General features: G+C 40.0%; 3 long non-coding RNA genes across 3 annotated transcripts; 1 reads left to right on the forward strand and 2 right to left on the reverse strand.

Moving 5' to 3' along the window:
* The first annotated feature begins 3931 nt into the window (after positions 1 to 3931).
* LOC120386553 lies at positions 3932 to 12273 on the forward strand. The gene is made up of 2 exons (XR_005589776.1): positions 3932 to 4065; positions 12127 to 12273. It is a non-coding gene; the product is annotated as an uncharacterized LOC120386553 (long non-coding RNA).
* LOC120386558 lies at positions 11686 to 21320 on the reverse strand. Its single transcript, XR_005589779.1, has 5 exons — positions 21264 to 21320; positions 19921 to 19999; positions 19236 to 19415; positions 12103 to 12150; positions 11686 to 11885 (listed from the first exon to the last, which is right to left on the reverse strand). It is a non-coding gene; the product is annotated as an uncharacterized LOC120386558 (long non-coding RNA).
* Positions 21321 to 29001: 7681 nt separating this feature from the next.
* On the reverse strand, positions 29002 to 57577 carry LOC120386570. Its single transcript, XR_005589785.1, has 3 exons — positions 57493 to 57577; positions 56883 to 56918; positions 29002 to 29079 (listed from the first exon to the last, which is right to left on the reverse strand). It is a non-coding gene; the product is annotated as an uncharacterized LOC120386570 (long non-coding RNA).
* Positions 57578 to 72089: the final 14512 nt, after the last annotated feature.

The following is a 72089-nucleotide window of genomic DNA, read 5'->3' on the forward strand; positions in this document are numbered from 1 at the left end:
TATACCTTCAGACAAAGAAGAGTGCTTTAACCCACACAATCCCCTTAATGACTATCAGGGTGTGGTTAATGCATGGATTTTCTTCAAGGCAAATTTCATATTAAGTGCTTGTATCTCAACAGTTCATAATGTCCTGACATATATTTAATTTGTCATAACAACATATTTCCCATGTGCGAAAGAAACAGCCAAGTAATTAGATGTTCTGCAAATTGAAATCTCTAAGGCTAGATGGAATCCGTTTCCAAATTTTGAAACAAGATTATGCAGACTGAAGCAAATTTATGACACAAAAGATGAAGCTGTATCCCAGAGAAGGGTTAATATAATATTGTATTTATTTTTGGGAAGGGAACAGAAGGAAATTACCAAGGCTTTACCTTTTTATTGATTTCTGCAGTGGGAAGATAGCAGGGTGCACTTTGTAGCACTACTGCCCCTGAGATAAAATACAATACAGTTTTGTATGACAGTAGTGCCTAGGGTCTCTAATTCAAGGATCAGGGCCCCATTTTGCTAGTATTGTACAAACATGTACTAAAAAGACAATTCCTGTCCCAAAATCTTAGTCTAGATTTATGACAAAACATAACACGTGGCTGGAACAGACCAAAGGGTGGGGAAGGTGGGGATCAAGAGGGGTGAGGATGTGTATTGCCGTCCCACACTGGTACTTGGCCTGAAACCCAGTGCTAATACTAATGCTAACACTGGAGGCTGCACTATTACAGCTGCAATCCTCCAGATGGGCAGGCAGGCTGGTTGGTGTCCAAGGTCCTCCTAAGGTTTCCTTTTATCTAAACATTTTCTATGTTCCAAAATGTACATGGTTCCTAAGTGAGTATAATCAGAATGCTGACTAATTGCTACCTTTCACAATAGATACAATATCCACTCAGACCCAACAGTTGATGTAAAAATCCTCAGCTGATTTATGCACATGAAGGAAATATTGGATTTATTTTTTTCCTATTATTCAATTGTGTGTCCTCTTGCAATCTGGGTTACCATCAAACAAATAGTGTCTGCTAGGGACATATTTTTAGAACTGTTAGTAGAAAAATAATATTGCTGCCTAAAAATTTTCAAACAAAGAACAAGGAATCTTGACAAATTTGACAATCTGTATAACACAAAGCTGCAGAGTAGAAAACAATACAGAACTGAAAGAATAATAATAACATTGCTAATGTCAGGGAAGGGGTTGTATTTTTTTTTCAATAACATATACTAGTATCTTTTTTATTGCACTTTAGTGATGCTAAGAAAAGCATCAGTTCTTATCTTCACTGTAAAGCTCAGAAGGAAATTGTGAAAACTGCTTTATCCTTTACAAGTAAATGTGCCATTTCTGTAATATTGTGAGAATGAGCAAACTCCTTCAACTAGTAAATAGGCTGTAAAATAAAGAGAGCAGTTGTTCTTCAGACTGGAATATATTTATTTAATTTGTTTGTATATTTTTAGTTTGAGATTGGCCCTCAAATCATGAGGTATTTATTTTTTAAAGATTATATTGTTTTTTTCTGTCCTTTTATTGTTGAACTACCTTGCCCACCCACAATGCATGTGGCATTAACATGGTTGCTAACTCTACAAAATGTGTGGAGTAGGACGATTCTGGCCCCCATAGCAAGAGGTATTACTTGGTGCGTGATCAAGGACATCGGAGCCTTTCAAAAAGTGTGGGGGGAAATCTGGGGGCACCGCCCATTCCCCTCCTCTTTCCCACAGGCTTGAAATGCCTATTGTTAATCAGTGTTTGTGTGTGTGTGTGTGTGTGTGTGTGCGTGTGTGTGTGTGTAACTCCAAAGTATAGTTCTGTCAGTGAACCAAATGGGTAAGAGGGAAATTCAGCAAGTCCAGACCTCCCTTAATAGACACACTGGATATGTCTATGCAGCACATGGAAGTGAGCCTCCCAGCCCAGCTAAACAGACTCAGGTGAGTGGAACTCACACCAGCGGTCTAAAAATACCAGTGTAGAGAGTGCTTTAACTCCGCCGTTGCTTGGTCCCAAGCCCAAGATGTGAAAGGAGGAGGGTTGTGCGTTGGGTTGGCAACCCACCACGTAAAAAAAAAACAAGTGCCACAGAAACGTCAATCAAATCTCCAGAAATTCACAAAATCATGGGTAGTCAGCCAGAGATGCCAAATATGACAAACAGGGATCAAAACCGAAAGGAAGTCCCTGTTTCGATGGAGTCTCTGGTTAAACCCAAAAAACAAATAAAGATAGCGGTTGAAGAGGAAATGAAAGGCATGGGAATGAAGTGGGATGAAATTTGCTGCCTCGCTCAAGAACGAAATGAATGGAGGAGAATGGTTGACGCCTTATGCTCCACTGGGAGTGAATAAGAGGAAGAAGAGAAGAAGAAGAGAGTGCTTTGAAGATGCTGCCTAAGCTATTTTTAGAGTGCTAGCATGAGCTCGGCTAGCCAGGGTCTGTTGTCTCAGGCTGGAGGCTCCCATGGGCTGTGTACACCTATCGACTCTTGCTGCACCCCTGGTAGGAGTGAATGGGGAGAAGCCCCACTCTTGCTGAAGGAAAGTGAGGCCAAACTTGGTGAGAGGCCCAAAGTACCCCAACCGTACAACGTCACAGAGTTAGGAGTCTCCTCTTTTGTGACTTCAATGTTTCAGCTCATTTCTTGTGACAGAAGGGTGTGCTGAGAGCCTTTGACGTGAGAGGAAGGGTTGCCATCTTGATAACAAGTGGGTGGGATTTCAAAACATTGATGGGTCTTTGGTATAAGAGAGAAATTTTGTATTTTTATCCTTAAAAAAAAGTTAATGAGCAAATGAGTACTTGTTGTGGCAATAGATTGTGTTAAAAACAATAAGAATTAGGCAAAGGATAACAATTAAAACTGAAAAGAAAACACATTTTGTTGATGGGCAGCTGGGAATAGTTTCCTTTAAAAAGAAACTCACAAGATAAGCCCAACATTAACTTAATCCCCTTGCGTTCCCTCACCAGTGTAAAGTGAGTGAATGCAAAACTCTGCCATTCTGATTTAGTAGAGTGTTATAATCACTTTGCACTGGTGTCAATCACTACACTACACATTGTGCAGGGCAATGGAAAATCTGGCCTCCTGTGACTATCCACTTACATGATCCCCATCACTATAGTGTCCAAATACATCACAAACATTAATTAATTTATCCCCACAAAAGGTTTAGTGAGGTAAGGAAGTATTCCTATTTTACAACTGGGGAACAGAGGCAGAGAGAGACTAAGCAATTAGCCTAAGGTAACAGAGAAAACTGTAGTAAAAGCCAGGAATTGAAGCCGGATTCCCAAGTACTAATGTAGTACCTTAACCACAAAGCAATCCTTCTTCTCTAACTTTGCTCACATATTTTTATCGCTTTCCCTCACCTCCTTAACACAGTGTGTCTTGCCTTTTTAGATTATAAACTCCTCAGGACAGGGATTTTGTCTTCTTATATACTTGTAAGACACTACACAATGGAGCCCCAATCCTCAGTGAGCTACTTGGGAGCCACCATAGTAAAAACAATAAATAATATTAATAATAAGACTCTCTGTTTGCAGAATGCCCATGGGCATCAACGAAAATTCCAATTACAAAATATGCCATAGGTAATGCAATAGATATCTACAATACAATGAAAGAGAAGAGGACTTTGTCTTAAATTCTTGTGATCCACTATTTTAACTGTTGTCTTTGCTGTTATATCCTGAGAAGATTATTTTGAATGGGGCTAGTTGAGTAAATGTCTTATCTATAAAAATGTTAATAATCAGGAAGCATCAGAAACCTGAGCAATAAAGAAAGGGACAGATGCTGTGTATAAATACATTGCTTTAATGGTGAACTGACATACTAGCTATAGTTACTGGAAATAATTATGGGCTGAGATGCTTGTGAATAGACAGTGACCTCATTAATCATTGTGATGGAGATACTGGTAGCTCCCTGCAGTGAGTCATTATAGAAGTGCATCAAATAACAAGCAATGACAGCTAGCTAGTGGTGACTGAAGGCTGACAGATGGTCAATAAATTCAGAACTGGCACATTTTTGTCACTAAAAGGTAGGTTTGAATGGTTTTTGGGGTACTTACAGTGCTTCTCCTGTTCTAAACCGGGTCATAAAAGTTAACATCTACATTCAAGTGCTTTAAATGTAAAGGGGAGATAAAAAAACAAATTTTTCGGAGAGTAATCAAACTGTGATGTTCCCAAATACCTAATACCACTGACACTTACCAGTTCACTCCAGTTGGGAATGCTGCATCATTTCTAGTCTTCCACCACACCATGCTGTGCTACACCACAATGCATTTTATGCTAATGTGATGAGACATCACACAGTCTGATATGATGTGGAACAACACAGTGGTGAAAACTTATGGACCAACCTAATTACTTTCAGATAAGAATTATTAATTCAGCTGGCAGAGCTCTGATCTAAATGCACAAGATCTGGGGATAAATAAATAGATTAGATAGATTTACAGAAAACAATTTGTGAGAATAGATATTCCATTGTGACTGCCTCTGCACACAGCTCTATTGAAAGTGCTGCTCTCTATACAGGAGCACATACATGTATTAATCTCCCTCTTGCCCTTTGCAAAACTGCATTCTTTTATCTGTATTTGCTTGTTTTCCTGATTTTGCCCCTTATAATTAATTAAAACAAAACTTTTTTGGGGAGGGAGATTTTTTTTTGTTTTTCTTTTAAAGAGGCTGAATTGGCAAACGTGTTAATGAAATCAGTCTCTTTGGAAAGAAAGATTGTTGAAGGGATCATCACAAAACTGGTGATTAAAAATAGATGGGCAGATCCTCAGTTGGTGTAAACCAGTATTTAATTGTGGAGCTATGCCATTTTACACATGCTGAGAATTTCCCCCAAAGTCCTTATGACCAGTTTATTGAAGGAGTCATATTGAACTGGAGAAATACAGGGGGGAAATGGCAAATGTTCTTGCAAATAACAGAACTTGCCAAGTGACTTGGCTTGTACTTGCAACTCCTTTTATTAGCAACCAGTCAGCAACCACGGTTTTATTCATAAGAATGTTTATAGAAAGCAAAAGTGTTGTGAAGACTAGTGTGAATAAATATTCAAGAGGATATACATGCAGCTACTTTGTGCTTTTGGTAGGTTAGGTGACAGAAGGGGAAGGCCAAAAGTTTTTTGTAGATGTAGGAGGTCAAAGTAAACAATGAGCAGCTACAGCAGGGGACAGAAGAAGTGGGGGAGTGGCAGAGGCCACTACCAATGACAGAGACATTTTCGCAGTACTTCAGGGCACTCCAGGTAATTCAGCTGAGTGAGTTAAATGCAGCCAAGTACTGAAGAAGAGGAATGACTAGAGTAGACAACCTACTCTTCACAGAGCAATAAGACAGCACACTCAAAAAGCCCAAGCGAGAGACCTGGCACTAACATGCTTAATGCAAGTCAAAAAACACTCTGCACATACGTGCTATTAAATGGAGACCAGTGTATTCTATCCATGCTTTTCCTTGGCAGTCATATAAAAGTGTGTTATTGTTTATGGGATGAACGAATTACAAAGCAGGTTATCTTAAAAACCCCTGACCACCCTTTCAGTTCTAGCACAGAAAAAACTAGATGAGCAAAACAAAGATCTGGCTTCATTAGGACCATACAATTACTTGGTATGAAGAGAAAATTGAATGGAAAGTCTTGCTAGACACCCAATAAATCCTTACATTTTTCATCAGTCAAGAAGGAACCCCATTGTTTTCAAACCAGGGGTCCATATATGTAGTTAAAAATAATGTCCTGTTTTGTGCAAAGGAAACATTTTAATCTCCTATCATTCCCTTTGACTGCTTATCACTTGCTATATTTTGTTTCCTAGAATGAGGGTCTTCACCACTCCATCCAATCCCCAACAGAATCAAAACTTCAGTTATTTCTTCAGGCACTTCTGTTTAGAAAGCTTAGTTTATCTAACCAAGGACCAGAAATGTTTGTGTGTGATATGGGGAACCACTCCTGCAACTCAAATACCAAATCATGAATACTTACAGTGAATTGTTCATGAACAACTGCTAGGCTGCAATTTGATCATACAAATCATTCACCCAACAATTATGCATAATGAACTAATCAGTGAAAATCACTTCTTGAACAAGGATAATTCACAATCAGAAAAGGGAATTAATTCATTGAATAAACTATTCTATCATAGCTGCAGAATATAAGTGGCAGAGGCAGGAAGAGAACCCAGCTCTCCTGATATCTAGTCCTGTGTCCTCTCAACAAGCCCTTTCTGTCTCCCAGGCCCCCTCCCTATTCTGACATAGCAGTGGATGTGCCAGCACTTTTTCATTTTGTTGCTTGTTTTGCTTTGTATTCTTATTCCTTTTCTGTCTCTTTCCATTTAAGTAAAAATATTCTCAATAAGAAGCATTTATTTTTAAAGGGAGGACTCCTTCAAAGCTAGAATAGGCTAATAGAGAAAAATTCATGTTTAAGTGTTTCTTCATTCTTGCTCACTAACTTTAGATTTTTCTTCTTAAAAAACAAAGAAATATCCCCACCCAAGCTCAGTAACATTTTCACAGGCTATACTGGAAAACAAATGTAAATGATAGAGTGCTTTAGGATTTCTTCAAGCATATTGTTATGAAAATGAGTTGACTCCATCCCCTTTTGTCAATAAAATAGGATATTACCAAATGGCTGCTTCTACGATCACATCTGAATTGGTTTTCAGACTTCATAGAGAGGTCAATTCAAACAGTGACAAACATCACCTTGGTGGGCACTACTGCCTACCTCCAATTTGGAAAGCTTTTATTAACTGACTTTCAAGCTGGGGGTCATGCTTTGACTGAGTTTTTCTAAGAGACTGAGGCATGAAAGCTCTTGAAATCTCCATTTCCTTAATGAAAATAATATTCCTGAATGAATGATAATCAAGTGATGTTTTTATTATGCCGAGTAGTTTTCTGCAAGTATTTCAGTTCTTCTTAGTAACAAATTTCTGTGAGAAATACACCCTTTAGGTTCTTTACCATAACTGTCGCTCCCTCCCTCAGAGGACATCTGAATCAGCATGTCAGAGAGGGTCATTTGACTACATCAAAGCACTTATCTTGATATCTTGCACTGTATTCATTGCTTTGTGCCTCGGCAGTTTTTTATTTCCTTTTATTTAAATATAATACACACACACACATTTCTATGAGTGCTGAGAAGCCTCATTTTGATGCTCTGTCTGCTGTTACAATTACTACAAGGGAAGTGAGCCTTTTCTTAGAAGAGTAAAAATACAATAGCAAACCAACCATGCTGTACCTTGCACAGCACAAATCATAGATTCATAGATGCCAAGGCCAGAAGGGACCATTGTGATCATATAGTCTGCCTCCTGTGTAACAGAGGCCAGAGAACTGGCCCAGAATAAATCCCAGACCAGATCTTTTAGAAAAGCATCTAATCTTTATTTTAAAAGTGTTAGTAACAGAGAATCTATCTTGGTAAATTGTTCCAATGGTTAATTATTCTCACTGTTAAAAACATATGCCTTATTTCTCAGTCTGAGTTTGTCTAGGTTCTGCTTCAGCCATTGGATTGTGCTATACCTTTCTCTGGTAGATTGAAGAGCCCATTATTAAATATTTGTTCCCCATGTAAGTACTTATAGACTGTAATCAAGTCACCCCTTAACCTTCTCTTGTTAAGCTAAATAGATTGAGCTTCTTGAGTCTGTCACTATAACGCATGTTTTCTAATCCTTTAATCATTCTCATGGCTCTTCTCTGAGCCCTCTTGCGTATATCAATAGTCTTCTTCAATTTTGGGCCTCAGAACTGCACACAGTAGTCCAGCAGCAGTCACCCCAGAGATAAAATAAGTTTTCTATTCCTATCTGTGAGTCCCCTATTTATGTATCCCAGGATCACATTAGCTCTTTTTGGCCACAGAGTCACAGTGAGAGCTCCTGTTCAGCTGATTATCCTCCACGACCCCCAAATCTTTTTTCGAGTCACAACTTCCCAGGATTGAGTTCCCTATAATCCCCCATTCTTTGTTCCTAGATGTATACATTTCCATTTTCCCATATTAAAAAGCATATTGTTTGCATGTGCCAAGTTTACCAAGTGATCTAGATCACTCTGAATCAGTAATCTGTCCTCTTCATAATTTACCATTCCCCCAATTTTTGTGCCATCTGCAAATTGTATCAGTGATGATTTTGTTTCCTTCCAGGTCATTGATAAAAATGTTAAATAGCTAGAAGCAAAAACCAGTCCCTGTGGTATCCCACTGGAAACACACATGCTTGATGATTATTTCCCATTTACAGTTACATTTTGAGACCGATCAATTATCAATCTTTTAATCCATTTAATGTGTGCCGTGTTAATTCTATATTGCTCTAGTTTTTTCAACAAAATGTTGTGTGATACCAAGTCAAACATATAAGTATATTACATTGACACTATTACCTTTATCAACCATATAAACAAAAGCAAATACAAAATTGTCAAGGCACAGAACAATGAAGACGGTGCAAGATAAAAAGACAAGTGATTTGATGTAGTCAAATGACCCTCCCTGACATGCTGATTGAGACATCCTCTGCAGGAGGGAGAGACGGTTATGGTAAAGAACCTAAAGGCTGTATTCCTCACAGAAATGTATTACTGAGGAAAATTGAAATACTGGCAGCAAACATAATAAATAGCTTATTTGTTTCTTTTTGGAGAAGGGAGATTTTGGAGAATCTCCTTTCAGTTAGCTCCTAAGGCCACACAGCTCCCCACTCAAATAAATGTTATATTTAGTAATCAGCCATGTGTAAGCCACAGTTCATTAGACTTTATGTCGTACAGTGCCTTTGCTAGTGACAGACTTATGTACTTTAGTGTGAGGAGAGAGTTTCAAAGCAGCATGGGCCACTAAATTGCATGGGTTTCTTTTAAGTCTCAGACATGTGAAATGGAGTGCTGCCCAGTGAAGAGGATACATGACGCTCTTCACTTCCTGTTGTAATGGATTTAGGGTTTGAGCCAACTCCTGCTACTACAGTCAAAGAGGAGCCTTTCAACTGATTTAATTGGGAGTTGAATTTGACTCTTGGGCAGGGGGATTTTCAAAGGCAAAGAAACTAGATGCTCAGTTTTGCCCCATCGGGTTTCCTGTGGGATTTTCAAAGCTATCTCACTCTAGCACAAGGTAGATGTCTGCTGCCCACTTTTTCAACAGAGAATATGTATGTGACCCCAACATGTAGTCCTGTGCATTTCTAAGCACCAGTATCTCACTGAAATCACTCATTAATATATGCTAATGAAATATGCATGCTCATAGAAACACCTGAGATGGGATATTTTCATACACACACATACACACACACAGCATGGGTAATGCATCAGCCCTAGGAGATCTTAGATTGGATCCTAGGCAAGGAAATGGGTCTGGGCATGGCAATGGCAGTGAGGAAGAGAATCCCAAAAAGGACCAAAAGGGGAAGATCAGCCTGACTCAGGAAGTGAATGATATGATTGGCCAATCAAGGATACACTCTGTAAGGGGAGGAGAAGCTCATTGTTTCTTATGTTGAGCATCAGGCAATCAGGGCCGATACTGCTTGGGAACCTGTCAGGCAATTAGAGGACATGAAGAGTATCCGGCATAACAGTAGTGGAACTCCTTGGATGGGAGTTAGTCACTGATGAGGCAGCTGTGCTGTCCCTGCTCCTCTCTCCTAGTATGTTCAGCTATGGCCCGCTGAAAATGAAGAATCCGCTGTGGAGTTTGAGTGTGTGCGATTGAGTCTCCACTGCCGCTCCTGCTGGTCCTCTTCATTCCTGGCCTGTTACTAGATAAAAGAGTATCTAGGCCCAAGGACTAAATTATGCACACAAGCCTGAGGGATGTGCAATAAATAGCAATATTTGACCATACATGTGTACTACTTTGCATTATTATAGCACTTTTCAAATTAAGATCTCAAAAGCACATAATAAACATTATTAAATAAGAGCGTGATTCTGCAAACTTTAACCACATTGTGATCTGAAACTAGGTGAATTTTGCACGGTTTTAGGGTTTAACAAAAATTTATGAAACTCTGGGTGTAAAGAGCAGACTACTGTACCAGGTAACCAAGTGAATTTGAGAATTGTTATAAGCCCTGTGAATTTTCCAATGCGTTTCAGTTCTATAACCACTTTGCTAAATATCTTAGTGCTAATCCACTGTGGGATAACAGGTGGCAATATAATTATAAAAGATGTAATTACGGTTCTGAATCCATAATGCAATAATTCCAAAATGCAGATACACTTCTTATATGCTTAAGTATGCCTTTATGAGAGTATGCCATAACATAGACTAGACTACATAGGTTATGTTAGATTACATAAAAATACATAATTACATAAGGACCAGATTGGATTTGTTTAGATAATCACAGACAGAATAGGTAGACAGACAAGCCATAAAAGAAGAAAGGTTATGAAGTGTCTATGAGGTGGCATGAAAACATTCTGAGGTGTGTTTCTCACTATGGGTACAAATGATGTGCATATTAAGTAGTATATCAGTGATCTGGGGAATTTGTCAAGAGTTCAGCAGATTTCTCCACTTCTACCCATTTGTTTTAATACACACTTGGTGAGTGTCAGGTTCAGAAACTGGTATGAACAACACCAATTATTGTATGCAGTATAGTTATATCCATATTGGTCCCAGGATATTATAGAGACAAGGTGGGTGAGGTAACATCTTTTATTGGACCACCTTCTGTTGGTGAGAGAGCAAACTAATACGCTAATACTCCAATTATTGGCAGATAATAAAGAAGCTACAAATATATGGGTTAGTTATACAGATATCTTGAGTGATTTCTGCCAATATGTATCTATTAAACCATGGATTCATTTGTTACTGTTAGTAAAACACTATAGATTTGCTAAGTATTACTTCTGAGAGTATAGGTACTATGGCCGAATGATAAATTAGTAACAGTTATAACAATAATAAACACCACTAGCATTTTTTCTATAGAAAATAATAGCCAGCAATAAAATTAACTCAGTGAAAATGTTATTGATGGTGCTGCATTATCAAATGATAATACTGCTATTAGCTTGCACTAGCCCTGTCAGCAGCTACTCATGTGCTGGGAGCTAGTTAGACCACTTTCGTCAATCTCTACTCATCACAATGCATTGTAATTTGGAAACCACCATATGGCAATAGACATGGCTGCAGATATAGCACAGTCCCTTTATCAGAACGTTATTAGACGCTAAGGATATTATGTGACAAACAGAGAGCAAGACTGTCTAGGGTCGCCTTGTTGCTGACTACATATCTGAAATATGTTAGCATAATGTTTTGCTTTGCAGCCACAGAGAGATAAATATCCTTTCTGAAATTGAATAAACAAATATTTCATTACTGTAGTCACTTATAATACACAAATCCTTCCATAGGCACAGTTAAAGAGCTGATAGGCATCTCAGGGATAAGGTTGAAATACTCACAACCTACACAAAGGATTATAGACAGTGTTTCTTATATAGTTAGACTGGTCACATTTTCTTCCACAGAAGAGATTGCTTACATCATTATCATGTATTTGGGAAAAGTAAAGAACTTAAGTTGACATCTTTAAAGCAGAAATATTTAAAGCTTGATAGAATCTGAAGCATGTACTGCTCTAATTTTTTTTCTGCTGTGCACATCTGTCGGGAAGCTGTAGTGTGTCTCTAATAACACAAACTGGCCTCTGCTTTCTCATGTCTTTCAGTATTACACTTAAAGTGCAGCTACCTGCTGAGACAATAAACATGACTTCCCATGACTTTTCAGTAATGAAGCTCACTCCTGAGGCCCGAGGGTAGAGTCAATCTAAAATATAGATATGAAGGCTGGAATTAGAAATTTCATGATCAGCCAAGTATACTTATAGCAGCTATATTTTGAAGGGGGCATTTTTTCATCTATTAATTATGTTCCATTTCCCCCTCTCACCGATACTAGCGACTCATCATTTTACATATTTAATGAAACATGACTAAAAATACATCAGAATTAATCGGTATCTGTACTGTACCAAAGAACTTACAGAGTTATCATTTATTTCTTTTAGATAGGCTGCAACTTCCTGGAGAATCTGCAAACAACAAGAAGGGATTTAAAAAAAACAATATTATGAGATTTTGGCTGCAGGATACAAAAGAAACTCAGTGTTCACTGCATAGCACAATGAAATATAAAATGTAATTTTCCAATCTTTTTTCTGTGTCTTTGTCTGCCTACTTTCCCTAAGTGTCATATAGCCCAATATAAATTTTGCAAAATAGATTCCATAGTGGCATAGTCAATTTCCAGAGGCCTCTTTTTAAAAGTTAAACATTATAGAAACGGGGTGCGAGAGGTATACAGATTTAATTATTTTAATGACATTTTAATTTCCTTGCTCCCTCAAATTACAATAAAATTCCAAATAAGTAAATTAAAAGCAAAACAAACAAACAAAATAAACCCACAACCAATAAATAAACCACCAAAAATACCCAGATGTGTACCCCTCTGATTTTTCTGTTGGGTACATTTCAGCTTGTGCTGTCTATGGGAACATACTTTCATATTTTGGGCATTGATTCTCTGCTGAGAGGAATAAAAAAAAACCCAGATTTCTGGTTTCCTTTGTTTCCTAATTATTACAGGTTCAAATCCTGAAATTCTTACTCAGTGTGTCCTCTGGAAAATGGGACTAATATTAACAGCCAATAGAGGACTTTGTAAAATCTGAGTAAGGACCTCGGGATTTGGTACACAGTGTTGTTGTTTTTTTTAAGCAAAGCTGTTGCCAAATTACAGTGAGTTTCTACCAGCAATATAAAAGAAGAATCCAGACATAACAGGCCAGACACCACCTGCTCTCATATGCTCCTGTGCAGCTCTGTCTGACTTCAGGACCTGACCCATAAATGTTTGCTCAGACACACAGGCACTAACACAAATTGAAAGCTGATGGAGGGGACATCAAAATGGCTGTAGTTTTTCAAATTATCCTTAAAATCCTGCATAAAGAATACTAAAACAAATTTACAGTCTAAAATGTGTTTGGTTCATAAAAAGGGAACATGGCATAACACACAAACCATGTCCATGAAGCTGCACTGACATCACTGATGGCATTCTATTACATATTACATATTACACATTCTATTTTTATACTGCCTTCCTCACCGTTGTATCTGAGTGCCTTCCAGTAATGCCTTAAGCAACATAACTAACATCTGTCACATGTGGATAATTCTTTCTTTCATCCTTTCCCCATGGGGAGAACTGTGTGTGCAGTGATGAGTTTTGTTTTGGTAGGGTTTGGCTTGTTGGGGTTTTTTCTTTTTCTTTTTTTAAACATGCGCACTGCTATGTGCTTATATTAGAGAAGGGAAAGTCGAAGAAGTAGGTCAGGCACTTACAGAGGAAGTGATGAGTTCATTCCATAGTCTTGGACAAGCACCTGAGAAAGCTTTGTCTCCTGCACAGATGAGCTTTACCCTTATGGGAGAAAGTTCCATTGTGCCAGAGGAGCAAATCTGTCAACCATGGTCTTCCACTCGATGAAGGTGAACTTTTAGATGTGCAGGGCCACTGGTCATTGAACCTGATATCAGTATTAATTATTTATTCTTGTATGGTTTCCAAAAGTGGGTCAGGTTGCTCACAGTAAAATAAAAAATAAAAAGGTGGTCCCTCTTCTGAAGAGTACACACCGTCATTCCAGAAACAAAGGCACAAGTGGGAGTTAGGTGCCAATTTTCATTGACTAACTCCCATTTGTGCCTTTGAAAATCTCCCCTAATGTAACAAAGCAGGAAAGGAAAGATTAGTGGTGGAAGGGTGGGGATAACATCTACAATTACATGGTTACTCAGCAAAGACTAGTGCGATTTCCAGCGTGGGTAGACAGATTCATGCTAGCCCTGCTCCAGCCAATGTGCTAAAAATAGCAGTGTGGATGTTGCGGCATGGGAGACATCTCAGGCTAGACACCCAAACCCAAGCCCACTTAACCCTCTGGGGGAGGTCCAAGATCGGGCAGCTAGCCCAAGCCGCTGACCATGCTACAATCTCCAGACTGCTATTTTCAGTATGCTAGCTTCAGTCTATCTACCAGTGCTGGGAATCACACCTCCCAGCTGCAGTGTAAACGTACCCAAAGATACTTAGGCACCTAGCCCCCATTGATCTGGGCCACAGGTTCCTGACAGGCAGGCCGGTGGGAGGCGACTCCCTTTGCTCAGGATTCTCAACTGTAAAGCCTCTCGTGGAGTTAGACACCAACACAAGGACAGCCGTTTCTCACACAAAAAAAACAGAGACTGAGGGTATGTCTACACTGCAATAAAACACCCACAGCTGACTCGGGCTTATGGGCTGGGGCTATAAAATTTCAGTGTAGACATCTGGAGTCGTGCACTGGGACCCTTCCCCCTCGCAAGTCCCCAGAGCCCAGGCCTGAACATCTACACTCCAATTTTATAGCCTGGGGAGCCCAAGTCAGCTGCCACAGATCAGACACACACACCCTGAGAGACTCCAGAACAGAAATCCCAGAATTTTGGGCACTCTCATCTAGGAAACAGATTCAACTCCTTTCTCTGCCTGATGGAGCAGAGAAATGTGAGTCTCCCATATTAGCATCACAGCCACGGGGCTTTTGACTATTCTGGGAGGCATCTTTCAATCTGTCCTGTTGGAGATGTTCTACTTTATATAAATCATTAAGTATTTCTCCTTGAGCAAGACAGAGTGTGATTGACTCTATAGCCTGGGGCAGTCAGGTTCAAGTCCTTGCTCCAAATCAGACAGAGTTGGGATTCAAACTTGAGTCTCTCACCTCCCAAGGGGGGCCCTAACCACTGGGCTATTAGACACACTCCCTCTTTGGCATGAGACCCCATCATGTAGGCGCGATCCCATGCATCCTCTGAGTGTGCCTACAGGGTCAAGCTCAATGGTGAGATGGGGGAATGCCTAGTTTGAGAACCCTTCCAGAGCTTTTGCTTATGCTAGGGCTCCAAGCAACTCACTAGCTGTGAAGCAGCATAAGGTCTTAGAAAGCTTTGCAAATGCTAACCGGCAGAAACTTAAGTACCTACAGGGTTAGGCAGCTTAATGGTAGTTTAGAGAATGTCAGTGACATCTAAATATTGGACTTAGGCACCTTTGTGCCACAAAAAAAAGATGATAATCATATCATTTATATAGCCTCTATTATTACAGACCCAAATGACAAAGGATTTTTAATGTTTCTAATGTTTCCACCAAAAAACCCACTTTTTCTTTGTCAAGTCTAGTGTATTATTTCATTTATTGCTAAAATTTATTACAATAATGTACCACAAGCTTGTTTTTTATGATGATAATTAAACAAAATGTCACCCTAGTTATCTATTCCCAAATTATTTGGGGGATATAATCTCAGAGGAAAGGCACACTTCTGAAGTGATTTCAGAATGCACAAAATGATTTTTAAAGGGAAAACAAAGCCATACCTTATGGAACATGATTGTTCTGTTTGCCCACTTGAGCACGTACCAGGAAATCCAGAGCATAATCAGAAACATGTTGCATATATAACACATTATTTCTGTCCTAGTAGCTCAAGGTCAGAGTTCAATTTCCCTGTTTTTTCTCCAATTATGATTCTCCTTTTCACTTCCGCCTTCTCTTTTTTCCCCTTTAGAAACACCCCTGTCTTCCTCCTCCCCTGCCTTATTACTTACACACATCTGCACACACACTGTAACCAATTAAAAACAGACATATTAGAACTGAAAAGCAGTGCTTTCAGCTTGTCACTATGATCTTTATTAGGAAAATAGAAAGATTTCCACACCTATAGTATTACCCAATTGATTACTTAAGAATCCCAGTTATCACTTTGAGGATGGACAGGTTCTTGGCTCAAGATCAGGCCCAGTATTATTCAAATTATAGTTGGGAACCCTGATGCGCACAGTTGCAACACTCACACTATAGGAACTCTCTTATATTTACAAATATAGTTTATTAACACATTTAGCAGTCAGAAACACCCCAACTCAGTAAGGTAGATAGAGATACTACAGAATGTACATCTGCACATCCATATACTCACACCATCCCTTGTAGAACAACCTGAAATGTTAGCCATCGTCATCTTCGTCCTCACCATCACCTTCCCAGTCATCACCAGTGGCCATCATTATGGCACGTCCCAAGGACTACATCTCCTTCTCCTACTCCTACTCTAGACTGGGATGCCACTTTTATGTTACACTGACGCCGTTATATTCGATGCATATTCAGTAGGGATTTTCCCCCTTTTTCTTATTTGTATTTCCTCCCCTTACTAATGTTGGAGTGTCTTTTTTCTATAGGTTAGTATATCAATGATCTCATCTTATTATTATATGTGTCAATTTGTTACCATGACCCTTTTGTGGTCAGGTATCACATTTGTTATTTCTGTCCTAAACGGTTATTTCGGTTCTTTCCAAGTTCCAAGTTGTGGTGTACCTGTTAAGTTTAAAAGGGAATTAACTTAGGAAGCCCCCTATGACAACCAGCTTCAACTCATCCTCTATGTTAAAGGTTGCAGCCATATATGGACCCTTATGCTTTAGCTCATCACCATCTATCTAGGTGATTCAAGGACAGTATAAGGCTACACAGTGTGAAGTAAATCAGTGCTGCCTCCCACTCCACAGACTACCACCAAAATGAGGCATACTTCTGTGAGCAAACACCAATTTCATTGTTAGTATTTTATTATGGCTATCTGCTATAAGTTTTTGTAAACTGCTTTTACAACAATGTAAATACTTATTAAGAAGCAATACATAAGAACAGCCCTACTGGGTCAGCTCAATAGTCCATCTAGCATAATATCCTGTCTCCTGACAGTGGGCAATGCCAGGTACTTCAGAGGGAATGAACAGAACAGGCAATCACCAAGAGATCCATCCCATTGTCCATTCCCAGCTTCCATCAATCAGAAGCTAGAGGCACCCAGAGCACGGGATCACATCCCTGACCATCTTGGCTAATAGCCATTGATGGACGTATCCCCCACAAATTTATCTAATTCTTATTTTAATCCAGTTATAGTTTTGACCTTCACAACATCCAATGGCAACGAGTTCCATAGGTTGACTGTGCTTTGTGTGAAGAAGTACTTCCTTTTTGTTTGTTTTAAACCTGCTGCATATTAATTTCATTGGGTGACCCCTGGTTTTGTGTTATGTGAAGGAATAAATAATACTTCCTTATTCACCTTCTCCATACTATTTATGATTTTATAGACCTCTATCATATCCCCCTTAGTCATCTCGTTTCTAAGCTGAAAAGTCCCAGTCTTTTTAATCTTTCCTCATATGGTAGTTGTTCCATACAGTTAATAATTTTGTTGCCCTTCTCTGTACCTTTTCCATTTCTCATATATCTTTTTTGAGATGGGGTGACCTGAACTGCATGCAGTATTCAAGATGTAGGTGTACCATGGATTTATATAGTGGCATTATGATATTCAGTGTCTTATCATCTGTCCCTTTTCTAATGGTTCCTAACATTCTGTTCACCTTTTTGACTGCCGCTGCACATTGAACAGAGGTTTTGAAGTATTCACAACTCCAAGATCTCTTTCTTGAGTGGTAACAGCTAACTTAGACCCCATGATTTTGTAAGTATATTTGGGATCATGCTTTCCAATGTCCATTACTTTGCATTTTCAACACTGAATTTCATCTGTCATTTTGTTGCCCAGTTACCCAGTTTTGTGAGATTCTGTTGTGACTCTTCACAGTCAGCTTTGGACTTAACTATCTTGCATAATTTTGCATTGTCTGCAAATTTTGCCACCTCACTGTTTACCCACTTTTCCATATTTATGAATATGTTGAGCTGCACTGGTCCCAGTACAGATCTCTGGGGGACACCACTATTACCTCACTTCATTCTGAAAACTGACACTTTATTCCTATCCTTTGTTTCCTGTCTTTTAACCAGTTACTGATCCATGAGAGGACTTTCCCTCTTATGCCATGACTCCTTACTTTTAGAACATTTGGTGATAGATCTTTACAAAAGCTTTATGAAGGTCCATGTACACTACATCCACCAGCTTACCCTTGTCCTCCTGTTTGCTGACTTCCTCAAAGAATTCTAATAGATTGGTAAACTATGGTTTTCCTTTACAAAAGCCATGCTGACTCTTCCCCCAACAAATCATGTTCATCTACGTGTCTGATAATTCTGTTATTTACTATAGTTTCAATCAATTTGCCTGGTACTGAAGTTAGTCATACCAGCCTGAAATTGCCAGGATTGCCTCTGGACACTTTTTAAAAAATGGGTGTCACATTAGCTATCCTCCAGTCATCTGGTACAGAAGCTGATTTAAGTGATAGGTGCAGCATATCAATTACAGTACAGCATATACATTAGAAAACTGCAGAAAACATTCTATCTGCTTAAAGGTTCTTTGTGGTCTTTGAAAATGCATGGTTCTATTTAGTAATCCAATAATATTGCATCACCTACTTTGTCTTGCTGGGTAATCATTAAGAAAGCAATGAAGGTAAAGTATTAAGGAATGCCTATGACACACCCTCGTTAATTATCCTCTCATTCAAGTATTTATTTGCATATCTACTTTGAAGTCTTTCATATGAATTTGTAGCACTATATTACTGCAGTTGATAATGTACCTCTTTGAAGATTTTGCTAAAGATATTACCATTTCCAATCATTTTCCAAATCTCAAAATACAAATTCCTTACAACCTGACCTTGTTGATACTGTGCAAGACCTGAAAGTGCACTTTGTGCTGACAAAGGTAACGGGTTTCGGAAATACTCTTAAAAGAAAAGGACAGATTACATTGGCTTTAATCGTGAGGGTTTTCCTGAGATCATCTCTTTGAAGATGAACATTGGCTGTATTCAAAGAGCTTGGAAGATGAAGGAGTTCTACGATGAGGAAAAGAAAAAACATACCAAGTAACAGGAACAGATGATCTCAGCAGAATGGCACTAATATTATAAGCCCGTAAATGTACAGTGTGTTATGTGGATTGGAGTAAAGGGAACAACACTATATATACCACAGACAAAATGAATAGAACCCCAAAAGTAAACTACATGCTGGCCAATAAAGCTACTTCAGTACTAATATTTTTCCCTTGTGCTTAGCATTTTCTACCTTTTCATCTTCAGTCTTCTTTTTTAGAGAAGTTCCTCCAAGGTCCTCAGCATGAAGGCCATTGGTGGTGACAGGCTGTAATAACATCCCAGGCTTCCTTTCAGGAAAACACTGCCAAGTGACCACTATTTGAGCAGAATATGCACTGTCATCCACAAGAAGGCCAGTTAGTAATTTTCCCTGCAATCAGCATGTATATAAACACAGACACAAATGAATACATGCAGTTGTCATTACACTATTGCAGATACTTACTTGCATTTCTGACATTCAACCCCAAGCTGGGGTGTGTTGAGGGCAGGAGCAAGTATTTCAGTGATCTAAAACAAAAGGTTTTTCCCTAAGAGTAGAAGAAATGCCAGACCCCTGCTGCCCCAAAGCCCTCACATTTCTGCCGATTATAGGGAAAATTAGGGGACAAAAGAGAATACTGTAGATAACAAAAATAAATCCTCCTTGTAGTTTTCCCTCGCCTGAAGGATAATCGCTCCCAGGAATGACCTCCTTGCCTTTCATGATGAGGTCAAGAAATGTGTTGTCACTACCACAATTATGATTAATGATCTAACTGGTAGTGACAGCAATCAAACTATAGTCTCTGAAGTGCAGCAGGACTGTGCTAGCCTCTGAGTGGGGTGAGTCATTGCAAAGGAAGAAGATCTATCTGCTACTGCTACATGCTCACGTTTCATCACGGCATCCTCTTGTTTCTTTCTTGCAACATCATATCATGAAAGTGCAGAAGAAACCAGCACAAAGCCTGTCTGTTAAAAAGGAGAAAACATTTTTTAAAAACTTTTGTACCAATTGGCAAACTACAGCATAATGAATAATCAAACTCGTAATAATGTAATCATCCTAAAAGCATAGAACCACTGTGCAACAAGATTAAGTGTTTAACAGTGACCGATACAGTGAAAATGGTGTAAAGTGAAAATGGTGTAAAGATGAGGTTGTTCCACCACCTCCACCACCCTTTTTGGAAATCGATTCAGTACATTCTCTTCAATTAAATGTTAATAAATATTCAGGTGCTGAGCTCACAAAAATTTCGATACATAAGGATTACAAGATACAAAGGTGATAATACATTACAACATCACATCAGCAAGGGGAGGCAGTTTAAAGGGTTATTTTGTGATATGACGATGATGGAATAGTCTAAAGAAAAAAATTAAGTGAAGACAGACTCCAAAACAGAGATGACAGATCAGGGGAGAGTGAGTGATACCACGGTTACATGGATATTACAATGTACGAATCAATTAAGGCTAGCTACATGTTCTGAAAATATCAAGTTCCATCTGATTAAAAGCTGTCTAAATTAACTAGTTGAACCATACAGAAGATACAGTACTAGAAATAGAAAGCACTTGTAATGTTCCTGGAACTGGTTAATAATTTCACTGTATTATTTTCTGTTTCAAAGTATTTGAAGTTGTCTCTCTGGGTCTACCCCGCAGCTTGATCTTTGATGTGTCAGGCTGCCATGTCGAAGACCAGGTTTGAGGGGAGAACATGCAGATAACATCACAAGGAGGGGAGAGCATGCAGATAATGCTATCAGAGCTTGGAGACAAGGAGTGACACATCATCAGGGGCAGCCATTAGATGCTGTAGGCATGCCAGTCTGTTCAGAAATGTAGTTTTGCCTGGCTGGGCATAATTTTAATCTTTTAAATGCACCCAGCCAGGCCATGTGTCCAAAAGGTAAACAAGCCAGTTGGGGAAAATCGGCAGTGGGGAGGAGGCTGGTTGAGTGTTTGAAGGAGTTGGGGGAGTTGCCTTATGGTGAAACATATCCACCATAGCCTGGACCTGTAGCACAGCATCCTGGCCTGCATCTTCTACATTGCTCCAAAGTACCAAACACCAGCTTCTCAGACAGATGCCATTGTAGACATGTGATTGCTGTGGAAAATGGTAGTCAGAGTGATGGAGTAGAGGAAAGCAACATAGTTCCCATTCAAGCAAGTCCTGACCCTGAATGTTTGCATCAGGAAATCAATTGCCCACTTTGGTATTTACCTTGGCTGAGATTGAGCAAAATGAAGGAAAACCAACCCTGGAATGTCGGGAGCTGCTATGAATAAAAGAAACAGGGATGATATTTCTTACACCAATTCTCTAGTATAAGCTTTGCCCTCCAAACTGACAACTGAGTTTTGATACTCCATTCCATGTAAATGGAAAACCCTTGGTATTCTGCTTCTAGTCTTCCCTAATGGCTAAAAAGTGTGCATGTGTGTTTGTGTAAGAGAGAGAGAGAGAGAGATCTAATTTTAGATTAGTTTACTGCACTTCGGAAAATATTTTTTTTTCTTCTCACTGCCTTTTAGTTGAACAGTCATCCACTGGGTAGACAATGACTCGCTTGTCATAGAAATAATGTATGTTTCACTTGAAATTAATCTAAGCAGTAAAACATTCATGAAAAAGAATTGAACCACATTTATTTGCAGCTGAACATTAGCTGAGAGAACTACATTTTAATCTCATTATAATATGACCTCCCAAAGTCTATCACTCTGTTGCCTGGCACTTTGGTTGTTTTTGTTTTTTAAACTTCCACAGTATTTAATGGTTTTTCAACGGATTGAAGGAAACAGGAAGAGCTGAGCATCCACTTTGACCAGATAAAATGTGGGTGGGAGGGAAGAGGGAAAGCAATAATAATCTTTAATATGGATCTGAAAACAGCCTTCATAAAACAAGAATAAACAACGTTATGGTCTAATTTACCCCTACATAAAATGCAAAATAGGACTCAGTATGTAATAAAACATTAGTATCTTTATTGCCAGCATAATCTTAACTAATCATTTCTTATATTATTTCTATAGTTACAGTAATTCATCTGCATGAAAGTTGACTGAATAAGGTTAGCCCTGCAAATGAAACCACACTGCTTTTCCTCCCTGGTCTATTCACAACATCTTTCATTAATGTTTGCACATGTTCCTAAGCTGGTCCCAAGCAGGATCAGCCTCTGTCTCTGCAAAGTGTCAGCAGCACAAAACAGTTTTCTTCTTAACAACCCCTTTCTTTGTAATACATAAACACAATCTTCTGGGGCTCTGTAATTATCCAAAATGAGCTTTACTGTTGCAAATTACTTTAGCAGCCCTATGATTTATCTGTCATAAACACACTTTATAATATTTATATTCATATTAAAACCGCCACTAATAATGAATTGATAGTACATAAATATTTACATGATACTACATGGACAAATGCTTGATGCCCTTATAATAGTTACATTTCTTGCTCTCCCTATCATGTTTGGAAAAGCCAAGCCCTGGCATTTTGCCATGCTCATGAAAATGCCTTTGAAAATGGCTCAGAACATTAACAGAGCTTCACATTTGCCACACTTTTCTTTAAAAAGAATGGCATCCCTTCATACTTATGCAGTCTGGGTTATTGCTTCTTCACATTATGCATCATTACTCTGAGGAAGTGTCTTATCAGGAGCTCCAGTTGTTGTGGAGACGATTGGAATTAAGCACTGGAAGCTTTTTATTTATCTTATACGCTTTATTCCTACAAGATTTTCAGCATATAAGCTTCTTTGTTCAGCTCAGAATTGGATACATTGCCAGGCATTGTAAAATTTACATCTTGCTTTTTTTTTATTTGTTCCTAAATTGGATTGAAAACAAAGTAGAGTTTTAATTAAAGCTTTGCTTGACAATAGCAAATTTTTCCATGCACTGGAATTTCAGATCAGTTGTGAGGATTTTGCAAAGGCCTAATAGGTGACATTTGCCACAAGAATGACTGCAAAATTTATTGTAAGTGCTAGAACTCGTGGTAAGCATGACTGACAATGTTCATACAAAGAAAACTCTGTAATAATACCATTGAATGGCTGACTTAAATCAACAAAAGCCAGGGAATTTAAAGTGAAGGTTACTTTAAACTATGTATGATATGTAATGACTCACAAATTCAAAGGATAAGTGTAGAGGAGGCAGAGAACCAAAAAAAGAAATTAAGAACCTGGCTCTGCAGTTCTTTGAATCAACAGTGGATATCAGATACCAAACACAGCTCTTAGATGCACATAAAAAAAAAATCAACCCTTCAGACTACACTACGGAAATCAATACCCTTTATATGGGGGATGTCAGAACAATCAAAATTCTAATCCAGTCTTAGCTATGGGTCAAACATATTAACTATTCAAAAAAGGAACCAGTGTCAAAACTTCTCTGTTCTACTGACATCCAACATGCTAGGCTTTGCCCTGTCTTCTCTCCTGAGACCATACTAGATGGAAGAAAAATAACCTGACTCACCTCGCCCAAGACTTGAAAATTTGCCATTTCCTGATCTAACTAATGATTTACAATATTAAATTCCCTAAGTATAGGGAATACCACAAATACAGTAAACCCAATAACATTTTTTAAAGTATCCACGGTATGCCTGCTATTGCAGCCTGAAATAGACAATCCCAAGACTGCTTTGAAAAGAACTAGAATTAAGCCAATACATTATTTGTAATGAGCAACAGGACTTCTGGTATGTATCTGCTTCATTTGTTATTTGTATCTTGTTATAGATATATATATATAAACTTGAAATAATCTGTCTATGTATATTGTTGGCCTACATATATATGGGTTCTTATTTTTAATTCCCTTTCCACCCTTCCTTCTCTTGCCTATTGTTTGTTGCACCCACTTCTTGCTAGTACTAGGCACAATTTTTCTACGAATTTTTTTTTGTGAAAAATGCAGATTCTGCGACATGGAAACAGTTAATAAATTTGTGTCAATTCCACTGATTTCTTTCCTTTGAAAGGAATACCTAAAAAAAAACACTGAAAAAAATAGAAAAAAATGAACCTTCCTGACTACTGCTGAAATCAATATTCTTTAAACTGTAGATGTCAGAATGATCAAAACATTTTGGTTTTTTTTATCTGAAATTACTTTTAGTTTCAAAATTTCCTTTAATTTTGTTTTTTAAAACTTTTAAATGTTAAAAAATGCTCAAATCAAAAAGAAAACCTGAGCCATATTTTTTTACTTTTCAACACACCAAAATGTTTTTTATTTTTCAAAATTGCCATTGAACTAAAAACAAAAGAACAACAACAAAAAAAACCTGCCCTGCTTCTTTTGTCTTGTCTCAAATGAGATTAGGGGAAGCACTGGCCCTTGTTATGTGTTTGCAGAGCGCCCAGCACAACGGCAGTGTGTGCTCTCAATTTGGGCCTCTATATACATCAGTAATACTAAAAAAATAATTAATAATAACGCAGGAAATTAAAAAAACAAACCCTGAATGAAAGCCACATTTTGCTGTACGATAGGTCAATCTCTTGTTTATACAGAATGAAATCACCTCTCATGAAGCCCTATTAAACGGCTTTATATGGGGAACTAAGTAGGGGTTAGAAGAATGGAATCCTCCACCCCCATCCCACACATAAGATGTGGATTGCTATTCCACTACGGCTGCTGCACCAGCATCAGGACTGCTGCACTCTCTAGGGTCCCAGGGTACACTGAATATGATCCCAGTCACTGAGTCTCATTGAGCACAAAGTGGTTGCCCCATCTTCTCTGCATCCTGTGACAAGCCACTTTGCCTGGAGCTTCCTCCATGTTCTCCCCTCCTGAGACACAAAAGTGGCCCTACCACAGGGCTTGAGTGGCAAAAAGGGCCTCCTGCCCCATGCAGTAGTGCAAGTAGATTTTAACTCTTACAGGTACTCATGGGAGCGACACAAAGGAGGGCATCAGATAAAGGGGGGGGCACGTGACCTCCCCACAGGAGTCCCCCCTCCACCTCATCCCCAGCCCAGAGCCCCCATGCTCTCCCCATCCCCTCTCCATCCAATGTTACCTGGGTGGGGGACTCTGTCCTCCCACTGCGCCAGCTCCCCCTGGCATTCAGCTGCGCTTCCTGGCAGCAGGGATGGTGCAACCTATTAGGCGACCTAGGTGGTCGCCGAGGGCACTAGGATTTGGGGGGTGGCATTTTCTTCAGCAGAGACCAGGGCAGATGAAGATCTGTCCGCCGCGGTCATCGCCAGCATTTAGGCAGAGGGAGCTGGGGCAGGGGGGCACGAGGAGGGATGCCTGCAGCAAGTAAGGGGGGGGGCGGCACGCTGGGGAACTCCCTGCCCCAGCTCACCCCTCCTCCGCCTCCTCCCTGAGCACGCCGTCGCTGCTTCACTTCTCCCACCTCCCAGGCTTGCGGCACCAATCAGCTTAGGCGCCGCAAGCCTGGGAGGCGGGAGAAGTGAAGCAGCAATGGCGTGCTCGGGGAGGAGGCGGAGCAGGTGTGAGCTGGGGCGGGCGGCTGCCGCACAGCTCCCTGGGCCAGGGTGGGGAGCTGCCATGGCAGGAGGGTGCCTCAGGGCAGAGGGGGGGTGGGGAGCTGCAGCATGGCTCCCCGTGGTGTGGGGGAGCTGCCGCGCAGGGGGGTGCCTCAGGGTGGAGGGGGCAGGGGCGGCTCCAGGCACCAGCACGCCAAGCGCGTGCTTGGAGCGGCAAGCCGCGGGGGGCGCTCTGCTGGTTGCCGCGAGGGCGGCAGGCAGGTTGCCTTCGGCGGCATGCCTGTGGTGGGTCCACTGGTCCCGCAGCTTCTGCAGACCTCCCACAGGCTGCCGCTGAATTCGTGGGACCTCCCGCAGGCAAGCCGCCAAAGGCAGCCTGTCTGCCATGCTTGGGGCGGCAAAATACCTAGAGCCGCCCCTGGGAGGGGGGAGCTGCCACGGGGGGGGGAGCGCTGCAGGGAGCCACCGCAGGGCTCGGGGATGGGGGAGGGCGCAAGGTGGAAGTTTTGCCTAGGGTGCAAAACATCCTTGCACCAGCCCTGCCTGGCAGCCAGGCCCCAGAGCCACTCCCGGATTCTGCCCGATGCAACACAGCAGCTGCCTGGGAGAGTGCCTGGCTCTTTCAGGCAGCTGCTGTGCTGCACCAGAGAGTGTACCAGGCAGTGTGGCTGGAAGAGGAGAAGCTCTGGCAGGGGCACTTGAGCCTCAGGAGGGGGTTACTTGACCCTTTTGTACCCCTCCCACCCAGGGCCGGCTCCAGGCACCAGCTTAGCAAGCAGATGCTTGGGGCGGCCACTCCAAAGCGGGGCAGCACGTTCAGGTATTCGGTGGCAATTCGGCGGAGGGTCCCTCGCTCCCGCTCGGAGCGAAGGACCTCCCGCTGAATTGCTGCAGATCGCAATCGCGGCTTTTTTTTTTTTTTTTGGCTGCTTGGGGTGGCAAAACCCCTGGAGCCGTCCCTGCTCCCGCCAGTCGCCTTAATGTTCCATGGTTAGTGCCTTGCGCAGATACAAATTTATACTCCCGGATGCAGATCTCTACAGATAGAAATCGGTATCTGCTGAACTACAGAGCTCTCCAGGGAACTGCAGCAGCAAAAGGTGCAGCTTCTCCAGCAGAGCTGTACCGTCCCCAGCCCTTCCATGCAGCTTCATCTCCTGTCTGGGGTCTATACAGCCCCGCCGGAGGTCAGGGCTGGGGGCAGCACAGTCGCACCAGAGGAGCTGCTTGCGTGGGGCTGCCAACCGGCCCCACATTCTTCTCCTTTCGCCACTGCAATTCCCGGGAGAGCACTGCGGTGTTCAGTGGATAACGAATGTGTCTTTCCGGTACGGCATGCCGGCAATTAAGGTCTTAATGGTACAGCATACCTCACTGTACCATCTTACTTGCACCACTGGACTGACGTTAACCATACTGAATAAACAAATACCTGCAGATCCTTCTGAAAATACCAATTCTGTTCTACTTTCAATTCTGTTCATTTTCTAATGGTAACTATTGTACTTATTTGTGGGGATCCTGTACCAACACCGGTCCTTGTGTTCTAATCTATATACCCTTCAGCAATGTAAAAAATAAATAGTAAAATGAAAGTTACAATTTCCCCCTTAAACTGCCCTATTGTGGCTGTAAATTGCAGGGATCTCTGCCTATGATTTACTGTGCTTGCTACAGAACTGCAGCACTATGCAAGCATGGCTTAATAGTCACCACACATGGGGCCTGAGAATCGGGACTTGGGGCTCTATTACTGGCTCATGCCACTTATACTCCACACAACCCTAAGCAAGTCACCAAATCTTTAAGATTCCTTGGTTTACTCATCTGTACAATGGATAGATGAGCTACCTCACAGGTGTCTTGGCTTAGCTAATTAGAATTAGTACAGCAGTTTGAGATCCTCAGGTGACAACTACTATATAGAGCAGGGGTCGCCAACCTCTGGCACGTGGCTCGCCGGGGTAAAAACCCTGGTGGGCTGGGCCAGTTTGTTTACCTGCCGCGTTGGCAGGTTCAGCCGACCGCGGTTCCCACTGGCCAAGGGATGGGGGGGAAGAATATACAGAAATGAAACCTCTGTCAAAAGCAAATGAGTTGATAGAAAGAATAATACTGGCAGGGCTCATTATATCATGGGAAAATGTATAATTTCTGAAATATGGAGAATTTATTTGATCAACAGTAACAACTGCTGCATATGATTTTTTATTAATTATTATTATTATTATTATTATTATTATTATTATTATTATTTTAGTGGGTTATTTTACAATACTCAGCAGGAACATTATCCTGTAATCTGATTCACAGTGATAGCCCATCATGTCAGGGCAGAGTCCCACCAAACAGCATGCCAGGGAGCAAGGGTCTGACTGTGCAGATCACATGGCAGGACAAAGCCTCAATATGAATAGTGATTTTTCTTTTCCTTTTCCTCTCTGTTTTCAAATTGGGTATATTTCATTATACTGCTGCGTTATGTGTCAATCTTAATGAAATATTGAAAACTCTAAAACACATCCAGGTAAAATGAAATCAAATGAGTGAAAGAGGAACTAAAGATAGAGTTAATATTAAAGTGATATTTAAAACATGATCACTAAGGATTATAAAACAGCACAACACCATGGGTCAAGACTTTTGCTGTTTACGGAACCCCCAACAACATTAAAGTATAGTATTAACATACCTTGTTAGTCAAATGTAGAATTTCTACTGATTTTTACAATATTTTAGGTCGTTTTAAAGAAAATTAATAATATCTGGTTCCTGTAACTAAGAAATGTTAAATTTCAGATTTTCTCTAGAAGACCCCACTCCTTTCTCCTCCATCTTTCCATTAGTTTTACCCTCCTCTGCTCCTCTCAAATGCTGCATTGTCCTCCTCTGACTGCCTCCTTTCTCTCTCTCATCCACCAGCTTCCTCCCTCTATTCCTGGGGCCACAGTGGTGCAATCCTTCTCCCCTCACTCTTGTAAAACACCCATTAACTGGCCATTGCATGAGTAAGTTCTGCAGGATTAAGCCCTATGAAACATCGCAACTTCCACAGTGGATCAGACCCATGGTCCCTCTGTAACCCTAAGAACCTCTCTGTACCAACTGGCAAAGGGTTTACTGTTCTTTAACAACAACTTCTAGCAGGTGTGACAAATTCACTACTCCTATGACATTGCAGTCATAGTATTTATCCAAAAAGGGTTGCGTGAAATGTCTAATAAAACTTATGTCACGCGGATCATCATAATCATTGCAAGACATACATACAGATGATATTTAAGGAGTTGTGTATACTGAAAATACATTTTAGAGTCCCTGTCCCAGGCAGGGTTGACAAACAGGTTTTGCCAGGCAAAGGGATATATACTCACCTGGCTGCCTAGGTTCACGCATAGATTGTGCATTGTAAATCAACACAATGGAAGCCTGTTCTGCATACAGAGTCAACATGGGTATGTGAAGACAACCTGGAGCCAGCACACTAGGAAAGGAACCATTGGGGTCATCCTGACTCTTGGGGCAAAACAATGAATTCTGGGTAATCTAAGGAGACACAAAATGACATTTTGTTGCCCATCACTGAGGGAGCAAAAAGGACAGCACTTTTTGCATTCATGAAACTTCCTACCCCTGTTGGTTGGTAATGCTGGAGGATTGGTTTAGGTGAGATACTACTTGAGATGAGGATGTTAGCCTGTTACAGTTAAGTTTAGATTTTAAGAAGTGCGTTATCCTGTTTGTTATATATGTAAGCATTTATTTTCATTATTCTTACTCAATCTTTTAAATCTGTATCTTTTGATAATAAATTTATGATTGTTTTCACTATAACTATATTTCAGTGCTGTAATGTTATAAAGGTCCTGATCCTGAGTTGTGCTAGTCAACCTGTGTGTATACTGTGCCCTTGTGGATAAGAAACTTGGGAATTTCTGTGCATGCTCAGTGGTTAAGTGTTAGACACTGCAGGGGAACACTTCAAGGGTGTTCCAGAGGTAAGGTGCGCCTATTGTTAGGCAAAATAAGGGCTGGCAGAGCCCTGAGAGTTTGTTTGGGTGGCTAACAGACTGGTGAGCTCTGGGAACTGATACCCAGTTAAGCACAAGCAAGTCTTCCTCTTGCTGAAGACAGGGAGATAGCAAAATGATGCGCAGTCCTGGGCACCTTGAGAAAGCGTTATACCCTCTAGTTCAGTCTCCAATAGTGGACAGCACTAGATGCTTTTGAGGAAGGGACAAGAACTGAGAGTAGGCAGATGTGTCAGTGTTGCCAATGCTCATGATTTTGTCATGGGTCTCATGATAATTATTGTTTTCCTTGAAGCCCCAGCTCCTGGAGTCCAGTGGATTTGTGATGATTTCAGCCTTCATTTTTAAAGAAAAAGTAAGTTTCTAGCCCTTGTGGCTGTGGAGAAAGCTTCAAAATATGACCCAGTGCACCCTAAAGGCTCAAGAAGCAGAAGGCAAATAAAAAGAACACACAAGCTATTATTTTTATATAACCTCATTATTTTAAAGCCAATCGCATGATTTTTGGTGAGCCTGACTCATGATTTTTGAACATTTGGGGTTGGCAATACTGTGGTATATTTTGACCTGTGACTATCTCCTCCTAATCCTTGCTACGTAGAGTCTGGCATAAATCCTAAAACAGATATATACAGTTGTTCATATGCACATGCACACATATGACCATAAACAAAATTATTTTACATGACTGAAAAATATTTGTGCTCTTTTACAGGGCTTTCTATTGGTCAAGTGCAGTAACAAGAGAATAGATCATATTATATAGATCAATCAGGTGGCAAATGTAATTTTTGAAAAAGAGTATATTTGTAGACTTTATGACAGCCAAAAAAGGATCTGAAATGGGTAATCTTCTATTCCTCTAAATGCGCTCCCCGACTGAGACTTTGTATGCCAGCTTCAGCCTGAAGCAAATTGTGATAGCCAAGCTATTAACTTCTAAAAATAGGGGTCTGTAATGGAAACATTAAGAGACCTGCTATTGGGCACAGAACAATCCAAGGAAAGATGTAACACCAATCCCTTATTTTTGCTACTTTGCCACATCACAGCAGTGCAGTGTCAGTGGGACTGAATCATGCCTGTGCCATTACAATAGGTGTTTTTTAAACTAATTATCTTTTACGAAGTAGTTTTTTAGATATATGATTTAATCTGCCTTTAAAAATATTAAAGGAGCTTGAAAGCATCCAAATATTTCAGGTCAGGCCTTTGACACCCAAGACTCTGCATTTGAAAGAGGTGTTATTCCTGGGGGAGAAGACAGCAGTCATGACCACTGAGGAGGGGATCTGAAATTAAAATGTTGTGGGAAAGGTGATTGTGTATTTTTATTTAGACCTAGTAGAGCTAAGGTGTATCCAACTGAACATCTTGTAACAAAATGTACAGCAGTGATTCATGAATTACTTTTCTGTCAGGAAATGTGCTTTCTCTCTGTTTTATTGCAGCAAATAACATTTCTCTTTAGCTGATATGTATTTTACATTAACCATTGTAAACCAAAGAGGCACTGACTCACAATTCAGCAGCTGGGTAACCCCTATTCAGAGACTTCTTGGCATTTTTTGTCAAACCAGTTAGCACAGCTGTAGCCTTCAGTAAATCATCTTTAAAAGTAATATTAGTAATCAGAGCCAGAAAGTCTTGAAAGATAAAATGTGGTATGCATTCTACAAACAGGCTCTCAACAGAAATCCCCAGAGTTGGGAACCACAGTAAAAATCATCTCAAAGGAGCAGTAAACAAGTGGTAAAAATGGATCTTGGTATAGAAGACATGCTGTTTATGGAGGTCAATCTGCATCAGCAACATAACATTTCAGGGCTATTCAGCTATAAACACATTCACATGAGTCTAAAAGGGTTTTGAAGACGAGATCAAAAGATGAGCACATGCAATGTGTGTGTATGTGTGTCTTTTTCCAAATACGTAACAGATTTCTTTTCCACTGTGCCCACAGTGACCTGCATTTCAATTAGGACAGAAACAAACTGAAAAATAGGCTGTTAGCACTTCAGAAGAGCCAACTAAATCAATATATCCATACCCCAGATCCTGTTTTTTAAATGTCTGGAAGTTTCAAAAGTGACAAAGTGACTTTGGAGCATAAAGCCCATTGAAAGGCAATATGACTTATGCTCCTAAATCACTTAGGTACATTCATAGATTCCAAGGTCAGAAGGGAACACTGTGATGATTCTAGTCTCAGCTCCTGTATAACACATATCACAGAACTTCACCAAAATAATTCCTAGAGTATATCTTTTAGAAAAACATCCAATCTTGATTTAAAAATTCTCAGTGATAGAGAATCCACCACCACCCATGCTAAATTGTTCCAATGGTTAATTACTCTCACTATTAAAAATGTAAGCCTTATTTCCAGTTTAAATTTGTCTAGGTTCAGCTTCAGCCATTGGATCATGTTTCTCTGCTAGGTTAAAAAGCCCATTATTAAATTTTTGTTCCCTATGTAGATACTTATACATTGTAATAAAGTCACCCATTAACCTTCTCTTTGTTATGATAAATTGATTTTTCTCCTTGAGTCTATCATTATAAGGCACATTTTCTAATCCTTTGATCATTCTCTTCCATGAACCCTCTCCAATTTTCAACATCCTTCTTGAATTGTGGCCACCAGAACTGGACACAGTATTCCAGTAGCAAATGCATCAGTGCCAAACAAAGGTAAAATAACCTCACTGCTCCTACTGGAGACTCCCATTTATGCATGCCAGGATCACATTAGCTCTACTGGCCACAGGTCATGGGAGCTCATGTTCAACTGATTTTCTACCATAGTCCCCAAATCTTTTTCAGAGTCACTGCTTCCCAGGTAGAGACTGCCATCCTGTTAGTATGGCCTACATTCTTTGTTCCCAGATGTATATATTTATATTGAGCCACATTAAAATGTGTATTGTTTGCTTGCACCCAGTTTAGCAAGCAATCCAGATCACCCTGAATCAGTGGCCTGTCCTTTTCATTATTTACCACTTCCCCAATTTTTGTGTTATCTGCAAAATTTATCAGTGATGATTTTATATTTTCTTCTAGGTCATTAATTAAAACATTAAAGAACCAATTCCTGCAGGACCCCATTAGAACACACCTGCTCAATGACAATTCCCCATTTACAGTTACATAGTGAGACCTATCAGTTAGCCAGTTTTTAATCCATTTAAGTGTGTTATGTTCATTTTATATATTTCTAATTTTGTAATCAAACTGTGGTGCAGCACCAAGTCAACCACCTTACAGAAGTTCAAGTCTATTACATTTATCAAACAAACTTGTAATCTCATCACAAAAAGATATCAACTTAGTTTGACAGGATCCATTTTCCATAAACCCATCTTGATTTGCATTAATTACATTAGTCTCCTTTAATTCTTCATTAATCAAGGCCTGTATAAGCCACTCCATTATCTTGCCCATATTGATGTAGGCTGGCAGGCCCAGGTCATCCCCTTTATCCTTTTTGAAAATCGTGAGAACAATAGCTTTCTTCCAGTCTTCTGGAACTTTCCCCATGCTCCAAGATTTATTGAAATTCAACATTAATGGTCCAGTTAGCTCCTCAGCTACTTCTTTTAAAATTCTTGGGTGCAAGTTATTTGGATATTCTAAGCTGAATATGTCAAACTTTAATAACTTCTGTTTAACATCCTCCAGAGATACCAGTGGAATGGAAAGAGAGTTATCATCAGAATAGATTCAATTAAAGTAAATATGTTAAATCACTCTGTGACACAGGGCCAGAAAGGGTTACACAACTAGCAGACTAACTGACCCAGATTCAACCTTTAGAGACATATTAGAAGATAATGATTGTGGGTTTTGTGGGTTTACATATATATTGTTAGAGGTTGACAATATAGCCAAATGGTTCCTGTTTGTCACTGTATTCTGTTCATTCAGAGATCAAAAGGAGATGTTAACATTTAGTTAAACTGTGAATGTAGTAATATCATCATTCTTATTTCTCTTTGAAGTTTGTAAATAGCTGAACATGGGCAGTTGCCTTATGTTAATCCAGTAGCTAATTACCAGTGATGCTTGGGACATAGGGGTTCTACTTCAAAAAGCTAAGATAATTGGCTATTTTTCACCCAAGGACTGCACACTGTCAAGAAGCTGCTAGATAACTATGAAAAGAACGCTAGAGCCCTGATACTTTCATCCCATATTTGCTTAAGCTTCATCGGGGGAAGTTTGAATCACAAGACTGAGGTCTCCAGTTCCAATAGGGATCACCCTGATATTGGACATTGGACTATAATGAACTGATACTGGAAAAGGCTCTTTGCAACTCTAAAGTTCATCATCTCTACTATGAAGCTGACCTAAGAACTTTATTCATATCTGTATGAATAATGATCTTTTAACCAATACTCTCTCTCTTTTAATACATTTTAGTTTAATTAATAAGAATTGCCAGTAAGCATGTATTTGGGTAAGATCTAAAATAGTCATTAGGCTGGTTGGTAATGTGTCTGATCCTTTGGGATTGGTGGAACTTTTTATATGATGAACAAGATTTTTAGTAAACCTCGTCATATTTAACTTGGCTGTCTGGGTGGAAGCCCAAGGCTTGGTTGCTTTAAGGGAACTGTATTTCTGGCTTCTGGGTAACCAGTAAGGTATTGTAGATGCTGTTTTGTTGCTGGCTTGGTGAATCTAAGTATTAGAATAACCACTAGTTATTGTCTGCCCCATTCTTTGCAGTTTGCCCCAACTGAACAATCTCAGCATAGTCCCACCTGGGACTCCGGTCACAGACTCAAACTGTACCATAGAATCTCTATGAATGGAATATCCTTACATGACCAATAAGAGTACAGCAGTAGGAATATACTACCAGTCATCTGGATGGTAACTGTGAAAGTGAAATGCTCAAGGAGATTAGAGAGGCTACAAAGGCATAAAATACAATAATAATGGGGGATTTCAACTATCCTGATATAGACTGGGTATATGTTACCTCAGGAAGGGATGCAGAGATAAAATTTCAAGATACTATAAATGACTGCTTTTTGAAGCAGCTTTTCCTGGAACCCACAACTTTGCTGTTTCCCATTGTGGCATTTTTTGGTACTCTTAATTTTTTTTTAAATTTGAGGTATACATTTAGTTTGTGCCTCTATTATGATGTTTTTAAATAGTTGCCATGCAGTTTGTAGGCGTTTCACCCTTGTGCCTGTTTCTTTTAATTTCTATTTTAGCTTTCTCATTTTTCTGTAGTCCTCTTTTGAAGTTAAATGCTACTGTGGTGGATTTCGTTGGCATTTTAACCCATCAAGAATGTTACATTTAATTAGATTATAGTCACTATTACTGATCAGTTCAGCTATACTCACCTCTGGGACCAGATCCTCTGCTCCACTTAGACTAAATCAAGAACTGCTTCTCTCCTGTTGTTCCAGGACTAGCTGATCTATGAAGCAGTCATTTATGACATCTAGAAATTTCATCTTTGCATTCCTTTCTCAGGTGTCATATATCCAGTCAATATAAGGATAGTTTAAATCCCCCATCATTGCATTTGCTGCTTTTCTAGCTTCTCTAATCTCCCCAAGCATTTCACAATCCCTGTCATCATCCTGGTCGGGTGGTCAACAGTATATTCCAACTGGTATACTGTTACTGTTAAAGCATGGAATTTCTATCCATAGGGGTTTCATGGTACAGTTTGATTCATTTCAGATTTTTACTTTATTTGATTCCATGCTTTCTTTCACACATAGCACCACTCCCCAACCAGCATAACTTACTCTGTCAATCGTATATATTTTGTATCCTGGTATTACTGTGTCCCCTTGATTAGCCTCATTCCACCAAGTTTCTGCAACATATATATTATATTAATATTCTCTAGGCACTTCGTATTTTACTTCTAGCATTTGTATATTTTGTCAATATTTAGTTGCTTACCTTCATATATTATATTTAAATGGGACTCTTTTATGTTTGACTGTTCCTCACTAGCTTTCACCTTTACTTTACCAACTTCTTTTCTATCCTCTTTATTAGGATACAAAATTCCTCCTTTAATAAACTAATGTCTCCTCCTGAACCATGTGCTCCCCCACACGTCTGTTTTCCCCCAACCCTTAGGTTAAAAAATCCTCCACCCTTTCAATTGTACATGCCTGAAGTCTGGTTCCATTTTAATTTAGGTGGAGTCCATCCTTCATGTAGGCTCCTCCTTTCTCAAAAGGTTCCCTAGTTCCTAATCAACCTAAAACCCTCCTCTCTCCAACATCATCTTATCCATGCATTGAGACCCTGCAGGTCTGCTTATATTAGGGGGAAGGGATAGCTCAGTGGTTTGAGCATTGTCCTGATAAACCCCCCGTTATGAGTTCAATCCTTGAGGGGGCCACTTAGGGATCTGGGGCAAAAATTGGTCCTGCTAGTAAAGGCAGGGGGCTGGACTCAATGACCTTTCAAGGTCCCTTCCAGTTCTAGGAGATTGGTATATCCCCTATTACCTTTATATTTCTAGCTCTGCACAAAAAGCTAGAGATCTTGGCCTTTAGTCTCTTAGCTAGCTGCCTAGATTTGGCCTCTAGGATTTTTCTCCTACCTTCCCTTTCCTCCTACATACATGTATCATGACCACTGTCTCCTTCATAGTGCTACACTATGGTAAAGAAGTTGGTGTTCCCCAAGGGTCAGTCCTGGGACCAATCCTATTCAATTTATTCATAAATGATCTGGAGAAAGGGGTAAACAGTGAGGTGGCAAAGTTTGCAGATGATACTAAACTACTCAAGATAGTTAAGACCAAAGCAGACTGTGAAGAACTTCAAAAAGATCTCACAAAACTAAGTGATTGGGTAACAAAATGGCAAATGAAATTTAATGTGGATAAATGTAAAGTAATGCACATTGGAAAAAATAACCCCAACTATACATACAACATGATGGGGGCTAATTTAGCTACAACGAGTCAGGAAAAAGATCTTGGAGTTATCGTGGATAGTTCTCTGAAGATGTCCACGCAGTGTGCAGAGGCGGTCAAAAAAGCAAACAGGATGTTAGGAATCATTAAAAGGGGATAGAGAATAAGACTGAGAATATATTATTGCCCTTATATAAATCCATGGTACGCCCACACCTCGAATACTGTGTACAGATGTGGTCTCCTCACCTCAAAAAAGATATTCTAGCACTAGAAAAGGTTCAGAAAAGAGCAACTAAAATGATTAGGGGTTTAGAGAGGGTCCCATATGAGGAAAGATTAAAGAGGCTAGGACTCTTCAGTTTGGAAAAGAGAAGACTAAGGGGGGACATGATAGAGGTATATAAAATCATGAGTGATGTTGAGAAAGTGGATAAGGAAAAGTTATTTACTTATTCCCATAATACAAGAACTAGGGGTCACCAAATGAAATTAATAGGCAGCAGGTTTAAAACAAATAAAAGGAAGTTCTTCTTCACGCAGCGCACAGTCAACTTGTGGAACTCCTTACCTGAGGAGGTTGTGAAGGCTAGGACTATAACAATGTTTAAAAGGGGACTGGATAAATTCATGGTGACTAAGTCCATAAATGGCTATTAGCCAGGATGGGTAAGAATGGTGTCCCTAGCCTCTGTTCATCAGAGGATGGAGATGGATGGCAGGAGAGAGATCACTTGATCATTGCCTGTTAGATTCACTCCCTCAGGGGCACCTGGCATTGGCCACTGTCGGTAGACAGATACTGGGCTAGATGGACCTTTGGTCTGACCTGGTACGGCCTTTCTTATGTTCTTATGTTCTTATGTACACATAAGTCTGTTTGGATGTCGCATGAGATCTTCGCATCCACCAAGGACATGTTATATTTATTATTATTTATTTCATAGCATCCAAAATGTGCTAGGTGCTTCAAAAACATATATGGCATGTCACAGGGCCTGTAAATCCTGGCTGCAGATTGAGTAAAAGCTTCATTAAAAAAAAAACCCAAAAAAACAAAAAAAACTTTATTCATGTGAGTTCACTCACCTATAGTTTAAACCAAAATAGCCCTGGGAATGTTGGACATAATAGCTCTAATTCATTCTGGTTTAATTCCACTGAAATCAATTGGCATGCATACATGTAAGTCCAGACACGTTAGCTCAGCATGGCAAATATAGAAGAGATTATTTTTCAACCCACAAGAAATAAGATCTTCTAAGAATGATTGAACTATTTTGTTAACTGATAAATTTCTCTCTGAATTGTGCAAACATATAAAAGGAGGGTTAAAACGTCCCAGATGGACACAAAAAAAAAGGCTGAGCCATCTGGTAGAAGAAATTATCTGAAAAGTGGAATCTTCAGTAAGAATTTTTTGAAGAAAGAAAAGAGATGCTCTGAAGAGGAGTTTGGAGTAATGGGCAAAGTAGATGAATAAAAAAGAACCTTGAGATAAGAATTTTCCTCTTCCAGTTTGAAGTGGAAACAGCATGACTGTAAACATTTTATTTGGAAGAAATGAACATTTATAACAGAATGAATAAGATTATTGTCAAAGTCTGCCCTCAGTTATGCCTACACACCCACTGCTAACATTAGATTCACCTGCTTGTATACTTGTTTTATTGGGGAAGACTTCTGTACCAGCGTCTGCCTCCACGGTAGTCCCAGACTCTTGGGGTTGGACTAGATGACCTCTCAAGGTCCTTTCCAACCCTGATATTCTATTATTCTGTGATCACACATGCACTTTATGATCTGCATTAGCTACCCTTTGATTCTGAATGGAATTTAATGTGCCAATTTTGATCAAGTGGGATTTTCAGAAGTGCCTTAGAATCCTAAATTAAATTGAAAGCCAGTGGGGTTTGTGCTCCTATGTCATGTAGGCAATTTTTTAAAAATGCCATCCTAAATGGCTGAGGTCCGGCCTACAAGAATTGCACCTTTCTCCCTGCATAATTCTGCCATAGATGAAATCAAAAAAGGAGCTTGAGCTGTCACTTCTTTGGTGTAAAAGGAAGGGCACTCCTGACAGTGTGTTTTCTATGAGATCCCCTAAACTTTGGAAATCATTCTCAACCTTGGTCCTAAATAACCTTAATCTTCTGGTATTCAGGTTGTATTAATGATGCTCTCTTTGCTCAGAATTTGAAGAAGCCAAGTTCCCCATGCTGGACACTTACCAGACTGCTTTGAGGTGAACCAAACAATGAATCCCACATGCCCTTAGCTTACGGGGGCTGGGCAGATTTTAGGTCTATAGGTCTTTGGGTCTATAGGCATGCAGTCCAGATGCTGACAATGTGTCTCACACCCCTTTTGGAAATATGAACACCATAGCCCAATTCCCTAGGTCTTGAAATTAGTGTAAACCTCCCCATCAGCTGTTGCACATTCCTCAGTATCCCATTGAAGGGGTGGGCCTTTTGGTTTACAGTTTCTCTCTTCAGAGACACATGGTAGCACGCAGGCTTAGCAAAAGGTTTCTAACACTATTACTCTATACATAGGAGATAAGGCACAAGCAAGTAGCAGTTTCCATTGGCTTGAACTGATGAAAATAGCCAAAGACTCTGAGGAGAGCATTTCCTGCCCTTAAATTATAGCCTTCCATTCTCCTGTCATATGACCTCCTGATCAGCCTCAAAAGGAGGAGCAGACCAATGTGACTTAATTGCCAGGCAACCTCTCCCCTGGGAAAAGCAAGCCTTTTGTACAGAGTATTTCTCTTTCAATAGAGGACCATCCAGATTTAATCGCCCACTATTGTTAGTCCTATGCCACTACCCCTCGGAACTACAGAGCAGCGTGGAAGTAAGGGAGCAACAGAGAAGACAGCAAACCCCACATTCAGAGTGGAGTTTGCAGTCTGACATAAATACACATCAAGAGCCTCCAATATCAAACAGAATTCCTAAATCATACATAGACAGAATCTCCAAATCAGCACAGGGAGGAGATGGATAAGGGTTGGTATTATTGGGGAGGGTGAATTATTTCTTTGTTAAATTTATTCTTTTGGCTAGTTAATGTTGTTGAATATGTGATGCTGGATTTGCTGTTTTGTACAGGGGGAGTTTTGTTGTTGTTGTTTTTCTTTAAATTCTGCCAAAAGCAACATGGCCAAAATTTTCAAAGGGAATGCCTTAAGTTCCATACGTGGGCACCTCAATCAGTGGTCTGATTTTCCCTAGTGCTGAGAACCCACCATACCCATTATAGTGGTCTAATTTTAGATACTCAAGATTGAAAAGTATGGCCATAGAGGATGAAATATACATAATGTCAGTATCGACAATAAAATTTAATTAATTACTTTAATGTGAACAAAGTAATGGGAGATCTTGTTTTAGTGGATGTATGGCGAGATTTATCTGGTAATGCCAGTGATTATTTTATTATGTAGCCCCCTCCAAAAAACAATTTGCTGAGATAAAAATCTCTTCCAACTTAAGTTATACAGTCTAATACTGTAATGGTGATCTTTTTCTGGCTTGTTTCAGCAAACAAGATGAAAATATAACACTAAATGTAGTACAACAGCCCTACGATCCGATAATTTTGCAAAAGAAACTGAATACTACTTGGCATGAGATGACACACTAGAATCTATATGAAATTAAATGGACAGCTATGTTGAAAAGATGTGAATTGCAAAGAACAAAATCTTATATTTAAACAAACACATTGGAAAAAATATTCACAAAACAGACTGCATCTAACTGCTTATTCAAAAAGTTAGTAATGGACAGAAGAAAATGTAATGATCTTCCTATGGTGATCAAACTGGGTGGGGGCTGAAAGGAGGGAGTAAACTGAATTAAAGAAAGATGCTATGTAAAGAGAAAAAAGGTTGACAAGCTCCTTGTTTGTCAGAATGTAAAACAAGCTCAAGCGAATAAAGTAAATAGGACAGTTTTCATAGAATCAGTTTTCATAGAACCTTGGTAGGCTATTCCAGTACTTAACTATACTTATAGTTAGAAAGTTTTTCTTAATATCTAACCTAAATCTCTCTTGCTGCAAATTAAGCTGATTACTTCTTGTCCTACCTTCAATGAACATGGAGAACAACTGAGCACCATCCTCTTGTAACAGCCCTTAACATATTTTAAAACTAGTATCAGGTTCCCCCCTCGGTCTTCTTTTCTCAAGACTAAACATACTCTGCTTAAAATCTTTCCTTATAGGTCAGATTTTCTAAATCTTTCATCATTTTTTTGCTGTCCTCTGTATTCTCTCCAATTTGTCCACATCTTTTTTAAAGAGTGGTGCCTGACTTTGGACACATTTGAAGCATCACTAGTGCCAAGAAGAGCGGGACAATTACTTCCTATATCTTGTATACAACACTCCTGCTTATACACATCAGAATGATATTAGCTTTTTCTACAGCTGCATCACATTGTTGGCACATATTCAGTTTGTGATCCACTATCATCCCAGATCCTTTTCTGCAGTACTTGTGCCTAATCAGTTATACCCCATTTTGTAGTTCTGAATTTGATTTTTCCTTCCTAAGTGTAGTACTTTGCATATGTATTTACTGAATTTCATCTTGTTGATTTCAGACCTATTTGCCAATTTGTCAAGGTCATTCTAATTTCTAATCCTGACCATCTCAGTTTAGCATCATCTGCAAATTATATAATCATACTCTCCACTCCACTATCCAAGTTGAGTATGAAAATATTGAATAGTAATGGACTCAGGATAGACTCCTGAAGAACCACCACTAAATAAATCATCCCAGTTTGACAATAAACCATTGGTAACTACTTTTTGAGTATGGTTTTTCAACCAGTTGTGCATCTATTTTATAATAATTTCATCTGGAGCACATTTCGTTAGTTTGCTTATGAGAATGTCAAATGGGACTGAGTCAAAAGCTTTGCTAAAATGAAGATAAATCATGTCTAAGGTTAAGACTTTGTCAGGGATATTTCTAGTAAAAGTCACAGACAGGTCACGGGCAAAAAAAAAAAAACATTCACGGAAGCTATGACCTGTCCCTGACTTTTACTAAAACTATCCATGACAAAATGGGGATCTGCATCTGCAGGTCCCCACACTGCCTAAAGTGGGGCACCTGGGCGGCTTCTAGGAACCACCTACAGCTGCTGGGGGATGTGGGTACCCCGCCACCTGCAGCTTCAGAGGCTCATGGCAGCCAAGAGCTCGGAGGCTGCCCCGAAGCCCGCAGTGGCCAGGAGCTATGGGATACCCCTGCCACCCGCAGCTTTGGGGGCCTGCAGTGGCTGGGAGCCTGGGGGTGCCCGCCGCCACCACCCACAAGCTTAGGGGTTCCCCGCCACCTGCGGCAGCTGGGAGCTGTGGGGATTCCCCCACCACTGGCAGCTATGGATGTCCCCACTGCCCACGGCAGCCGGGAGCTCAGGGGTACCCTGGCACCCAGGAGCTGCAAGGTGCCCCACCACCCATGGCAGCTTGGAGCTCCAGGGGCCACCAGAGGCCAGAGTACCTGGTAGCTCCCTGCCCCTGTAGGTGTCAGGGAACCCTGCAGCTCCCAACCACCACAAGCTGAAGTCACAGAGATTTCTGGAAGTCACAGATTCCATGAATTCCATGACCTCTGTGACTAAATTGTAGCCTTAAGTGACATGAATATTAAAAAAATTCTGCAACTCTCTCCTGTTTTATTGTTCTCTGATCCTGGATAATCAAAACAATCTCCATAAGTAACATAATGCTATAAAATTATTTACCTCAGTTAGAGCCCTCTTCTTGACTAAAGTCTTTAATTAATCAATTGGAAATTGCCTGATATATGAATGAGACAATATTGCTTATTCTCAAGAAAAATATATATGAGGAACTTTGTGGGGTCTCCTAAATTCATGTACACTTGCTTATATGCTTGGTATCAGGCATAAAAATTTAATTGTATGGTCTAAATAAATCTTATTAAGAAAAAAATGTAATGGCTGATAATTTACTCAAGTATGTTAATATTATCCATCCTGCTGGGTTAAACGAGTCCTCCTTAGTTGTTTGGTTTCTTAATGAAGAAAAAGCATCTGAAGGAGTGGAGTGGTTATTTTTGTTTGTCCATGCTTAAAGAATGGTCTTTGGCCATAATTAAGTGAGGTATATTGAAGCTAGGAATGCATCTCCCAATGCCAAAATTAGTTTAACATCCTGGAATTTTTTTTTGAGGTAAAGGAGTTGCCCTTTAGCACCGAGCAATATAGTATATGAATGGAACCTTTAACACAATTTAGTAGAGCGAGTACGGCTGTCATAAGTTTAAGAACTGGTTGCATGATGTATATGATTGCACAATATGATGACAATATATATTAGTTGTTTCTAATCCAATAATATTTTCAAATTGTGTAAGGAATTTCTGGGTTCAAAACCAATTTTGAAAAAGCAGAAGCATTGTTCCCTATGCTCTCCCTGGAGTTCTCTTAAAGCTAGCTTTGATTTCAAACAGACTTCTTGTACAGTTATTTATAGAGGGGTTAAAATATCAAAGAACCATGCAGACTTATTCTCTTTGAATTATAGTCCACTTCTGAAGAAAGTTTCAGAAAAATTAGCTCATTGGAAATCACTATGCCTTTCATGGGGAGACAGAACAAATGTTATTGAAATGAATGTTCTAGCAAGATTCAATTATTTATTATAGGTTTTGCCTATAATGATACCACTTTCCTTTTTTTAAATTCTGACAAAAATTTGCATGGAATAATAGTTATTCACGAGCTGGTATTATTTGGCTTCAGCAAAGAAAAGAAAAGGGAGGTTTTGCTTTGCCTCACTTTAACTTTTATTTTCTTGCTATTCATTTTACAGAAGTATTTGATCTTTATGGGGAAACCCTTTTCAACCCTTTTCTTAGCCTACTGAACAGTCCATTGGACTACTTTAAAATATATTCTCTTTCTTCCTAAAGCAGATCTCTGAAGATGAGGGGTCCAATCCTGCAATACTCTTATTGACTTCCATGGTGTAGGACTTACCTAGAACTTGGCATCTGTGCATGTTACATATCTATTTAACTAGGTACATATGCAGCTTCTTAAGTGATATTTTATACAGGATTGAATCAAGAGAGCAAGCACCCTCTGGTTCAGTATCTCTCCCCCTATCTAATAATAACTAATTAGTTAGTTATAATACTTTTGAGTTACATAACACTGTGACCAAGGATCCTCTGGATGCCAATTAGCAGAGGGTGAAGGGTATGGGGATCCCCTGGGTTCACTCAAAGGATGCCATGTAAGGTCTCTAATGAAAACCTGTGTCACACTGGTCATCATAATTATTTCAAAATGTATGTACAGACATTGTGTAAGGAGTTACATGTATACATTGAAAAATATGTTCATAATGTCTGTGATCAGGGACTGGTCATCAGAAAAGTGAAAAGCAGGTTTTCTTTCATGCAAGAAATAATTATCCATTTGTCTGTTTATATGTAAATTATGTATTGTATGGTTCACAATGGGCATCCATGTACAGTCTGAGCCAAATGTTAAAAAAGGATTGTGAAATCTTCAAAGAGAGAAAATTTACAGGAAGAAGTGACTCAGCAGGGAAGTGCCCTGTTTACATGTAAGGACAATGAAATTTTGGGGGTATAAGTAAGGGGTACAGAAGTACACCTTCAGCCTTCCCCTAGGAAGTAAACTGATAGCACATTTGCTTCATGAAAAAGGAATTTCAGCCAGGCTTGGTTGAAAAAGCTGGAAAGAATGTTGGGTGCAATAAACTTCTTTAGGCAGGAGGATTATATGTTATTTAAATTTAGGCTCTAGAATGCATGTTATGATTTTGTTTTAGATGTAACCATTTGTTCCCATCTCTTACACTGCATTTTATTTGAATATTTTTATTCTTTCTTAAATACATTTCCTTTTATTTGTAACTGAACTCAAGTGCTGTTTGTAACAGAGCCGTGGTGGTCTAAGGTAGAGCTGGTAAACTGTGATACTCTGTTCCTTTGAGAACAGAGGATCTGGAATTTCTCTAGGTAGCCAGTGATCAGGGGCTGGGTACCTCAGGGGGATTCTTTTAAAAAAAAATCATGGGCAGAGGTGCCACAATTGTCAATCTGCACAGCAAAAACAGTCCCAAAGAAGAGTGCTTGAGTGTATGACAGGCTAGTTGTGTTCGCAAGCTAAAACCCAGTTAAGCACATGCAAGTCTCCCTCACGCTAGACCAGGGGTCGGCAACCTCTAGCATGCGGCTCATCAGGGTGAGCACCCTGGTGGGCCGGGCCAGTTTGTTTACCTGTGGCATCCGCAGGTTCAGCCAATCACGGCTCCCACTAGCCGCGGTTCCATCTCAGGCCAATGGGGGCTGCGAAAAGCAGTGTGGGCCGAGGGATGTGCTGGCTGTGGCTTCCCGCCGACTCCATTGGCCTGGAGTGGTGAACCATGGCCAGTGGGAGCTGCAATCAGCCGAACCTTGGGACGCGGCAGGTAAACAAACTGGCCCGGCCCGCCAGGGTGCTTACCCTGGTGAGCCGCGTGCCAGAGGTTGCTAACTCCTGTGCTAGAGGCAGGTAGTAACAAGATGACTCACAGCCCTAGGTGCCCCAAGAAGTATCACAAACACCTTCCACCCAAAGTACTTAAGGGACTTTCATTTACTTGTGAGACAGGGAAAATTTAAAATTCCTATTTTCAGATATGGAAATCGATGCAGAAAAAGATTATGTGATTTGCCTAAAGTCACATAGCAAATCTGTCATCTGAGAACAGAATGCAGGTCTCCTAATTCCTGAGCCATGCACTAGCAACAAGGCCATTATTTCCTTATTTTAACCTACATTGTTTTCTTTTCTCCTTTCTCAGTCCTGCTCTCTCTCCCATCTAGATTTTCCAATTCCATTGTCTGTCTTTTTGTCCACCACGTGGTCCTTTCTGTCTCCTCCACTACTACCAATTTCCACTTGTCCTCTCCCATCCAAAGATCCATTCCCCTACCTGTCTCTCCAGTTTTCTCAGCTTAGATAGATTGCCCCCAGTAACCTCTTCCTAAGGACCAGCAGGCAGCCAAAGCATGTAACTTCCTCCTCCGCATTACTCTTTATTGTGAGTCATAATGGAGGCAAGAGAGCCAGCGGGATTATCAGGGAAACCTGGGCTTCCAGTTCAGCAGGCCAAATAACAGTTTGTAGCCCACTATAGGATAAGACTTGCTCAATGTCTGCTTTAATTTGTGACATTGCATGAACAGTGACAATGCCACAATAGGGACAACCACACTTCAGCGATTCCTTTTAAGCAACCTTAGTGGTAGTCATTAATTTCTTATGAGAGTGAAAAGTTTATTTGTCTTTTTACTTAAGCAAGTAGAAATGTATCATTTGTTTCTTGGTGTATACTAGAGCTGGAACAACTTGTAATACAACAATAAACATGCTGGAGTGGCTGGATTTTCAAGGGCCTGTGACACACCAAAAGCCTGGCATTTTGACACAAAGATCCTATTGAATCACTGATGTTAGAGAAGGGCCTATTAGATCTCTGGTCAGCCTCCTGATCTCCCAGTGCAGGACCATCCCAAAACATACATTTTCTAGTGTTCTGTCCAGACTACATTTTAATGTTTCAGGTGACAGGTTCATGACTATTTCCCTAGGCAGTCTACTGCATAACCAAACTGGAACTTTCCTTAATATTTAGCCTACATTTTCTCTTTAATTAGTCTTAATTAAATCCCTTATACTAACACAAAAACCTCTTCTCTCTCTTTGGGTGAAATCCTGGCCCAAATGAAGTCTATGACAAAACTTCAGGATTTCACCATTGGTCTTTACAAGCAGCAGACAATTACAGTTATTATATACCCCTTTCTTTTTGCTTAGTCAAGCAAATTTATCTTGCTCTTGTAACCTTGCATCATAAAATCAATCCCTGTAGTTCTTCTGTGAACTCTTGATGAAGATTTTAACTATGACTGAAACAACACAGATCCCTAGATACCTTTCCCCATCTTGATACATTGCTGTTTATCATTATTACTATTAGTTTACAATCCTTCAGCCAGCTTTCAGCCTGAGTGTTCCTATTGATCTGAATTAATGTTTTGAGTATGATTTCATGATATCTTTTATTCTATTTTTTATTCAAATTCAATTATATGACATCTACATTTCTCCATTAATTTTGTAATTCTGTCAAAATTCTTCATTTTCTAGCAAAACCACATTCTTTGCAAACCAGTGTTGCTTATTACTCACTGTCCTAGAGATATTTAGCAAATTTTTTCCTCTCAATATTTGTTCCACTGTTTTACTAGGGAACTTATGAGACAATAATTGCAGAATCACTGAGTAGTTGCAGGATAGTGGGAGAGGAAATAATAAGCAACTGCCACAGCAGACTTTGAAGAAGTGGCCAGCAAGTCCTGAGAAAAACTAGTAGAGTCCAGGCCCGAGGTAGAAATAATCATGATCATGATGATCAAAGGCAGCAGGTAAATCAAAAAGAATTAAATAATTGAAGTGCTCCCTTGATTTAGCTAAGAATAGATCACCTATGGCTTTGGAGAGGGCTATTTCAGTGAAGTAGAAAGGGCTGAAGCTAGATTGTAAAGGATGTCAGAGTTGAAGCACAAGTATAGATAGCACACTGGGATTTTACATACAATTAATTTCCAAAGAAGATGCAAATTCATCCCATTGCAGTTGAATCAGGAGCCTATAAAAATGGACAGAGATTGAGCTGAGCTACAAATACAAATGTACTGCCTAAATATTCATATACATAAGGACCATTTTGGCAGGGCAACTCTAGTAGACTGATATCCCTGACTAAGAAAAGTGGTATTTGGCAACATTTAATAACCTATGACTTGGTCTGACCATCACTGGCATAGACAACACAAGGGATCAAATAATAGAAAGAACATTTTTACATGACTCCCGGAGAAATGGATAATGGTCTTCAATGGCAGAAAGCTGATTCAGAGAAACACAGCAACTAACAGTATTTGGACCTTGAAGTGGACCCAGTCTGGAGAAATATACCACTAATACATCAGTGGGGATTTCAGAAGGCACATTTGAGAAGTACAACACACAGGAGGCACTTTACCTCTAATGAACACACACATCATTAACAACCTGTCATGTAACAGATGTAGAGAGCACAACAAGTACTTAGAGACACTATTCCAAGGAGAACAAGTCATCATATTTTTATCCTTTTGCTATAGAGCTGCAATTAGAAGCCCCACATTCATTTTATATGACATATGTTATATTATTATTCTGTCTGTTCTAGGGGCTATGAGTAAACCATATAGATATCTGTCTTTGTTTCTCAATACTAACCATGTCAAAATGAGAAAAATCATCTCATTTCTTACAAGTGAAACAAAGGTGACCTGCACTCTATTTTTAAACAACTAAATGTGGTTTTATGAACTGAATGTCCCAAGTAGCAAGGGTAATGTGAACACTCGGCACATAAATTATTTAACTTACCTTGCTTGTATTCAGCACATGTCCCTTGAAATCCAGACTAACAGTCTGGATACCCTCTGTATGACCACACAATCCCTATGACTGTATAATCATATACTGACCCCTATCATATACTGACATCATAGCTACCAAGGAATTCCCCTAGATCACACTGAGGGCATTGGGTAAATGGAGGGTTTTTACTGTACATGATTTTGAAAAAAATACTATTTTATATCCCAAAGGGCATATATAAAATAATATTGTAGCAAATGTTTGCCTAGGACAAAATGGTTGTTGCAATACCACACAACAACCACTCTGATCTCACGATTAATCCAGGGATCGATCCAAAATCACAGGATTCTAGAAATGTAGAGTCCTGCTGTCAATGTGAAGATCTGAGCAGCCATGGTCCCAGCATGCTGACAAATACAACATACACAGACTTGTTGAAACATTATATAATACTCCAAGTTGACAAAGATAACAGAATTCACCTTGCAACAGTTTAGAAAGTTTCTGCTGTTCACTTGTAGTCAAATGCTGAGTTGCATTAACTGTGTCTAAAACTAGGTCATCAGATTGTCCAGACAGCATCTTCATGTCTGGTGGCTAATTATTCTTTATTATATTTAAAATGTTTTTAAAAATATACGAGTCGTTTGCAGGAGTTAGAATCACTTTTATTACACTGCAGTTTTCTTTTCCAAAGAAAAAGAATTTCAAATACCCAACGGGCTTTTATAAGCAATGAAGAAATAAAAAAAATGCTTTAAGAATTATGAGAAATACCTTGACAGTTGTCTTTTAAAAAAAAAAGAGTGTGGAAACGTTTGTCACAACCTTACTGTTACTTAAAAGGAGTTCCGTGTGTTAATGGAAATAAAGCGCAGACATGTTCATTCACCCTGAATAGAGCCTCTGGCATTCAAATTCCACAGTTTGAGGACAGTTGGATCAAGTTCATGAAAGGACCTTGAGCACTCGTGGCTTACAGGCCCCCTGTGAAAGGTATAGCAATTTGATTTTCATATGGTTTGGCACTTTGTCTTCTTACTCCTCCATCACCATGAAACTTACTACAGTTGACAAACAAGTTGTCTAATATACTGGAAGTATGAAATCTATATAGTGTGCATAACTCTGTCTGGATAAAGTGCTAAAATAAAGCAGTCAGATATAGCTTCTTCTGTGTTCCTGACACAAATGACAGCATTTGCACATGGCAATTGCCTTTGCACCATGTTCCTAACTGCATAGGGATATCACTGATTAAACAAACAGTGTATAACAACATTGGGAGTGACCTGCCCACTACGCTAGCAGAAATGCTTCTGACCGTGACAGGCGAAACATGTGTTCAGGAAAAGATAGTAGTGAACAATATTGCCATCTGGTGTGAAAATGTAACCTAACATTTTGTCAGTCTTTAACAATGATAAAATAAATTTCATAAATATTAATATTAATAATCTTGTCTCAATGATCTATAAACACTTTACAAAGGTGGGAAAATATCATTAGCTCCATTTAACAAATAAGGACACTGAGCTAAGAGAAACTTGCTCAAAGTGACAAACTGGCAGTCAGGACTGTAACTCAGTTCTCCTGATTCCCAAACATCTTAATCATTCAAATAAGCTGTAGTTTGCCAATCCACTTCATGGTCTAGTCAATCAATAACCAAATAGGAAACAGGAAGAGCCAAATGATATGGTTCTTATAAGCTAGGCATGTATATACTTCCAGGTGCCACCATGATAGCTGTCCTCTTGGTTGACACATTGGAGATTGAACTGGGAGTATCCGGAGCAGCAAATATGAGCTGCTACAGCTGAAGCTAAAGAGTCAACACATTGCAGCTAGGGACTATAACAGCTCATATCTTATATGTGGATTTTGACACAGAGAGGGGTCCCTATAACCCATACTCATGAGTTCCTTACATTCCCCAACTGCTGTCATTGCTAATGCTGTTCAGAGCTATCGTACAAAAAATATTGTAAGAATTTTCCTTTTATTCTAACTTCTTTCATAGAATACCATGGTTGGAAGGGACCTTGGGAGGTCATCTAGTCCAACCCCCTGCTCAAAGTAGGACTAATCCCCAGAGAGATTGTTGCCCCAGATCCCTAAATGGCCCCCTCAAGGATTGAACTTAGAACTGGAGGTTTAGCAAGGCCAATGCGCAAACCACTGAGCTATTCCTCCCCTCTTCAATAACCAACCCTGTGATCCCTATCACATCCCCACCAGATCACAAATGCTGCTAATGTTTACACTTTGCTTTGGCTGGATGACTGAAGTATCCCACATTAATTATGAAACATTTCATTCTGCCTGGAGGCCCAAGTAACCAATATGAAGGCAGCTTCAATCACATGAGGATACAAGTGATATCATGGTCCAGCAAAGAGATGACAGACTGAATAAAGACAAGCAAATTGGGGAGGATTAATTGAAAAGCTTTTGAGTTATGACAGATATTGAGCTTCTTAAGATAGGACATGATGTAGTCAAGAAAATCTGGAGGGTACATATCATATTAGCATGTTGTTTCTGCTACTGATGAGACTCAACTGGTTACAATAATTGACTCCTCCAGTCTCCAGAATAACTTATAATGGTCACTTAGCATTTGTGCCCAGTTTTTATAAGTTATTCCATCATTATTTAAGGATGTGTTATATGTACTGCCTGTTAAGCTACGAGCCAAGGTAGTATAAAAGTAATACATGATCATTCCTTGTGGGATTGCTACATAAAGGAATGTATTCTGCCAATCAGAGGGATGAATTCAAGTATCTAACAGGTACTTTTAATCTCTAAATACTGGGCATATTTAATATAATTTTTAAATCCTGTACTAACTTTCTTTAAAATTTGAAAAAGTTAGTTTCGCAGTAAAATATGGGTTTGAAACAAACGAAAGAAGTAGAGTGACCACAGGAGAAGGCTAAAGTGTTGCTTAACAAGTTGCTATTTCTGTTCACAGCCCAGATGGGAAAAATACTAATAATACTGTCAAGGTTTCATTTACTTATTTAAAAAATAACAAACTAACATGATTAACAATAAGATCCTGATATATTTTGGAAACAATATTTCTTAGAATTTTTTCCTCTGTCCAACTTCTATTCATGGTAAAGCAATCTGTATCAATATTTACAAAATTCATCCACCATTTCTTAAGTTATTTTCCTGAAACATTTTCCACAATGAGTCGGCTTCGCTGAGAAGGAAGTTGGCAGATTATTTCTGGTATTAGTCTTTTTATATTCTCTGGTGAAAATACAGAATATTATGCCAAAAATAATTCCTAGATCAGCATGCTATTTTTATTAGTCTATAGTACACACATTTTTAATAGGCAACTCTTGTCTGCCACTTGTCTGATTTTGCTTTGAGAATACAGTAAACAGGATTGGTGCAACCTATCCTTCCAGAGTATTGGAATTTACATTAGTATCACACCAGTTTTTAGTAACTGAGAATCATTAATTCTATGAGAAATGATGACAAATCTTAGCCTTAAGGCTAGAACACTCTTGAAGCATGTTAGCGCAGATTTTAACTGATGTCACTTTGTACCAGTGATGACCATTCTGAAGTTCCTGTTATGCTCCAGACAAATTAATTGTGACATACGAATGTAATTTTCTTTTACCATGAACTGTCAGAGTACAAAACTTGTCCAGTTCAGAAAGACAATAAATTCATGGACAATCACTCTGCATTGTACCTCTAATTAAGAAGCTTTTATAAATAATTCAAGCTGTGACAGTGATTAGTTTTTATATGGTCAAAAAGACATGCCTGTTTAAATCATGCCTAGATTTACAAAACAAAAAACCAACCCCACGGTTGCCACAACAACCCTAAAAATCACAAAAGTAGAAAATATCTATGTGATTCAGGCAATCCCTAGCCAATACAGATTGTTCTTGGTTCAGTTTATTTTCAGTAGTACTTGGTTCAGTTTATTTTCAAAAAAATCAAGCTAATTGTGTTTACTGCACATCCCTCGGGAGACTATGCAAGAGTTTTAATAAACCCCAGAAAATGTGTTTTTTCTATATTATCACAAGGTTAGGCCCTGGTTATTTAATAATAAGAAAGTTATTTTTTTCTTATTAAATATGTATGGGCCCTGATCCAGCTCCCATTAAAGTCAATGGAATGACTTCTAATGACTTCCTTGGCAATTGGATGAGGCTCATATTGCAGAAGCACTCAAAGGCCCCAGTTGGGATGTTGTGTTAAATGCTGCACAGATATAAATTAAGACATGGTGTGAAACCCTGGCCCCATGGAAGTTAATGGAAGTTTTGCCATTGACTTCACCCATATGATCAAAGGGGATTACATCTGGAGGGTATAAATATCCTGCCCTGACTCCATGCCTGACAGGTCAATGCCCACACCTGAGCTGGGCTTCTGGCTCCCTATTACTCTGCTTACCTCTTTTGCCTTTCCCTCACAACTCAAGGAAGCAGGAACCCTTATGGGGTCCACAATCCCTTTCTTCTTGCTGCCCAGACAAAGACCTACTGCATTCAATTGTGGAGTGCACTTTGTAATAAGTAAATATTTTAAGTTATTTAGTATCCTATCTGTCTCTCACCCTAACCCTCTTTAGTTAGCTTAGCAGGATTGTGGCAAAGGCAGGTCTTGAGGCAGAATATGAAAGAGGAGAGCCTAGCTGCACTCAATTTTGGTTCTAAATGGGTTTTTTTCTCTGTATATAGGAATGTGTTTGATCAACCTACTTGCAACAGTGCCTGGGCTTACCTAACCACCTTCTCTGACTCTGACATAGCAACTACATGCTTTTAAATTGTATTTACCGGGCTCTGAGTGCGCTCATTTTATCTTACTATTTTCTCCTAATTAACACTGCTTCATCTACTTACGTCTAGAACTGACCTGAAATTTAACTTTCCATTAATATAAAACAGTAAGAACACTCCAGTCTTTTTTGTTTTATATCATAAGGCAACACAGCTGATTTCAATAGAACAGTCAGTCTATCACATGTACAAATGCCTTCAGCTAGAAATGCAAAGTCAACTGTTATAAAATCTTTATACAGAATGAACGGAGAGATTAGTCCTTCACTTCCATCAGTTACTCCTGATGTTGCCACAATCTTTCCCCATTTGGTCCATCACAACAAAGTCATTGTGGTTCTATTTCTTGATTTCTCTGAGATTCTGCCAGTATCCAGTTTTTCCAAACAAATTTGACGATCTGGTCTGAGCATACATGCATTCATGTAACATCAAAAGTCATCTTTCACTCTAGCTATTTATTTTCTAGAAACTTTTCATTTAGCATTGCAGGTTATAATTTGCATGAATAATCAGATTTTTTCCCCTTCCTCTTCTGGAAAGTTGTAGGATTCTTATGGAATAGCCCCATGGATTTCAACAGGGATGAAACAATAGGAAATATTCTAAAACCATAATTTAATATAATGTTATAGCCTTTCTATGGAATTTTGTACTGTCTAGTAGATTTTTATTGGAGAATTGTATCCCTTCTATTGATTTGTACAAGTGGAATTCAACTTTTTATAGAGATGTCACTATTCATTCTAAATACTACAGCAATTTTCCATAGTAGAGACAGTGTTGATATTTTGCGTTATATATTTTGCATCCCTGATCCTTCCTTTTTTCTCTCTTCTTTTAGGAGAAGGTACCAGAGCTTTCCTGGGCTATCATGTACCACCCTCCAGAATTGATGCTTATTCTTCACTATAAAGAATTCCTTCCTGAAAGGTGTGGTCTGGAAATATTTCAAACTTCTAAATATTCAGTCTGGCCAGAATATTTAACTCATTAAGAGAACTGAGCTTTAATAGAGGCACCACAGCATGCTAGGTTCTGGTTGTCTTATTATTTATCACTTGTATTGCACAAGACCCCAGTCATAGGCCAGGGCCCCATTGTGCTAGGCATTGCGGAAACAGGTAACAAAAAGACAGTCTCTGCCCTAAGGAGTTTACAATCAAAATCCACTAGGAATAAATAGGTCACTTATGCACATAGGCACTGACTCCGTGGGTGCTCCAGGGCTCAAGCACCCATAGAAAAAAAATAGAGGGTGCTCAGTACACATAAGCTATACTGGTTCCTGGCCCCCTGAGTTTTGTAACTGAGGTCTGATCACCGGGCCTGCCCTAGCCCCAGACAGAGCTTGAGTGTGGAGCATGATAAATTCTGTGCTGCTAACAGCTTCTGCCCTTGGGGCAGGGAGTTTGTTTATAAACAGAGGCAGGGTGATTAAGATAACAAAAGGCTTGTCATTAAATTAAATTAAGGATTGTTAGATGATCCTGAAAGCATTACCAGGCACTCCAGATAAAAGATAAGAAACAAAGGGTAGGAATAAACAGTTTTCAGAATGGAGGGAGATAAATAGTGGTGTCCTCCAGCAGTCTGTACTGGGACCAGTGCTGTTCAACATTGTAATGGGTTGGATCACAGACACCCCTTGGGACTGCTGAGACTAACTCTGAGACCATTTTCCCTGCCAGCTTAGGACTCCAGAACCTTGCCTTGTTTGAGCCAGACACGCTTGCCTGCTGCAAACACAGGCCCAGGTCTGAACACGACCCCTAAAAGCTGCAGGCTTAACTGAAAACAGCTTAATAAGTCGTCCTGTCTCTAACACTCAGGTACCCAGCTCCCAATGGGGTCCAAACCCCAAATAAATCCGTTTTACCCTGTATAAAGCTTACACAGGATAAACTCATAAATTGTTCACCCTCTATAACACTGATAGAGAGATATGGACATATAGGTTAATTAATAAGTAAAAAGTGATTTTTATTAAATACAAAAAGTAGAATTTAAATGGTTCCAAGTAATAACAGACAGAACAAAGTGAATTACCAAGCAAAATAAAACAAAACATGCAAGTCTAAGCCTAATACAGTAAGAAAGTGATTACAGATGAAATCTCTCCCTAAGAGATGTTCCAGTAAGCTTCTTTTACAGACTAGCCTCCTTCTAGTCTGGGTCCAGCAATCACTCACACCCCTGTGGTTACTATCCTTTGTTCCAGTTTCTTTCAGGTATCCTTGAGCCAGCTGAAGACAAAATGGAGGGGTCTCCCAGGGGTTTAAATAGACTTTATCTTGTGGGTGGAGACCCCCTCCTCTCTCCTATGCAGAATCCAGCTCCAAGATGGAGTATTGGAGTCACATGGGCAAGTCACATGTCCAGGCATGACTCAGTTCCTTACAAGTGGCAGCCATTGCTTACATGCTACTTTGAATGTCCCCAGGTAGACTTCTTATGTGGATTGGACTCTTCTAAGGTTCCCTTGTCAGTTAAGTGTTTCTTGACTGGGCACTTAACTTGAAAATTCCTTTCTTAAGAAGCTGACCAAATGCCTTATTAAGGCTACTTAAAATCAAACAAGTACACAGCCAATATTCATAAATTTGAATACAAAAATGATACATGCATACAAATAGGATGAATATATTCAGTAGATCATAACCTTTGCAGAGATATGTTACATGGCATATGTAGCATAAAACATATTCCAGTTATGTCATATATACATTCATAAACATATTTCCATAAAGCATTATGGGGTGCAGATGATACAAAATTACTCAAGATAGTTAAGTCCAAAACTGACTATGAAGAGTTACAAAGGGATCTCACAAAACTGAGTGACTTGGCAACAAAATGGCAGATGAAATTCAATGTTAAGTGTAAAGTAATGCACATGACAGAACATAATCCCAACTATACATACAAAATAATGGGCTCTAAATTAACTGTTACACATAAAGAAAGAGATTTTGGAGTCATTTGCAGTACTCTGGAAGCACTATGCACTCCCTTCTTTGTCTCTGCTTGTTGTTTCATGAGGAGGTTGAACAGTGTAGGACAGGGTTTCTCAAACAGGGGTCGCTGCTTGTGTAGGGAAAGCCCCTGGTGGACCAGTGTGTTTACCTGCCCCATCCGCAGGTCCGGCCAATCACGGCTCCCACTGGCTGCGGATCACTGCTCCGGGCCAATGGGGGCTGCTGGAAGTGGAGGCCTGGAGCAGCGATCTGCGGCCAGTGGGAGCTGCAATCAGCTGGACCTGCGGACAGGGCTGGTAAACACACCAGCTTGCCCGCCAGGGGCTTTCCCTACACAAGTGGCAACCCCTGTTTGAGAAACCCTGGTGTAGGAAAAAGGTCATTCTGCAACCCTTCTGGGATATACAGATTGCATACAGATCCATAATGACCTCTCACGGTGTTCCACATGGATGTGACACTCTACAGGAAAAAAATCTGACAGAGCTTTCTCTTTTAAAATAATATTACAACAACTTGACTTCTCAAACTATGTGACTTGTCATAACTAATATACACAAAAAGCAAACCCCAAAAAACTAAACAAGTCAAACCAACAACAGTTACTCATGAACTAGCACAGCATGTTTTAACTTTTCTTTCAGCATGAAACAAGGAAAATAAATCCCATCAGTAAGTAAATGAAGTGGATCTCAGCATAACCAATCTATGAGCCTAAAATGAGTTTAACTCCCATGGTGGGAAGGTTTCAGATTCATAAATTATAAACCCAGAAGGGACTATTGTGACCATACTTACAAATTTAGGGGGAGATTTTCAAAGACACAAAGGGCAGTTGAAGCATCTAATTCTATTGTCTTTTAGTGGAAGTTGGGTTCCTAACTGCCATTTGGGCCTTTGAAAATCTCCCCACTGACAAAGATAATATTAAATTGGCCCATGCCCACAATGCAAAATCCTGATACCTAATAACCTGCTTTGAGTTATTAATGTCTCAAATGTAATCAAAATTTAATAGAATTTGGGGATTGGTATAGGGGACTGTCTTCCCCAACTTGAGTGAGGAAGAGAAGGTTATTTACCTTGTGCAGGTTCTTCAAGGTGGTTGTTGAGACGGCCTATTCGGAGGAAGTAAAAGACGCATTACTGAACAGTCATAGAAAGAATATGAGAAAGACATATATCCATAAGTGGAAACAATTCAGCATTTGGTGCTAAGATAAACAGATCGTACCAACATCTTCCCTTCTAACAAGGGTCCTGAACTACATATTTGAACTTAAAAAATTGGGACTCTCCACAAGCTCCACCAAGGTACACTTGGCGGCTATCACAGCTTTCCAAGAGAAGGTGGATGGAACCACTATATTTGCCCACCCAAAGACTAACTGCTTTCTTAAGGGCATTGAGAACACCTGCTCCACAATAAGGAACCCACTGCCCACCCTTGTCTTATGCGGACTTATGGGAAAGCCATTTGAAACCCTCACAATTGGCTCATTACAACAATTATCTATGAAGATGGCCTTCCTCATTGGCATCACATCCTCCAGATTAATCGGAGAGTGAGGTGCCCTAATGGGATATCCCCCTTACACAACATTCTTTAAAGATAAAGTTACTTTAAGACCACACCTCAAGTCCCTACCCAAAGTCGCTCCCCCTTTCATTTGAACCAACCCATTTACTTACCTGTGTTTTTTCCAAAACCACATGCAGATGGAAGGGATGCATCCGCACAGACATTTGCAGAGCATTAGCTTTCTACATTAAAAGAAAAAAAAATTCTGTGGCCTTTCTCAACAACGTCCCCATTACCAACATTTGTAGAGCAGCAGGCTGGGCATCAGCCCACACATTCACAGAACACTATGCTATAGAACAACAGTCAACATCAGATGCTTGCTTTGGACTCACAGTGTTATCCAACATCTACAACACAACTCCAATGCCCCTCCCTTCCGCTGAGGAGCACTGCTCAACAGTGACCTAAAGTGGAGCACCCACAGGGACACTCCTCGAAGAAGAAGGGAGTTGAGTTGCCAAGTACATTCTCTGATTATGATGTTATTTTCAGAATAATGGATGTATTTACACACTTCTGATCATTAGACCCATTCAGAAATGTTAGGAATGAGGGGATTTGGGCATAAGTCTGAAGTTGGAAGTACAATTCTCTATGTAATTTGGTCAGGAACTTTTCAGCTAAACATTTTTCAATTTGTTGAAACCAGAACTTTTGATGGAAACATATTAGTTATGAATAAACTTTTGTCAGGATTGTTTTTCAAGTCCAGGAGGAAATTTCCTGTATCAGAGAGAGAGAGATCCAGCCCAGAATAGCCAAGCAGTTGGGGGACTCATGTAGGAGACCCAGTGTTCAGTCTGCTAGATTCAGACTACTGATGTGAGCCTGGGTCTTCCAAATCCCAGCACTGTATCCTAACCATCTGGCTATCCCAGGGATCTCTCCCATACCAAATGTTTTTGTGAAATTGAATTCTTGTTTCCAGGCAGCCCTGTATGTAATCTTACTCCTGGTGTACTTGGCAATAAACTCTATAAGTAATTGGCAGGTTCTAAAGGGAGGTCAACCTTTCTTATTTTTAAATATCTGTTAATTACACACACACACACACACACCCCCCAAAGATAAATTATTTGAGGGCACAGCCACCAGTAAATCAGTTCTTCTGCCACTCAGAAGAATAACAGTAATGCATTGCATTTAACCTGGAAGAGGTTAAATACATTACAGTTACTATTCTGATTCTATTTGACTGGGATACGGCACACTTAAGCCAACAGCACAGATGATTTATTTGCCTGTCTAGATAAACTGCCTCCTCATGTCCGCTTCTCATATTTAAATATAGTTTAACTTGGGCTATGCCTACACTTACGACAGCGTGTAGAGTACATATACTGCATGCCCCCATAACACAGCTATAAGTAGCAGTGTAGATGGTGAGGCACTGCTTAGGTGAGTAGACACATCAGAACCTTGGGGTATGTACCCTACATGGCTCTCTACACAGAAAAGCAGTGGCTCCCATGGCTACACTGCTATTTTTAGCAGTGTAGCATCCTGCTGCCTCTCCACTGCAGGAGCCTTTCCCCACCACAGGGAAAGGCTCCAGCAGCAGGAAAAAGGTCTGGCAAGGGAAGCAGTGGGAAAAAGCTCTGACAGCTCCCTGCTGCCAGAGCCTTTTCTCCTGCCTCCCTGTGCCAGAGCCTTTCATTTCCACGTGTAGTTACACACCAGTGTGGATGCACCCTACTCCACTGCAACATGTAGTTGCATGCTGCCACCACGGTAGACAAGGCCTTAGTGTTAAAAATAGTGAGTTGGGGGGTAGAATATAATCCAGCTATAACTACTTTACACACAGCAGGGAACACAGGAGCATAGGAGCAACCACACTACATGAGACCAGTGAGCCAGTTAGTCCAGAATTCTGGCTCTAACAGTAGCCAGAACCAAGGACTATGTTTTCCATTTCATTTGGCAGTCTGAATCTCACTCTTTGATGGGGTTACAGGCAAAGTGCTAGACTTGAAAAAAAAAATGGCTAAAGAATGTATTTCACAGCCAGGCAAGGTTTCCAAGATTTCAATACATTTAAAATGATTTCCTTGAAAAAGTCAAGGTAGAGGTTTGTCAGATTTGTTGGCTTTCTCATAACAAAATATTTTAGGTGCTCTAATTGCATACACCATTCCGATAATATCAATTACATTTATTTCTCCAATAGTCTTGATCATTTATTTCAAAGTGTTACTAAATCACTATTCTGTCATTTTTCCATTTGGGCTTAACTGATCCTGAAGAGCCAGAAGTTGTTGGTTTACCAAAGCAGTCACACTTCAAAAGTTTCTCCAAGTTTGCAAGATTCTAACACGCTTGAGAAAGATTCCCTGTATTTAAAATGGGGGGTGCAAGTATCACCAGCAATCCCTCTCAAACTGGAAGAAACTTTTGACGTGCAACTCCCGAGACTGCTTCCTTCCTGACACTATTAAGACAGCCCTGCCCTTTCTCACTTTCTGGTCCCCATCACAACAAGGGACAAGAAATCTCAAGGGTGTAGTGGTTAGCTAGATAGTTATCTGTGGCATCATTACACTACATTTCAAGTTTATCCATTGACCAGTGCTATCCACCCTTTAGTTTCCTTTACTATTAACATTATTACCAGCGGAGCATGATCCTGAAATGCTAATTGAGCCAAATCTGACAAACAATTTCTCTGGCAACCAGATGACTATCAAGAAAATTGTAATCTAATCTCAAGTATGATTGGTCTCTCAGTGAAAAAAGTGCAATCTCCTTTCAGAGGCTGCAGATGGCATCTTACATGTTTTTGTCTCCTAAAAGTTTTCCTAATTTTTTCACTTTCAAGTTCAGAGAGTTAGTGGGACTTGAGCAATTTTAGGAAGTATATATATATAAAACAGTGACACCTAGAGCAGGACCCCATTGTGCCAGGTATTCTACAAACAGATATGGTATGGCTTCACAGCGAAGGGTACTCTGGCTTGCCAAGCCCACCTGTAAACGTCCACACTGCAGAGTCACACGCAACTCATTCCAAGGTCCACACTGCAGTTACTGGAGTTTAGCACTAGGATTTATGGGGTATATCCCCTGGTTCTTAGAACCTGACTACCTTGAGCCAGACTAGGAATTTATTGGTGGTGTATTGTGGGAAATCGTGTCTGTCCTTGAGTGAGAGGCAGTTCCTACCATGAAGAGCTAACAATCTAATTGGACAAGACCGCCCAATGGAGGGAAGGGAAACAAAAGGGAATCTGACTTTCTTGAAGCCCACACAGCAGCTTAGTGGCAAAGCTGAAAAGAAAACCCCCATCTGCTGAGTTACAGAGCAGTGCGTCCTGCAGTAGACCATGATATCTTGCTCACAGCCTCAGCCAGTCACTGATCATTATATTCAGGATGAGGAAGGAATTTTTTTCCTCCAAGGCAGATTGGCATGGACCCTAGGGTTTTCATAATCCTTTCGGACATGAGGCATGGGCCACTAGCTAGGTTCATCTGGGTATAGATCATGTAATCAATTCCCTGCTATTGCAGGGCCTCAGGCATTGGTCACTTCAGTCCCTCCTATTCTCTGCCTGTGGCACATAAGAGATTAGTCTCCTGGGGGCTGTAATACTTTGGGTATTTTCTGGTTGTTGGGTTTGGTGTGGTGGTGGCTGGGAGGTGTTTAGTGGTCTGTGACATACAGGAGGTCAGACTAGATGATCTGGTGATCCCTTTTGACCTTAAACTCTATAACTCTAGTCGTGACAATGAGTCCTACCACTCCCTATTACCAGTGTTCCATGTGTATGCAAATCTTGAATATGTAATTAAAAATAATCAGACTAGAGCCAACATATACGTTTTATTCCCAGTTTCTCCAACAACCAGTGTAATCCAACCCTCCTCTCATAGTATTGTTGCAGTCAGATGAACGGAACATATTTATGCACACAAAAAAATCTTCTCACCACCCTGGCTCTTATCATACTATGAAGAGTAGAAACACCCTTCCACACTTCAAATTTTCATGCTCAGTGTTTGATGAAAGGAGACTCTTGAAGGAGGGAAAAATCAGCCTTTAGGTTCTTTTTAGATAAGAACTCTTTCATTTTACAGGGATATTCATACCCTAATGTCTAGTGAGATAATTTTACATGAATCACCCATTACCGAATGTTAACACTTGGGTTTGTATCTTGCAAATAATTGAACTCAGAGTAATCCTTTTGTTAGCAAACATCTGGAATGATAAGTGAGAAAGGAAGAGAAGAGGTGTTCTAAAACAGATTTTATAAAACTGTAATGTTCCTTTGTTTCTTTGTTCAAAAATCCCAGAGAGTATATGCCTATCCCTTTTTATAATGATTGAAACTCTACCTATCGTGGTAAATCAGTAGATCATGAAAATAAAAAAATTGTCATAGCTAAGCAAGAGAGAATCCAGACCATAACATGGTTAGGAAAGGAAATTATATGCTCAGTAGAGCCTTGCTTCTTCTATTAAAATTCTGAACTCCCTCTTTCCACCTTCCATTTCAATAATATAGTCAGCCACCAACTCTACAGTAGATATATAATGTTATGTCAACAGTATAGTTGCACACATACTTGAGTGAAATATATGCTTTGTCAACCCAAGACCCGTGGATAATGAAAAAGGATAAGACAGCAAGATCTGTAGGGGAAGAGATGAGGGATTACAGACAGGGTACACTATAAAGAGTAGACAGAAAAATTTCCCTGCTTTGCACAGCAAGTTTTTGATCCATAGTTGTGTAACTGGCAGAGGTGCCTTACACGCAATATTCACAACTCTCCTAGATTCTAAGAAATGAACATGGTTCAAAACTCAATCATCTATACTAAAGGCTTTTCTCAATAGGTTCTCCACACTGTTCCTCTTTCATTCTGTGTTAGGAGGAATGCAGGATAACCCTATTTTATACCATATCCCAAATACACGTAAGATTATGAACACTAGAAGTGGGCCAACTTAGCCATCACTGTGTTAAATTCTCCTCACTAGGGCTGACATTTGATCCATTGTATCTTGTTTAACTTGAGCATCTCAGTAGCTCACCCCTTTCACATGATTTATTTTCTAGATATCTCTGTATTGTGAATAACTATACAAATTCTATCTACCCTCAAGGGTGAAGCTCCTGTGTAAAGCTGATGGAGGTTTCGGAATTCACTCCTGTAGCAACTAAAAATAATCACCAACCTCACCACCTTCAGGTCCAAATGCAAATCCCACTGTCTTTGACCTTGCCTTCCCACACAGAAACTCCAAATCTATTAGCATTTCTGGGACACTCACAAAAAATCTAACATAACTTATTCACCCTGGGGGGAATTTGAAGAGGAAACTTTACTGATAAGTCACCTTGTATGATTTTTAACTCTGAAAAATACTTAGACACCATAGTGATGGGCCTGATATAAGAACCTAAATAAAATAGAGCTGAACACTTTTTTGATTAGAGAGAGTACGCCATACTGAAAAGGGAAATATCTTTTATCATGATTTTGGTTCAGTACAGAGTACAAGTCAGAGTCAGCTGTGGACTCTTTTAGGTTATTCCAAATATATGAAAATAAAAAATATTTCCCACCTTTAACCATGTTTTGTATATTATATGTATATTTCTCTTGAGATAAACATATGTATTTGCTTTAACAGACTCTCTCTTTTCTGACAATATCCCCTCTCCCTCCGCCCCTCCCCAGCAAGCTTACTTTTCAAATTATCAGTGGTTGAAGGTTTGGGTTGGGGTTTTTTTTAAGCAAACAAATAGATTACCCATCTTTAACTAGATTCATGTGCATTTGGGAACATATTAAGTGTTTTACATTTTCGTTAATATTGCATTACAAATCCTGGAAGATTGTTCCTTGCAATATGTGTTCACAGATATATTCATCGGAGAATGAAAGCCTAATTTTCTAATCTTAATTTAAGATTATTTTAGTAACAGTGCACATATGTTATCAGAGGAAGCAACAGAATTTTAAGTCTCTTCTCTGCTATGTTTGTTGTTTTACTCTTTGACCACTATACCCTAGTGAGTTTTGGCAGCTCCAGGATACTAAATCTTCTTTTCTCACGATCCAGAAATGCTGAAGTCAGTAGTTCTGATTTTCTAATCTGTTACACCACTTTTGTGCCAGTATAATTCTACTGAAATCAATGGCCTTACACCATCAAAAAATTGGTAAAATATAGGGGAGAATCAGGCCTAGGATGTATAGACTGCAAACTTGGGAGTATATGTTTTTTCACATTATCACAATAATGCTAAAGTATGTTTTTCAGTATGTTTCACTGTGATGTAAAAGGAAATACTTTAATCCAAGTTAGCACACTGAAACTACCCCATTTGGGTACCGCATTAGTCAAACCAGGGTTTCAGAATACTTATTGCGGTAGAATTCAAACTTGGTCTCATAATATACTAGAAACATGCTTTTAAAATTGTATGAATACAAATATGGCCACTCTCTTTCAAACCAAGGTAAATTTTAAATGAGAACCACAAAGGGAAAAACCATAATGTTTGCACCCTAGTTTTCTTCTTTGTGATATATAAAGAAACCCTGAATTTCTTTCCCACATAAAATAAAATTCTGTTTGTGGCTTTTTCCCCCATCTCAGTTATGTCTTTCCTGTTTTTATTTAAGAACTCTTTTGAGTACTAGATAAGTGATAAGTTACTCAACCCTTTATTGCACAGAGAAAGCTTTTCTCCCAAATGTTTTGCAGAAGTTAGAGTTAAATAGTTAGTTACAAAAGCAATCATACTTGCTCAAGTTTTAGTCCCTCAGTATGTCCCACTAGTTTGCCTGTCTTCCAGCACATGCAAGGAAGTGACAACCTAATATTTAAAAGGTAAAAAGCATGTAGAATAAAGCCTTTAAATATATATATATCGAGCTATTTAATGCAGTGGAAAGAAATAAAAAGGGTGTGTCTACACTTCGTTTTGCTTTTGTTTAGGCCACCTTTACAAGTAGTAGCTTAGAGATGGCTTGTGTGACATCCTGAATACCTAACATCTTATTAGTGAAATTTGTTACAGTTTTTACTCCACTGAATGTTAACTACTGCTACACAGGCCATCTTTAAAACTATCCTTAAATAATATATTTTATACATTGCCCTATTTTTAATTATTAATACCTTTCTGAGGATAAGTTATGAACACAGCTCTCTTTACTTTCTAAAGGCAGAACTACTATTCCAGGAGTAGTCAGCTCCAGCTGTGGTGCAGAAGTCTAAAAATAAATGGAGATACTGCAGCCTGGTGCGACTGTTATACCCCTGTGGTGATGATTCTTGCTCCTCAGTGAGTTACACTAGTTCAGAACATCTAGTCCACCGGGCTGCTCTGGTGTATTAGCCGAGAAAGGTTTTGAAGTAGCAGCCTTTTTCTTGCAGATGGGAGAGGAAACATGTCTGTTCATGTTAAGCACATAATAAAATGCATTGAAAAGCCTTTCAAGTCTGCAGCAGTTCTGACATAGCATGGTGCCACGATGAGCTGTTGCTAAGACCTGGATTCTGAAAAAATATAGAAGTGTAATCAGTGTTCTACAAACCAACTGAGCAAAAATCATTCAATAAAAAGCCTTTCCCTCCATAAAAATCTTCCCTTTTGTTTCTGATTAGCAGCCAGAGCACATGTGCATTCACCAGCCTCTAAACACAGTCACTAACATGTCATTGAAATGGCTTTTGTCCCTCTGAACAGCCTTCCATAGGCATTTTTGCCTAAGTCTGTGGCATCTTGGCATAGACTTTTTTCACCAAAGGAAAGGCAAAGACATCCAGAAATAACATCAAGCTATCAAAGCCAGAGCCACAGACTAAAGGAAGCCAGCTTCTGAAATAGAAATTAAGGAAATCAAAAGACTCCTCCAAATAATAAAAAGGGCTCTTAAATAACTGCAGCAAAAGCCATCTGAATTGAAAGCAAGCACTAACTCCAGTTCCTGAAAGAGAGAGAGACACAAAAAAATCAGTTGCCTTTATACAAAGAAATGTGTTAAGTCACTTGTAATAACCACCAATAGTTGCAGTTCCAAAAAAAAAAAGTCAAGTACCATCAAAAAATAATAACGCTGTTAAAAATCAGAAAGTGGCTCCAGGGTATTGAAAATTTGTATTAGAAACTAAGAGTTTATATATATTCTGTCAACTCAGTGACTTGGCATCAGTTTTACCTATGCAAGAGGTCAGGGTTAAAGAATAGCCACAAGACTGCTGCCTTTAGGACCAGCAGGGTTTGGAAGTGTTGCTGACCTTTTGGGCTCAGGGGAAGGTAGGGTGCATCTTATGTCTCTCTGGAACACTCCCCAGCAGCCTCCAAGTAGATATCTAGCTAGAATAATGACAACAATAATCACAATCTTGAAAATAGTGGAATAGCTGAAGTAGCAAGGGGCAGTATTAAAAAAGGAAACATCCTCAGGAACTATTAAGGACTCTCTGAAAGACTCAGAGTATGAGTCCAGAGTCTGCTTGCTTCAGAAGCTTCCCTTAAGAGTGAGGAGAGGGATTTAAGACAGCAAGGATAAAAACATGTGTTATTAGAACTAAGGAAGGAGAAAGGAAGATTGTGAATCATTATTAGTCATTATAAGGAAATAAAGGAATACGTTCTGAATACACTTGAAGCTCTTGACAGGGGGAATGACAGCTATTGAAAAGACAACACAGCACTCCAACCACTATGACAGTGCTACAATTGGATTTTACATGAAGCACAGTCTGCTTGCTCCTGAGATGTCATTTGTGAATCAGCTAGGGTCTGACACATCAGCTGCTCCAGCAAATAACGTATCACTGAACGTACAAAAGGTTAAAGTTCTGTTTACTTATAGATCATAAGAGCAGAATAGCAACAAGAAACCATACTGCTCCCACCCATGAGCTTTTTGGAACTACAGCCCTAAAAAGCTGCTGGACTTTTAATCCTGGATCCTGGTGGGACTCATGCATTACGATGGACCTGAAAAGAAACATTAAGGATCTAATCCTCAACTGGTATAAATGGATTCATCTCCATTCAAGTCAACAGCTAGTCCAAACGGCTGCTCTGGTGTATTAGCTGAGAAAAGTTTGAGTTAGCGGCCTCTTTCTTGCAGATGGGAGAGGAAGCATATCTGTTCATGTTAAGCACATAATAAAATGCACTGAAAAGCCTTTGGAGTCAATGGAGCTGCACCCATTTACATCAACTGAGAATCTGGACCTAATATCTCAGCCTACATCCCTGCAAGATATGTAAAATTTAGCAGCATTCCCTAGAGCTGGTAAAATTGAACTTGTTTTTATTCAGAATAAGGTAAAATGCTGACTAATCTTGTTCTGAAGGTGATTTTTTCAACAAGGGTTGGGACTAGAGTTACATTAGCAGTGGGCACTTTCACATAGCTCCTTAGCACAGTGTGTTAAGTGCACTGGCCTTTCACCTCAGTTCAAGTCTAACATAAGGCTAGACAATAGATAATCAGTTTGGAAGTCTCATCTACTGCCTACTAGATATTCATGTAGGACCTGACCCAATTGAAAGATCCCTTCTGAAAGACTCCCATTGACCTATATAGCAAAATTACCTCAGAGTTTGGCACAACTAGCAGTCTGCCTGTAAGATAGGACCCGAAATGTAGCATAACATCAGCTGCCAAGTGTGCCAGAATTGCAGGGCAAACTGCTGGAGTCTACAGTATCTTGTGGGACTTGCCACAATGACTCCTTTCTCTGAAAAAGGAATCCCACACAGCTGCTTTAAAAGCTTGTGTTTGGCAAAGCCTCTTTAAGCATTGTGTGCACATAATAAAGCTTTTCCACAGGAAAAAAAATAACAAAGCTTTTAAAGCTCCTGAGGCAGCTACAGGGATTTACTCCCCTTGAAGAGGGAATCCAAGGTGGATGCTGCACACAAACTATGTTTATAATTTTTTTATAGTCAGATAAATCATTGCAAATAAAGAAGAGAATCAGATCTATTGAACCACCACAGATATTATTACACTATTTAATGGAAGAGACCTAATATGGCTTTACAGTTGGAGCAAGGAATAGGATTCAGAACTCCTAGGTTCCACTCATGTCTCCCAAAGTTATACAGCAAGTCAGCAGTGGAAATGTATTTCCGCATTTCTCTGCCTTGGTTACCCATGTCTACAAGCATACTATTAGCACTTATTTACTTCACAAGGATGCTGTGAGGCTGAAATAATTTATAGTTTAAGTGTTTTGACATTCCAGAATGGAAATCATTATCAGCACTTATATATTATAGTATATCTCACCCTATTTTTTGTTAATATGACAACTATAAATACTCTATAGAATGCACAATTGCATGCAACAAAATATTTCTTTGTAAGCTTAAAGCATTATAGGGAAATAAAGCAGTAAGTTCTGAATAGCAGTTGAAGCAAACAAGTTAAAGAAAACTGACCAGATGATCTCTTCTACCTCCATCCAAAAGTTAAATCTGGTAGGATTGAAATGAATTTTAAGGGAAGACTCCACTTCCCCTTTAACAATAAGGTCCAAGTTGGACAATAGCCACTCAGTTTAATCCTTCTAAGCACAAGTACTGAAAAAATTCTATGTTCCCATCTAAGGTTAGGAGAGGGCATAGGGGAGCCTGTTTTTAATCACACTAAGGATGTTTCCTAAAGGTGCATATTGATTTCACACTGTCAAACTGCAAAATACATTATAACAAAGCAATTAAAACTGTTGATAATTATTACAATTAACTCGCTGCGTCTTACTAATGGAATGTTCAAGCATCCGAGAATTCCTGATTATCAGAAACTAATGGATGTTTGGAAGAGGAATGTCATTTTCCGTAACAGTATGTTCTTAGCTGATTTAATGTTCTCTGCAAACAGTTTTTCTCCTCTCTCTCGTCATTTGTGGTTTTGCAAGGGAAAGGATGGTGGCAGTGATTTGTTTTTCTTGAGAAGGAGCAGGGCTCTTCACTTTGCTTTTTTGCCAGGGGGTTGTGGAAGCCAGGATAAAGAAAAGGTTTGCATTTCTTTATACATTAATTCATTAGATTAAGCAGGCCTAATTCTGGTCTCAGTTACATCAGTATAAATGTGAACTAGCTCATCTGAAGTCAACAGAGTTACACTCATGTTCATGAGATTGGAATCAGGCCTGCTATACCTAGCAGAATTCCCATATTATGGTCATAACCATGGCATCAGAGCACCTCTTTCTCATGGGGGTCTGAATTCATTCTTACACTGGTGCAGAGCCTGGCACAGGGACTCAGGGGAGGCAATGCACTTCTCCTATCCTGGAACTGCCAGAGGCCTAATTACAGAACCCATTGCAAGTTATCTACCCTAATTTGCTCCCTGGATACAGCAGTCCCCACAAAGCTATGTGACAGCTAGAGAATAGCAGAAGCACAAAGCCACTCCAGTTACACCCACCTCTGTCTCCAGAACCACCTCCTGTATTGCAACAGCAGCTGTGCTCCAGCCAGAGGGGGGCCCTAAAGTAGGATCTTTTCTGCAGGAAGCCTTACAGCGGATTTGCAGCCCACTTAGGCCAGTGTAAAGAGCCACAACACAAATTCAGCTCCTAATTTGTTTTCGGGAATAGTGCTCTGTATTTCAAGTGTCTTCATTTTGTTATTCAGAAAAAATATTATAATTAACAGGGACATACAAACTCCTCATTATTTATTTGTTGAGTACCAATGGTGTGCTTGGCACTGTAACTGAACCTACAGGAGACATAGTGTCTGCCCTAAGGTACTTAAAGGCTACTATAAATAGACAATATAATTCAGATACATAAACTATTAGAACCAAAATAGTTCCCAGGGAAAACGAGTGAGAGGAGGCTACACGTGGAGGAAAACTCCATATTCTTTCATTAGGAGGGTATTTAAGGTCTGTTAGGTATTTAATAATAGCAGTGTCCATTTGAATTTTCCTAATAAAATAATGACTAACCAGAAAAAAGTGTCCAAGAAGTAATAAAGATTAAGGTCCCAATTCACGGAAAGCACTTAAGCCTGTGCTTAAAGTTAATCAGCACATCAGTGCTTTGCTTAAAAGGGATGGGATTATTTACATTCTTAAAGCTAAACTCATAGACTCAGACTTTAAGGCCAGAAGGGGCAATCATGATCATCTTGACTGACCTCCTGCACATTTCAGGCCACAGAAACTTGCCTGCCCACTCTTGTAATAGACTCCTAACCTCTGGCTGATTTAAAATCAAATAATGATTTTAAAACTTCAAGTTACAGAGAATCCACCATTTACAATAGTTTAAACCTGCAAGTGACTCATGCCCTATGCCGCAGAAGAAGGCAAAAAACCATCAGGGTCTCTGCCAATATGACCCTGTCTGAAATTCCTTCCCATCCTCAAATATGGTGATCAGTTAGACCTTGAGCATGTGGGCGACACCCAGCAGCCAGACACAATTGGGAAACAATTCTCTGTAGTAGTTCAGAGCCCTCCCCATCTAGTGTCCAATCATCAGCCATTGGAGATATCTGCTTCTAGCAGTTGCAAATTGGCTACATGGCATTGTAGGCAATCTTATTATGCCTAAGGCCCAAATCCATAAAAAGGATTTAGGTACTACAATAGTCAATGTTGCAAGGCCTAACTTTTAGGCACTCAGTTGAGTCTACAAATTCTGAGTTGGGCACCTCGGATCAATACACATTGCATGGGGAGATATAGGCTCCTAAGAATTGGGATTCACAAAAACCAGCACGCTAGGTGGGAGCCTCCTAAGCTCGCCAACGGGAGATGACAAGAAGAGGGGTCCATGCTAAACCCCATCCCTCTCAGAGTTAGGCTGGACTATCTCCTCTTGGGATCCATATTTGGAAACCTTCTCCTGAAGTCTGGCACCTCAGCCTCTTCTTGTAAGAAATGGCAGCAGCACATGCTTAACTCTACACAAAACAGCTGAAGCGGGGAGGGGCTCCCTTATAGCCTTTTTCCCTGTGATTAGAGAACTCACCTGGAATGTGGGAAACTACTGTTTAAATACCCATTCTGTCTGATGAGAAAAGAGGTAGAAGACTCCTGTTCAAACCCTAAGTCAGGGGTCGGCAACCTCTGGCACGTGGCTTGCCAGGGTAAGCACCCTGGCGGGCCGGGCCAGTTTGTTTACCTGCCGCATTCGCAGGTTTGGATGATCGCGGCTCCCACTAGCTGCAGTTCATTGCTCCAGGCCAATGGGGGCAGTGGGAAGCGGCAGCCAGCACATCCCTCGGCCTGCACCGCTTCCCGCAGCCCCCATTGGCCTGGAACGGTGAACCATGGCCAGTGGGAGTCGCGATTGGCCGAACCTGCAGACACAGCAGGTAAACAAACTGGCTCGGCCCGCCAGGGTGCTTACCCTGGTGAGCCACGTGCCAGAGGTTGCCGATCCCTGCCCTAAGTGATTATCTTAATCACTGGGCTATGGGACACTCTGGTGTGGGGCTATCTCAGACTGTCCTATTGAAGCTATTACACTTTGTATAACTAATTCAATATGCCAAGTGGATCATGTTCAGGGCCTCAATCGTTGAGGCAGCCACAAAAAGCTATGGCCTGCAGGCAGTTGATGCCTGTCATGGTGGCAACCCTAGGACTTTCTGGTGGACTCCAGTGGTGAAGGAAGCTGTCAAGTCAAAGAAGAAGGCCTTTGGAGCAATGCTCATGCTCCAGAATCCTAATATGGCTGAGAGATACTATCTGGCTAAGAGGTGTGGCAGTTGTTGAAGTGAAAGCCCAGGCATGGGAGGAGTTTGGAAAGACCATGGAGAATGACTACCAGATGGCCTCAAAGGTGTTCTGGCAAACCATTTGTCACATTAGGAGGGGACAGTGGGATGTTGCCCAGGCTGTACTCAGTAAGGGTGGTGAAACGCTGACCTAGACTGAAGAGATCATTGAGGGGGGGAGGAGCACTTTGAGGAACTCCCCAACTCGATGAACATTAGATCAGATCTATTTCTGATGCTGAGGTTGATACGGCAGTAAAGTGACTTCGTAGTGGTAAGGCAGCAGGTAGATGAGATTCACCTGGAGATGTTGAAAGCACCGGAAATGTTGGGGTGTCATGGTTAACACACAAATGTTGCATGGAAGGTGGGTGCATTACCTCTGGACTGGCAAACTGGGGTGGTGGTCCCAATCTTTAAGAAAGTAGAGCAGAGGGTGTGCTCCAACAATAGGGGGAATCTCACTCCTCAGTCTCACCGGCAAAGCCTATATCAGGGTGCTAGAGAGGAGGTTATGCCAGTTAGTGGAACTCAAATTCAGGAGGAACAATGCAAATTCCGTCCTGGCCATGGAACAACTGACCACCTCTTTGCTCTCTCCCAGATACTCGAGGGGTCATGGGAATTTGCTAATCCAGTCTACTTTTGTTTTGTAGACCGGGAGAAGGCATATGACCACATTCCCTGAGATGTCTTGTGGGAAGTTCTGTGGGAGTATGAAGTGTCGGTGCCGCTTTTGCCTGCTACCCAGTCCCTCTATTCTCATAGTGAGAGTTGAGCTCGTATTCTTGGCATTAAATCAAGTTCATTCAAGCTGGATGTTGGACTCCACCAAGGGTGTGTCTTATCCCCACTCCTGTTCGTAATTTTCATCGACAGAATATCAAGGCACAGCCAAGCTGTGGAGTGCATCTGGTATGGGGACTTGGAGGTGGCATCTCTGCTGTTTGCAGATGATGTTGTCCTTCTTG

The sequence above is a fragment of the Mauremys reevesii genome, linkage group 1 (assembly GCF_016161935.1).
Source record: "Mauremys reevesii isolate NIE-2019 linkage group 1, ASM1616193v1, whole genome shotgun sequence".
Classification (NCBI taxonomy): Eukaryota; Metazoa; Chordata; order Testudines; family Geoemydidae; genus Mauremys; species Mauremys reevesii.